This window comes from Miscanthus floridulus, chromosome 19 (genome assembly GCF_019320115.1).
Source record: "Miscanthus floridulus cultivar M001 chromosome 19, ASM1932011v1, whole genome shotgun sequence".
Classification (NCBI taxonomy): Eukaryota; Viridiplantae; Streptophyta; class Magnoliopsida; order Poales; family Poaceae; genus Miscanthus; species Miscanthus floridulus.
The window spans coordinates 105,185,932-105,256,696 of NC_089598.1; the positions used below are offsets into that span (position 1 = coordinate 105,185,932).

The following is a 70,765-nucleotide window of genomic DNA, read 5'->3' on the forward strand; positions in this document are numbered from 1 at the left end:
CAAATAACACATATGCTGGGTGGGAATCAATGGTAAACATACCAGCCATCACATGTTCATTCTGTAAGATCTCCTTAGCCTCAGTGAAGTTTACTTGCCCAGAGCAGCTTATGGTCACCTTCTTCTTGATAATCGTCCGCTTGATCAGACGGGAGTTGGCTAAAGGCTGGGAAGGCTACGCAGGCTGGTTTTGTGGACACTCTCAAGCATAGTGGCCTTCCTTGCCACACTTGAAACAAGCACCAGGCTTATTCCCCTACCCCTAACGAGGCAGAACCTGCTATCTCTGAGGCTATTGTTGCACCTATTGAGTAGGTGCACTGTATTGAGTGGGAGGTGCCTGGTAGGTCTACTGAGGCTAACAGAATGACTTTCCACCCAAAGACTGATAGGGCACCCGCCTGACAACCTGTATGTTCTAAGCCTGGGGTGACTAGAAGATCCAGTGGTCACCTGCTTCCGCTTCCGCTTCCACTCAGCCTGAGAGTCACGCTAAAGTCCCTCCATGGCAATAGCAGCATTCATCATAGCACCAAAAGTCTGGTAGTTCCCTATATACAGTTCCTTCTACAAACTACAAGAGAGGCCACGATAGAAACGGCCCCTCTTCTTCTCATCAGTATCGACATGGGTCCCAGCATACTATGATAGATGGTTGAACTTGTTCACATAATCCATCGTAGACATGCCCCCTTGCATCAGGTCCAGAAACTCCATCAACTTCCTATTTAGTACACCAGCAGGAATATAGTACTTTCTAAAAGCAACAGTAAACTCCTGCCAAGTCACATGGTGATCCACCAGTTGCATGGTTGAAAGGTCCTTGTGTGTTTTTGGTAGTTGAGTGACAACCTAGGTGGACTAATTGTGTTTATGTGAGATATATAGGTGATTAGTCCACAGGTATATGTGTGTGAGCAACATATGCCATGAAGGTAGAAATGGCTCAGAGATGTTGCAAAGCTCACACATGTGATGATGAAGGAGCTCATTGCACATGAGATATGACATTGAGTTATGTGATCAAGGTGGAGAAGATCAAGACATGACTTGGCTTGATGGACCAGTTCCAAGCGTGAAGGGCAAGTTGGAGGCTTTGGAGCGATGGACCACGTGGCGGTGAAGCTTGAGCAAGACTTGGTGCCGATGGATGAAGGCAACGGTGAAAAGCAAGTGAAGTCAAGATCGATGAACCAATATGATCACTTGATGATATGAAGTGGATCATATCATTGTTGATCGTGTTGGTGCATGTGTTGTATCAACATTGGAGGAGATGAAATGGAATACGCAAGGCAAAGGTATAACCTAGGGCATTTCATGATGTGTAGAGAAGTTTATGACCAGGTTTATGATAGATGGTCATACTATCAAGAGGGGCAAACTTGTTTGCATATCGGTCATCTAGTGCCACTCGAGTGATCTAACTTTGCATTGTCGCTAGGATCGAGTGGCGTGACAAGTTGAGTGGATAATCCTTTGGAAAATGTTTGTAAAAATGCTAACACACATACATGGGGGTGTACACTTGGTGGTGTTGGCATATTTACAAAGGAGAAGAAGTTAGAGTTGATGTGGATCAACTCGGTAAAGAAACAGAGGCGAAAAGTGATACACATTGTGTTTAGCACTTGTGAACAAGGGTTTGAAACATCACCGGTGGAGTGTCTGATGGTGCCACCAGCGTCCTATATAGAAAAGACAGGGTTTCACAGAGTGGACCGGACGCTGGCCTCAACTGGACTAGCGTGTCCGATCAATGGAAGCCATGAAGGCGCTGGCATCGATCTTCGACTGGATGCTGAGTTACCTCATGACCGGGTGCTGGGTGGGTGCATCCGGTCTTGCTGATGTGGCGACGTAGAGAAGTTGGAGAAGGCCCGGATGCTGATGCTGCATCCCATCATGACCGACCAGACACGTCCGGTCGTGACTACAACCTTACTAGAAGTGACCGGACGCTGGGGTCCTATGTCTAGTCTTGGCACTGTGCTGCGTCCATTCACAACTTAACCGTTGAGATCGGGCACTCAGTATTTGAAGCTAGGGATGATGTGGCAGCCATCCATTGACCAAACGCTGGTAGGGTGCGTCCGGTCGATACGACTAGAGCGTCTAATCACCCCGAGCTGTGCCCAATGAAGGGGTACAACGGCTCTATTTTCGTGGGGGCTATAAATAGAAGTGTTGGTCGGCCTTTGGCCAGCAGCTTGAGAGAGCTGAGCACACTAGAGCCTTGGTGGCTTAAGTGGTAGTGCTTGGGAGCCCTCTAACTCGTCTAACTTGATAGTGTTCATTCGATTGAGTGAGTGAGTGATTCTAGTGCAATTGCATCATGAGGTTGCATCAAGTGGCACTAGGTGGTCATCTTGCAAGCCAGTGGTGCTTGTTGCTCTTAGAGGTTGCCACCTCCTAGATGGCTTGGTGGTGGTCTTCGTCAAAGCCCGCAAGAAGCTTGTGCGGTGCTCTAGAGAAGAGCTTTGTGAGGGGCATTGTGCTCGCCCCATGGGAGCCACGAAGAGCAACTCTAGTTGAGTGTGTCATTGAGCTACCCTCACTTTTAGGGTAGGTTCTTGCGGTGCCTGACTGAAAGCTCTAGTTTGGTTTTAGTGAATTGATGAAACCCTAAGTGCTAACCTAGTTTATCAAAGTGATTATGAGATAGGTAGCACTACTCCAAGTGATGAAGCAAGTGAAGATCATGACATGATGATGATGATGGCATGGTGATGATCAAATGCTTGGAATTAGAAAAGAAGAAAGAAAAACGAAAAGCTCAAGGCAAAGGTGAAATTGTTAGGAGCTTTTTGGTTTAGTGATCGAGACACTTAGAGAGTGTGATCACATTTAGGATCGATAGCCGTACTATTAAGAGGGGTGAAACTTGTATCGAAATGCAGTTATCAAAGTGCCACTAGATGCCCTAACTTTTTGCATATGCATTTAGGATCTTGTGGAAAGCTAACACCCTTGAAAATACTTGTGAAAATATGCTAACACATGTGCACAAAGGTGATACACATTGTGTTTAGCACTTGGGAGCAAGGGGTCAAAACTTCATCGACGGAGTGTCCGACGGTGCCACCGGCGCCCTATATAGAAAAGATAGGGTTTCACAGAGTACATCGAATGCTGATCACGTGGTGACCGGACGCTGGGGAGCAGCGTCCGGTCAATTATAAAAGAAGATGGTACTCTCGGTCTCTTGACCGGACATAGGTGACCGAACATAGGCTGAACACTATTCAGGGTCCGGTCATGCTGATGTGGCGGCGCACAGAGAAGACCGTGAGTGACCGAACATTGGGTGAGTCCGGTCGGGCATGACCGAATACATCCGGTCATGAGTGGAACCTTACTAGAAACGACCGGACGCTGGTGTTGGTGCGTCCGGTCACTTCGAGCAGCGCGTCTGGTCACAACTTAAATGCATTGATGACCGTTGAGATTAGGCGATCAATATTTGAAGCAGGGGACACGTGGCAAAGATCTAAGGACTAGATGCTAGGGTCCTGCGTCTAGTCAATACGACCAGCGCGTCCGGTCACCCTGAATTTTTAGTGAACAAAGAGCCAATGACTCTATTCATGGGGCTCTCTATTTAAGCCCCATGGCTGGCTCATGCTCATACTCTTGGCCATTTGCATTGACATGACAACCTTGTGAGCTTAGCCAAAGCCCTCCCACTCATCTCCATCATTGATTCATCATCTTTGTGAGATTGGGAGAGAATCCAAGTGCATTGTTTGAGTGATTGCATCTTGAGGCACTTGGTGTTCGTGTTTCGCTGCTGGATTCGCTTGTTGCTCTTAGTGGTTGCCACCACCTAGATGGCTTGGTGCAGCAGAGGAGGATTGGCACTAGTTGGTGATTGTTCGTGGCCATCTCCCAATGATTGTGAGGGGACTTGTACCTTCCCCAGCGGAGCACCAAAAGATAACCCTAGTGGATTGCTTGTGTCATTAAGTTACCTCACTTGTGGGTAGGTTCTTGCGGTGTCCAATTGTGTGGACAAGGTTTGTGCAACACCTCTTTACCGTCAAACCACCGAGTGTTGGTCGACATAATAGGGACGTAGCATGTTGGCAAGCACATGAACCTTGGGAGAAAATTGGTTGTCTCTTGCCCTTTGGTATTCTCCCGATGATTGATTTAGTGTTCATCTTGTGATTGGTTCACTCCTCTGCATGGCAGTATAATCACCCTACTCACTCATTTATATTCTTGCAAATTAGTTGTAGCAAGCTCTTTAGTGTAGTTAGAATTGAGAGTTTGCTTTGTTGTTTTGAGTTCATCTAGTGGAGCTCTTTAGTGTAGCAAGTGTGAGAGCTCTTAGTGAGTAGTGACTTAGCAAATTGAGTATCTAGTGATCATAGTAACTAGAATTGTTGGATAGGTGGATTACAACCCTTGTAGAGATAGAGCAAGTTTGCATTTCGCCATTTATCATACTAATGAAATTGCTCTAGTTGATTTGTACATTTTTAAATAGGCTATTCACCCCCCTCTAGCCATATTAGGACATTTCACCAATGTGCGGGCTTGGTGGGTGATGCCAATTAGTCGCCAAACCACCAAGTGAGTGGTCGACACAACGGGGACGTAGCATGTTGGCAAGCATGTGAACCTCAGGAGAAAATCACCGTGTCAACATTGTTCTTCCCGTTGGTTTGCAATCCTCTTACACAAGCTTGTGATTACTTTCATATACATTGTGTGTAGTTGCTCTTGTAATTAATTAGCTTGTGTAGCTCATTACTTATCTTCTTGCTTGTGTAGCATAGAAGTAGCTTCTTTGCGTGGCTAATTTAGTTTGTGTAACCTTGTTAGTCACACTGCTTAGTTTGAGTAGCTAAGTATTTGCGCTCTCTAATTTGGCATTGGTTGCCTTGTTATTGAGCATTGCTAGTAAGCTTAGGTGGCTTTATGCTTTTGCTTACTAGCATGTGTAGGAGCTCCCTCGTTGCTTGAAGTACTAGTGGCATAGGTTTGTGTGACCTTGCTTTTAGAATTGATAAGATGAGCTCTAGCTAGCCTGACACCTTAGTTGCTTAATTAGGATCTTTGCAAGGTGCTAGAGAACATAGATAGAGGGGTGTAGTCTTGGCTAGACCAATTGTTTTAATTCTGCACTTGTTTCGGTTAGCTAACGTGGTTAATTTTAAAAGGACTATTCACCCCCTCTAGTCTGTCATCTTGACCCTACAATGGCATTGAACGTGTCCCACTATGCACTGGTAGAACCCAATAGCTGATGCGCTGCAAAGGGCATCTTCTACTCCTCAGTTACAGTGAGTAGCAGAAACTTCTGCTCTAGAATACAAAGCCAATGCTCCACATCCAGAGGCTCAGCAGTTGGCATGAATGTGGGTGGGTGTGTCTTCAAGAAATCCTGGTAAGAACAGGGCCCCTTGGGACCGTGAGCACCACCCCCATTCCCACCATTGCCTCCATGGCCCCATCGGGCAAAGCCACCAATGGCCTAGGCAAGCATCTCCAAGGCATGAGCTGACTCACGCCGAGCAGCTAGCATCTCTGCCATCATCTCTGCATGGGTCATCGGAGGTGGCAATGGTAGAGGAGGGGGAACCAGAAGTGGGGCCTCATGGCTCGCCCCATTGGTATTGCTGATGCCCTCACTACGACCGTTATCACCCGGGTCTGCCCTAGTGCTGGTACTCTCACGACCAAACCTTAGGTTCATCTATAAACAGATAGGAACCAACCATTAAGATCCACCCTCCAAATTAGGAACAAGAGATTTAGAGAAATGATAAGGCTTCTATTAAAGCATTCTTTTAGGTTATCCTATCACTTCACTAATCCCAGTTATACGTGTGGGGGGAGTTTAGTTAAAACAAGATTCTCCTTTCATGATGCATGCATCGGCCTACCCGTTCACTCAAGCCGAAATATAGCGGCATTCGCAAAAAATTTCGGCACATCGCACACTCACTTTCCGCTTGCTAAATGATTCTTACGCAGCGTAAGTTAGTGTACCTACAGAAGATTGATTAGATAAAACTAGTGCCGCTATCCTAAATAGATCATATTACTAGGGCTTATACTTATTTACATAATTTTATTGCATCCTACTTTTTGCAAAACTTTTGTTGGTCAAATTTTAGGTTTTGAAAGGAGTTATGAAACTCGTAGACTCATTATTGTCTCTGATACCACCTGTGGTAGAACTACCCAAAATCGCACACTTCCGGAGGCGCCCGTCTTCCACCAGACACTAAGCACCCCAAAAACAAGCTACATCGGACGGTTCTGTCGAGCACACCCTAAGGGAGAACTCGAACAATCCATGTTTTCCCTCTAGGATCTAATAATGAGAACAAGTTTACAATACTTAGTCCATTTCATACATCAAGAGTTCTCATAAATACATTATTACAATACCAAGTTCAGAGTGCAGAATTTAAACAACGGAATTGAAATAAACTTCTAATGATAAGATACAAGGATCCGTCTGTGCCCACCAGAAGAATCCTCCACACAACAGCTACCCCTGAAACTACACCAGCAATAGGGGTAAATAAACCCTGAGTACACAAGGTACTCGCAAGACTTACCCGACTAGTGGGAATAATTTCTCGACTCCAAAGGATATGATAAGCTTTATAGTTTGCTAGGTTTCCTTTTTGCAAAAAGCAATACTAGTAGTGAATCCTTATATATGTGTTTTATTAGCAGTCATGATTAGTTCATTAGCTAACCATTCTATGTAAGCACATGTTCTACTTTCAAGCAAGAGTTGAGCAATCAGATCCATTTCACCACCTTTCATCTTCTAGTCCTTACTACGGCGCTAGATCATAGACAAGTTGTACCAGATTATCCGGTGATTCATGAATCAATGTGCCCAGCTGAGTACCCCAAAACACATGCCCCGCTTGTACCCCAGGCATAAACAGGACCAACCCATCACTCTCCTATCAAGGGGTCCAGGTACCCATCCAAACTTAGACTCTAAGCCCCCACACCTGAGTCCTAGACTCAGTGTGGTGCTTAGACCTCCACCATCCCTACCTCTAATTAGTCGGTCCATAAAGAGCCAGAACCCATGATAAGAGAGCAACGAGTCTTCCCTCCTCTCATAAACAAGTATGTGCTCAGGATAATAAGTCTGTGACCTGACTAGAATCCAATGCAACGGCCGATCCTTAGCCGACATGGACAGGGAAAACAGTGTAACCAAGCTGCCCCATTGGCCGTGGGACACAACCTCTTACACCCACCAATACCCATACCATATCCCTGCCCAATCTCCATTTCCTTTCACCATTTTATCATGAGTGATAATAATAATCACCTATTGTGAGTAACGACAGCTTACTGACGCTACCGATAGCCTAAGTATAGCAGCTACTTGACCTATGCTAGTAGGACTCATAGGTAGGTTATCTATGCATTTAGTTTTTATAAAATGCCTGTAACGTAAATGCACATCACATGTATATATATATAGTGATAATTCAAAATAAGGGTTATGCATTGGGGCTTGCCTTGGGCAGGTGTGGTGTCAGCTTAGTCAGTCAGTGGTGGCTTAGGGACCTCCTCCTACACGAGGATCTCCTCCTCGTACTCTTCAATCACCTTCTCATACTCCTGCTCGTCCATGGTCATGAACTCCATCAACTCGTTCTCTACATGCATGCAATGACGATGCAATACTCAATATTAAGGCAACATCAGTTCTTAAAATAAGAACACATCTACTAAGCCACTAAGCTAGCTCTAATGACTAAGATACCGAGCTAATCATCATTCCCATCAAACCAGCAGGGTTTCGCCTACAAGTGCTACTTAGCAACTAAAATATATTCTTACTCTTATTAACGATTTCCTATATACTACAACAAGGAGTACTTAGCTACCATACTTCTCAACCTATTCTAAGGCTACAAAAATTATAGTGAGCACATAATAATACAATGAATTTACTATAAAAATTTTATGGTCAAGGCTATTACCAATTTACCACAAAAATTCCTACAAATACTAATCTAAACAATACTAAACACTCGCAAATGATTTAATAGCCGCTGGTATCAACAAATATATATATGACCTAAATACACTAACAGATAGAGCACTAATGGTGAAACGACATGTGGGTAGCCTCGGCAAGCCCACGTGCACGAAGATAGAATGGGCAGTGGCGCAGAGGCACAGGTAGACGTGACGACAACGTGCTGTGGCGTGGCGGGCAACAGCGCGGTGCAGCGAGCTGGGACAGGGCAATGACGGTGTGACGGCGCATGGCTGGGAGCTAGCGGTTGGGTAGTAGCGCAGCAGTGAGGTGGGGCAGCTGCGCACCAGGGCTGTCAGCCATAGCGGCTGGCTGAGCGTGGCCAGGCACGCACGCGTGGGCGGGCGACACGTCGACGATGTGGCTCAGGGACGTGGTGACCTCGCCTACGCGAGGAAACTGACCGAGGACATGCCATGCACGCTTTTTAAAGTGTCCAAAACAACAAATCGGTTGGTCAAACACCCAAACCATCTTCACCATACTTTAGAGGGTACATTAGGCTACTAAAATAGGCCATGACACTACTCTACTTGTTAACTAAATTTTTCTACAAAAATCGATGAACAAAGCAATGTCTAGCCTTTCTAAAGTTCAAGAAATTTTCTAAATTTTAATTGGATTTCTATTTCTAGTTGCATTTTCAAGCTATTGAAATTTGTACTTAACCCAATTATTTCTCTACACCAAGTATTTCACTGTCAACTATAATCCTTAGACTTCCAACTTTATTTAGGTCTCTCATGCATGTTCTCTAGTGCTTTCGTTCAATAAAAATTTGTGAACATCCTAACTTGATAACTTCAAGTCGTGAACAACCTTTCGTTTTAAGTTTTTACGATTCATTTAAATTACACTACTTCACTTGTTCATATTATCACATGCAATAACATTTAAACATGGTGCTTATGACATGTTTTAGTAAGTGATTTATGGCGTAACAACGAGGGTAGTACACTTCCCCTCCGCTGCCGCCTCCTAGGATTCGAACCCCTAGCCGTCCATTGGTTCATAGGTTTTATCGACCTATGTTCTCTCGCGCCCCTTTTGTTCTTATTCATTGTTTGTTTTGTGTGGTGGTCTACTTTTGGTTTGATCTGAATGTGGTTTTGCCATCTCAAATTTGTAACTCATGTTCAGGTTGTAGGTTCAATTGTAGTTTGGTTTCAATTTGTTTTCTAGGGTTTGTCTGTGGGGGGAGGGTAAGCGGGGGATCCGAGCTCCCATGTTCGTCTCACCTCCCTAGAGCGACATGCATAGACTTGTGGTGGACCCTTTTCTTTAAGTGTACCATTTCTCAATTTGGTTGTGGTAGTATGAGCAGTGCCTATGTAATCTTGTATTGCCTGACACTTGTCATTTGCTACTGCAATGGATCAATTGATGGGTAGTGCACCTTGCTTTAGTTGATCCTTTGATATTAGTGATGATTATATACCCTTCAAAGCCAAATAAAATACTCTTGTTTCTTTGAAAAAGGTGAAAAGAACAGAAGGAGTGCATCTTGGTTAAGTTGATTGTTTGATATTATTATGATTATTACTGATGATTATACACCCTTCAATGCTTAAGGGCCTATTCGGTGCACCCTTCCTAAAGTTTAGTCACAATACTTTAGTCAGTTTTACTACAAAATTGATATGGCTGAGTGGGCATCCCTATGCGGCGCAATGCTTGCTAATTGCTAGCAATGGTGCATGTCATCATTACATACTCTGATTACTTTCTGCGGTGATGAAACCCTTCATATTTGTCTGTTCAAATTATGATTTGTCAACCTTAAAATCTTATGAGCTGCTTTTTGCTATTTTGTACTTCTTCACCTTGTCACCACCACTTCACATCATTTCAATGATGAGAGCAACTACTACTATTTTTTTCTTGCTGCTTTTGTGTCTATGGTCTCGTATGTAAATTTGATATGACAATTAGTTATGTCGAAACACAAAATGGGTTGCTGATTTTTTGGGCCTGCTTTTGTATCTATGATTCCCCATTGTGCACATATATTTTTATTGACAAGGTATTTTTTTTGTTTGTTTCTTTCAGTGCACCGCTTGCAAGTGCTTCTCAACGCTGCCCACACTAGCAGCATCCTCCACTTCATCATGCTCTTCACCTGAAGCCAGGCACTACAACCTTCATTCGAAACGCGCCAAGCGTTCTACTAAGGCACGTCTGCATTTCTTTCGCCCTAACGCTCTTGTTTGTCACGCTAAGAGTTATTGTTTTTTGTGTCTATACTACGTTCATCATACCCTACATTTTAAACATGGCAACAGATATCCACGGATCGTGCTAACTGGGATGACACCACCATGAGGACCTTTCTAGAACTAGTGATAGAATAGAAAAAACTATTTCACTAGAACCAGCGAGGCCTCACAACTGTGGGCTGGGCAAATGTGTATCCAGCATTTGCAAAGGCAACGGGCTTGCCGTATGACAAGAAATAGTTGCAGAACAAGTTCAACGAAACAAAGCGGTCATATTTTCTTTCGCGTGACCTGCAAACCCACACTGGCCTAGGTCGAGACCCGACTATAGGAGGCATCACAGTTGACCCCTCATTCTTTGAGGGTGGCAACAGGGTACTAACTTCCACCTAATTCCTTTCTACCCCCTCGCTAACCAATGCTAGGGATGTTCCCATTCTATTTATTCTAACCCTTGTATCCATGGCACACGTGCAGGAAAATAGCCAATCTGCTGTGAAACGTACCGAAATGCCCAAGTGCCTTGACCTACTGATAACTCTGTGGGGACACACTCCCCACGATAGGGGTTTGTTGTTGTCTTCTGGTGGCCATTATCGTGAGACGACACCTAGTAATGCCAGCCATGGTAGTCCACACGAGATATCAGCGGACCTCATAGGTGTCTAGAGTGTTGGTCCATTCTCCAAGAGATCCACTAGGGATTTCTCTGTCAACAGCCCATGCAATAAAAAGAGTGCTTCCATTGATGAGTGCCTTAACAACCTGACTGACATCATTAAAGACCATTAGCTCCAGAAGGCCCGTACGAGCAAGCAGGAAGATGAGATGGACAAAGTGGTGAAGATTATGAAAGAAGATGGTTTGGAAGAGTCTGATGCTGTTATGCTTAGGCTTTAATTATTTTCACAAACACACTGCACCACAGGAACTTCCCCAGCATGGAAACAAAACAAGGCTGCATCAACTTTGTGCAGATGTGCTGGGAGGATAGGAGGACCAGATCTAAGTAGATGTTATCCGAACAAGCCCTCCTACTGTGGCAGTCAATGTTGTTTCACTTCCTACTATGTTGATGTTGAGTTGTATTGTGTCGCTGAGAACATTTGTTGAAGTTCCATCATTGTAATGCGGCCTGTGACTTGAACATTGTGTGTTGGTTTTTTCCAAGTACCCAAATAAATTGTTTCTGTGTTGTAAATTGCTTTGTCCAACAGACATTTCATTTTTTCATGTTTAGGACGAGGTAGCTGTTGCAGCCATCACAGAGTCCCAAGTTATGAATCCTTCTCTACATTTGTTTACACATATGCAGCACATGTTCCTCGCTTCCTAACTTGCACTTAATTGGTCATGTAGGTTCATCTACAATTACAAATCATCGCTGCCTCAGTGTATGGTGCTACAGGCAACAATGTTTCCATGCTGCTAATTAAGAGCATTGTACTAGGACTTGGTCTCGGGTTCACTAACTAATCAGGTAACTTATATAGACAATTCAAGTATTTTTGTTTCATTGAGCTGGACTGAGTGATTAAAAACAAAGTTACTGATTATTGAAGAACCTACAAGTGTTCAACATATGAAGTGATAATGTATCAGAGTGGACATATAATATAGCTGGAAAGTAAAAATTGTGATGTAACATGAGCTTTCTAGTTTCAAGTTGCAATAATATTCACTGCTTCATTTTAGGACTAAATCTTGGTTTTGCAGATGAGCAGCACTGAGGTTTTTGCTAACAGCGACAGCTCAAGCGACGGACCACCTATTTTGAACTTGGCGGCTACTGCTGTCTTGCTTGCAAAGTACAAAGCAGCAGTAGCCAATGAGGCTCCTGTGGTGAACCCGGACCTCCCCTTCTGGAAGATGACCGGGCGACAGTGGATGGAAGTCAATCTATGAAACGAATGGAATTGCTTGGACAATTTGCGTATGTCTCCTGATAACTTGCTGCATTTGCATAACATTTTACTTGGGTTTGACCTAAAGGGTACACGACAGACATGATCCCTAGAATGTTTAGGTATTTATGTGTGGACTTGTGCGCAAAACCAGGCAACTAGAAGGAGCAGGGATAGATTCAAACGGTCTTTGGATACAGTTAGTAGAAAGATGAGTCATGTCGCCGAGGTTATGTGTAGGTGGGCACACTATGTTCTTGTTCTAGCTGATTGCAGTTATGATAGAGTGAAATGGCAACTTGGCACATATGCACCATTCTTTGATGGATACATCGAGGCTTTGGATGGCACACACGTCAAAGTTAAGGTAAATAAGGAGGCCAAAATTGACCATATAAATAGAAAAGGAGATGTAACTATGAATATTTGTGCCATTGTGGACATGGATGGGCGCTTCACATATGTCGGTGTGGGGATGGCGGGTTCGGTGCATGCCATGTTGGTTCTCAAAGAATGTTGAGAGGAACCAAACTTCCCGCATCCACCAACTGGTGAGTGACAACTGCCAAGCAATTAAGTGACCTACATTGTTTTAGTTGCTTGTGCAAAACATAAAACCTAATTGTGCAATTGGTTCATGTGTTGTAGGCTGCTACTATCTGGTGGATGCTGGTTACGCACTAGAGTCTAGATACATGGGTCCTTTCATAAAATACAAGGTACTATCTAGATGATTTTAGGGGTGTACCTATAGAGATTATATCTTGACAAGAGAAATTTAACTTGACTCATTCTAGGCTACACAATGTTATCGAATGGACATTTGGGGTTCTTAAAGGCCGGTGGTAGATTCTTGATGGGGTACCGTACTGCCATAGGACCAAGCAAAAGATGATTATAATGTCTTGCTTTGCACTCCACAATTATTTGTTCATTAGGGAGCATGGATTTGGATCCCCAGCCTACCCACCGTCTCCCTGGGTTTAGCTCAATGCTAGTAACAGTATGACATCAATGAGGAAGTTCATATCTTTGGGGCTATGGGGACAATGATTGTGCAGAGGTGATGTACCTTTGGATGGAAAGTAGGTGATTTCAAGTTAGATGGGCTTTGGTTTGCATCAGTTATGTCTGATACTTGGTGGTGCATGCAGGCGCTGGTTTATGTTCAGCTGCAGGTTGCATGTGGTGTTGTCGAGCCGAAGAGTTGTCTATGCATTTTGCTTTGTGGCTTCGTGAAGGCTATAGGTTTGTAAATGTTGCTTGTATGCATAATTGTATAACCTTGGCATGGTCCAATATGTAGGTAGTGCTATGTTGTATGAAGTCATTGGCTAGAATGTTGAATTGGACTATAATTTGTACAAGTGCCTAATGATGCCATTTCAATGATGTATGGACGGGAAACTATTCGTAGAGTTGGGACTTTACTCTAATTGTATGTGAGTGGTGTTGTAATGAATTGTTTTATTGAGCTGTTGGCATGTGACATGAACAAGGAACTGATGTAAGGGTTGGCCATGGCTGGTTTTTGGTGCCTGATGTTTGATTTGAATTCGAATGATGTAAGGGTTGTCCATGCATGATGGCTGGTGTTGCAATTGGCATCATTTTTTTGAATTGAATGGTTGCCTAGCTGATCCGATTGGTTTGGCTGAATTTATCCATTGTAGTAGAATCAGCCGATGGCACCCAGCCGATTTGTATCAGCCGAACAGAGCCGATATGACACCCAACTCTCCTAGGGATATTTAACTTTTTACCATTATAACGGATGCCATCTCTTCAGATAGCACTCTTAAAATTGCTCCTACATATTTATCATCGAGAGAGAAGAATTCATAACTTTAAGCCATTTTTACATACGTGGCAGGACACGTAGGGAAGCCAGTGTGTCTGTGGGATGCGAAATGACTTTGTTACCCCTCATCTATTTCTTCTTCATCCGTCTCATCCTCATCGCTTGGTAAAGATGCATCCTGGCCTCTGCGTCTCTCAGCTCCGCCTCCTCCTCCCTCCCAGACATGAGCAGCTGCAGATGAAGCCAGCGAGCATGAGGTCTGTGCACCACCCCAGCTAGCACCGCTGCTCCGATGGCAAACGCAGGCACAAGATCCGCCGCGCGTGGGCTCTGCCATGGGCACGGGCTCTACCACGCGTGCGTCCCCATCCCCGGCGTGCCTCCCCCATGGTTGTCGCGCGAGGTCCAGCTCCTCCCCTTTCGGTCGCTGTTCCCCCATCCCAGCGGCACGCGTGAGGTTCAGCTCCTCCCCTTCTGGACGCGCGAGCTCCTAGGTCCGGCGAGGTGACACCATGTTTGTCGTCGGTAGGGGAAGCTGGCTTGCCGGTACCGGCAGCGACCGCACTCGAAGAGACGCAGCGCAACTTGTCTGTGGCTGGGGATGCGCGTCCTCCACCGGTGAGGAAGCAGAGGAGCACGAGCACAAGGAGGCACGAGGCCACCATGTTCGTCACCGACGCCGAGGAGGCCGTGTTGCAGCGCGTGCTCTAGGTGCCATGTTCGTCGTCGGCGTCGGGCGCGGCCGTGGACCTACAGGCCATGGCCCCGGCTGCGTCGCCCCCAACTTCCCCTATGTCCTATCAGCCGCTGCCATGAACTCCATCGTCGGCCATGGCTGGAGCTCGAGCAAGGAAGGGATAGAGATAGAAGAAATAGATGAGGTATAAAAATGTCATTTCGCGTGGCTAGTTTACTGTCAGATCGAGTTGACGTGCCACGTTAGTGAAAATGATAAGAACGTATCAAATGCTCTCTCTCGATGGTAAATATGTAAAAGTAATTCTAAGAGTGGAATATGAAGAGGCGACCTCCGTTCTAACGGTGAAAAGTTAAATATCCCGCTCTCCCCGGGGCCACCTTCCCTCTCACCCGCACAACCATAGAAGCTCCCGTGCGCTAAGAAAGAGGTAGCGGCGTCCTAGCGGAGGAGGCAGATCGGCGTGGGCAATTTAATTTATTGCCACTCTTACGGTTGCCACTCCTCCAGTTGCCAGCGTTAAAAATGCTCCTACATATTTGCCACTGCATGCAATTCACCTCCTACGAATTTGCTATTTTCACCGACATGTCGTGCCAGATGGACTCGCCAGCGTGGAAGGCAGCCTGGGAACCCTATTTGGGCATGGCAAATGACCATACTGCCCCTCCTCCACCTCATGTTCTTTTTTGGGCCAGGAAAAGGACCGATCTCGGACCGAGAAGCCATCGACTCTACTCCAACTCATGCAGCGCCCTCTCCCTAAACCTCATGGTGGCGGCGGTAGACAAGCAGGAGGTGCCGACGACCTCCCCGTTGGCATAGCCAGGCTGGCCTCGGGCCGGGTCACCACCCCCACTCCGACTCCCGCCTCCATCCTCCTCTCCCCCATTTTTCTTCTGGCCGCGGCGGCAGTCAAGGCAGTGGCAGCGGTCAAGTCAGCGGCAGTGGCCAGGAAGGGGGCGCGGTGGCCACTTCCCCAGCCATAGCCGACGTACTGTCCCCATTCTTCAACGCACGATGAGCAGTAGGTACGAATCGTACTCCCCTGAACACCATTTCGCCCAAATCTGCTGAACCTAGGGTTTCAATCTTATTTTTGTTACATCCAATGTAGTCACACTACAGTTATTGTTGATTCATATGCATTAAGATGAAGGGGACTGGCTGCCCTCCTTAGTAAGTTTGAGCTTGCATGTGCTGTAGATTTTGGGATCCAGCAGTCCTTTCTTCTACATTTTTTAATGTGCTTATGGTTCTGTCCAGGATTGATCCTAGAAATGCTTTTAGAATCCATGTTTGTGTTGATAAATACACAACCACTGGTGATTATGATGACAGTGTGGAAATGGTTCAGCAAGAGCATGATGTGTGGTTTGATCTTAGCACCTAGTGCTCCCTGTTTAAGTTTGTGGAAGAAATGAGGACAAACATCATTTGGGGTAGGGATCAACAGTTACTTGTTTGGGGTGTGGACAAAGACAGTGGGACAGAGTGGAAGGTTACTACTGATGAGCAGTTCATGGAGATGATAGAGGCCAGATGGGATGAGAAGGAAATGGATGTGAACTGTGAGGTGCTTGACAGGGACAAGGAATAATCCAGACAGCCTAGATGGGATGCAGGAAAGGCAAATGTGCCAAATGAGCATAGTGTTCATTCCACATCTGGTGTAATAGCAGAGCAAGCTAATGCTCAGGCTAATGTTGAATGCACTAATGATGCTTGTAGCAGTCCAGACCATACTAACTTAGATGATCGTGGAATTGATTGGTCAGCTTACACTATATTACAAGAGGAAGAATTAGATGGGGATGACACTATCTTAGTAGATGAGGACAAAATATATGAAGCCATGGGCTTCAAAGCTGTAGATGATCTTGTAGATGGTGGTGATGGTCCAGCCGAGATACCTATGCCAGTCATTCCTTCTGAGTTGCAAGCAGAGATGGATGCAGCAGCTATGCTTGTTGATGATAATGCTAAGTTTGAGCCTTTGTATTTCTATGACAGAGATAATCCTAATATGTCTGTAGGCCAAATCTATCCATCAATGCCAGAATTTAGAATGGCAGTGAAACAACATTCTATAGTTAAAGAGTTTGAGTTGGGCACTGAAAAATCAGACAAAAAGAGGTTTAGGGGTTTCTGTAGATCTGGAGGATGCCAATGGATTATTAGAGCAAAAACTCAGATTGATGGCAGTGTCAGGGTATAATATGAACTTGCCATTGTTTTTTGAATAACTTGCCATTGTTTTTTGAATAACTTGCCATTGTTTTTTAATAAACATCTCTATCATTATTTTATATGTGAATTTTATATGTGACATTTGTCATTGTTCTTTTGTAGATACAAATAAACAAGAATACTCATACTTGTGCTTCTAGATCAAGAGTACTCAACAGGATGGCATCCCAGGCCTGGATTGCTGAGAGAGCAGTTCCTTTGCTTAGAGATGATCCCTCAATGGGGGCAAAGGCAGTCAGGAAGGAACTTGAGAAGCAATACAAGGTCAAGATCAACTACCAGACTTGCTGGTATGGTAGGCAGAGGGCTGTAGATAAGCTTTTTGGTAAGTGGGATGATTCTTTTGATTGGTTATATAGATTCAAAGCAGAGGTAGAGCTCAGGCCACTTGGAAGTGTGGTTGAGATAGACACTGTTCAAGTAGGAGATAAGGTTCACTTTAGTAGGTTTTTCTGTGCATTCAAAGCTCAGATTGATGGTTTTTAGAGGGCTACAGGCCATACATTAGCATAGATTCTACTCATCTTAATGGCCAGTGGAATGGTCAGTTGCCTTCAGCCAATGGTATAGATGGTCATAATTGGATGTTTCCAATAGCCTTTGGATTCTTTCAGTCTGAGACCAAGGAAAATTGGATTTGGTTCATGGAGCAGTTGGCTAAGGCACTTGGGCTAGTAGAGCATTTGGCTATCTACACAGATGCCTGTAAGGGCCTAGAGGCTGCAGTTAAGCAAGTATTCCCCAGGGTAGAGCAGAGGGAATGCTTTAGGCATTTGATGGAGAACATGAAGAAGAGGTTCTGTGGTTCCACCTATGCTAGTCAGTACATGTGGCCAGCAGCTAGAGCATACTCAGAGGAGAAGTTTGATAGGCTAATGGCAAAGGCTACTGTAGGAAGGTCAGACATTTGGCCTTGGTTAAATGAGCATCACAAACTAAAGTGGGCCAGAAGCAAGTTCTCAGAAGAAATTAAATGTGACTACATAAACAACAACCTGGCAGAGTCCTATAATTCTTGGATCAAAGAGTTCAAAGACTTGCCATTAGACTCACTAGCTGATGCAATCAGGATCAAGACTCTGGAACTTTGGGAAAGGAGAAGGAAGATTTCGGTAGCCATGTCAGGGGACATTCTACCAGCTATAATTCATCAGTTAAATGCTGCCAGCAAGGGACTTGGCCATCTAAAAGTGCTCAAAGGAAATCCTAGAGAAGCTGAAGTTGCTGTATGGTACCAGGGTGAGGAAATTAGAAGGCATGTGGTTTACCTTGAAGAGCAGAAGTGCACATGTAGGGAGTGGCAAGTTAGTGGCAAGCCTTGCTCACATGCTCTTGCAGTGATTACTGTTGAGAGGCAGCCAGACATGAGCAAATATGTGCATGAGGCATACAGTGTGAAGAAGTTGCAATCAGCTTATGCAGGAGTCATACCACACTTAACTGACAAGCAACAATGACCTAAAGTAGACAAGGGTTTCAAGGTTTTTCCACCTGTGGTGAAGGACCCTAAACCACTAGACAGGACCAAGAAGAATAGAACCCTAAGCTGTTTGGAGAGGTCAGGCAAACCAACAAGACAAGTGACATGTAAGGGCTGTGGTAAACTTGGCCATAGAGCAACTAGCTGGAGGTGTAGCCTCACAGGGACCAAGAAAAGGTATATTACATTTTCACTTCCTTTGTTTCTTGTCACACTTAATTACTAACTTTCACAAATATTTGTGTACAAGAAGAGGACCAAGAAGACAGCAACAAAGCCTGGAAGGAAGAAGCAAAAAACTATTGAAGATTTAGCAGAAGTGGGAGAGGAAACATCAAGAGCCAAGAGGACAGCAGCCAGGAATGAAGTAGTAGTGGGAGAGGAAACACCAAGAGCCAAGAGGGTAGCAGCAAGGAAGACAAAGGCGGTGGTAGAAGCAGCAAGAGCAGCAAGAGAGGCAATAGCACAGCCGCCATATTTGGCTCTTGTCCCAGTAGCAGCATCAATGGAGGCAGCCCCACCATGCCAGAGGTTTGTTGCCACCATTGACTTGACAAAAAACCATAAATACAAATCTAACTATTTGTTCAATGTAGGAGGTTGGACTTGGAGGAAGCAGTGGGATTGGAGATAGTACCAACAGCTGCTCCAAAGAAAATGACACCAAGGAAGAAACAACTAGCATCCAAGGTGAAGAAATCCACACCAACAAAGGCTTCTGTGTTGAATATTTTTCATGCGTGTTCTTTTCTGGATAGACCTGTTATGTATGGACATGTATATCTAATAGCTATCATGTGCCACTACTTTAACAAAACTATTTAGTCATGGATCAAGGACCTATTTTGTATGGTCATGTACCACTAATGGTTGTCATGTGCCACTGCTGTAAGAACTAATGTCAATGACCATGGACCTTTTATGTATGGATCTATGCATGTTGTTGGATCAATTATGTATGTTGTTATGGTAATTTGTGACAGTTTAAGCTTGTATTTTCAGCATATATGCACCATGTTCCAGCATGTATTTTTTACCATGTTCCATATACATATTCCATCAGTAGTACACAGGAGAAGTGGGGGTGAGAGAAGCTACGAGAGTGCTGTGGGGTGCCTCTGACCCAACCGGGACCAGCTTGGGAACAAAAGAAAAGGGTGAGGGCCATCATTTGCCAGGCCCAAATAGGCCTTCTAGGCTGCCTTCCATGTTGACGAGTTCATCTGGTATGACACGTTGGCGAAAATGATAAATCCGTAGGAAGCGAATTGCATGTAGCAAATATGCAGGAGCACTTTTAACTGGAGGAGTGGCAATAAATTAAATTGCCCGATCGGCGACCCGGAGGCGGAGCGGCGTCCGAGTGGAGGAGACGGCGGAGGCAGAGCGGCTTCCCAGCTGCGGAGGCAGAGCGGCGTCCCGGAGGCGGAGCGGCTTCCCAGCTGCGGAGGCGAAGCGGCAACGACGACACGTCGGCTAGCCTGCGTCACGAACAGGCGGTGCTCCTCTGCTGGACGCTGGAGCTGGTTCTCATCGGAGTCAGGTGCCCTGCCCCAGTGAGCTCCTCTCTCCTGCCTGTCTTTTGACAGTCCGGATCTGCCAACCTGTACTCATTAGCTGTGCCAGAGATTGATATTGGAAAATGAGATCGGGATGAGGAATTTGCTGATTTGGGATTTGTAAGAGGCGGAAATGAGATTGGGATTGCGTTTATCGTTGATTTTTAAGGGAGAATTGTTTATTAGTTGTTCTAAGCTACGACCCTACCGCTTCTCGTAGTTTAGGTGTTGAAAAAATGTCTATTTTAGGGCAGCTTTGGTGTTCATTTATTTGATCACTGGGGAATATTTTAGGATCCATTGCACTCTTCATTCATATATGCATCTTCTTTTTTCCCTTCTAGAATCTTAGTTTCCAGATTGTACTGTGATTTCAAATTGTGAGATCCATTATACTGAGGTCCCTAACACTCTACTTCTTACATTTCCAAATCAAAGAACAGCTCATTAGCTGCCGTGCTTGGTACACTGAGACGTGCAAGTGCAAATATGAAGTACCCACATACAATTACTTGGAGAAAAAAAATCGGTTGTAGAGATTTGTGCAATTATATTTGGTTTTTGTTGATGATCCGTGTTCAGAATTATGCACATGGCAATAGTCATTGAAGGGATAGTCAATGACAGTCATTCACTCACTCGTGTTTGATTTGGTTCAATGTTCAGACATTCACATTATTTCATCTTTGGAGAATTTTGCAACTACTACTGCGGCTGTGCACTTATTTCTTTTTGCTGTTTCATGCATGCATTGGTGACATAATATCAGTAATGTATATACTTTGATTTTGCTCTTATGATCATATTTCCCAGCTGCCTACTTGGGACCTTAATAAAGTGAAAAAAATAAGAAATAAGTTTATTGTTGCTTTGATTTTTTTTAGGCAGCTGAGTTCCTTTGTATCTACGAATAATGTCTGGTTCGTTTTGTTCTGTTTTGTTATTGTGCTACAGGGAGGACACTAGCTACAACCACTGTGGCCCACTGACGGCCTCAGCGTTGTGATTCTGGCCTCTGGTGGCGATCCTCCTTGTGGCCGGTATTACAGCGACGTCTTCTGTCTCAACGGTACGTGTCCCTTCAAACATGCCCTTCCTACCTGGGTAGGAGTGATAGATGAACGCTTCATGGTTCTTCTGATTTCTGTAATGCTTCACTGGCCTGATTAGATCTCACTAATTAATTTGTGCTTTTGTTTGCTTATATGTAATCAAAATCATAAGGGGTTTGGTGATAGCTGGTAGCCATGCGTAGGTGGTTCTAGGGACGCTAGCAGATGCTCCTTTCCATTCATTGACATATCCTGTTTTTGCATATATTTCCTTCCTTCTTTCCCCTCTTTTAATGCCTTCCAGTCATCAGTAGGACGGATTGTTGCTGCCACCCATCTTCCCATTCTGTCTCTCTTCTCTTGCTGTTTCTCAAGCGCCGGTGCTTATGAATTGAATAGCAGCACAAAGATTGTTAGTACCAACGATTGTTGCATGCCGGCATCGGATAGAGTGGGTGTGAGCAAGGACAAAGACAATGTGCTGCATAATGTTTAGTAGATTACCAACTATTGGCTGCAGGCCATGTTAGGTAAAAAATATCAAATTTTCACCAAATAATTGATGGACACAGTAGCATATATCTTCAGAGACTCTTACCTGTCCCAAAATGTTAAGAAAGCCCACAATATGCATGCCTAACTGTGCCTCTTGATGTCTAGTGGTTGAGGTATGTCTGTCAACTTGGATCAAGGCAAACTGGTGATTCTTATACTTGGTTGTTCTGTGTGGATCATGGGTTTGGAACTCACAATGGAATCGATTCCGTGTTCAGAAGTGAAAAGCGGCTCACTGAATTTTTGGGGTGGTCCAGTGGAGCTTTCAGCTGGCAGTAGGTACCCAGAGCTCTTTTTTTTTGGAGATCAGCAGCCAAAGCTAGCAGCTGCACACTTGTAGCGACTCACTGTTTTTTTTCAGTTATCTAGCAGAGCTTTTAGCAAATGCACATTTTATCATGGGGTTCTCATTTATCAGATATATATTAGTGAGCATATATTATCTCTCCATGCATCATAAGATATGATCATATAAGTTATCAGTCTGACTTTATTTTTGAATATAAAACCATAGAAGATACGTGTTGCAGCACACAACTGTGAAGATGTGCAGCCTATTTGGTCCACTTGGACATATTATAAACAGATCCTGTTCCTGAAGAATAAAATGGCCATAAATTGATCCAGAAATCTGTAACAAAAAGCCCCTGAAAATCTATAGGACCTTGGTTTGCCGTCCAGCTTTGAAAAATTGCAACTTGAATGAAACAATGTGTAGGGAAGTTGAGTTACTTCCTAGCTTTGGAAATTAAGAGGCTTTCCTATTGAAACTATCTCTTCATATAGGTGGGCTCTTATAAGTAATTTGAACTTTGATGCAAACACCATTGCTAAAATACAGAGGGAATTTGCTATTTTTCTACTATACAGTGGCTGTGAAGATAGCTCCCCCAAAGTTTGATTTCAGTTGGAGATTGAGCTTCATGGACATTCCAAGAGGAGCAGAATTTCTTCATGCACTGCAGCAAGTAAGAATAGTAAGAGGCATATATTTTGGATGTGATGCTCCTTTACTATTTGCAATCTAATTAGCACACAATACTTTTTCTTTAAGGGGTATATTTATGAGCCAAATTGGTTCAAGTATAACTTTGTTATCGCAGCAACGCACTGGCACATATACCTATTTAGTATGGACTTGTTAAGCACTTCAACATAGTAACACTTTTGTAGAAGTGGAATACTGACAGTTCATGGATTGCTTTTAATCTCATTTCAGTGCAACAATCAGTGACTGTCTGAAGTCCAATTCATGGGTGTTGAGCACCCTAATAACGCATGGCCAGCCAAAGGGAAAGCAAACACGACTCCAGAAAGGCACGTGCTATGGATGCATGAACCCTGCAGAAACCTCGTGCCATTTTGCAACCTATGTGCGAGTACCATGACGTTTCTTGTGTTGCATTCGATGATCTGGATTCTGGACTGAGTGATTCTGGACTGAGTGGCTGTGATGATGGTGGATGACTCAGGTGGTAGGGACGCACAGGCATGGGATTATTGGCCTGAGCAAATCAGGATATGTAGAGTATAGATAAAGCAAATGTTTGAGAGAAGGCATATGTGTTACTGAGCTCGGAATATCACACATGCATCGGCTTATAACCTGTACACATTGATGTTGCAAGGTGGGAATAAATCGCTCTTCTCGCACATGCGTATTTTCACATGGCTGTCATGTAAAAGTGATGATCGGCTACAAAAGGCTTGATTCAAAGTCAAACAACAACAACAAAGCCTTTCGGTCCCAAGATCGAAGTCAACATTAATTTTTTCTATAGTACAACATGTATGCAAATTTAAATTATTATTATGATTTCTTTCCCGTAGCAAAGCAAGGGCATTAACCTAGTAGAGTTTATTAAAAGATATGATCAGGGGAAGCAGTGTGTGTAAATGTCATCGAGCCAGGCCTGGCCCAGTTTGCTTTCATACAGTGGCCCAAGTATAATTCAGTCGGCCCGGCCCATTGATTGTGCCTCCGAAACCTAAGGAGGGGTCACCCTTATCCAGCCGTTGTGTCGCCGTCTCATTTCTCCCATCGACCCAGAAAAAATAATAAGGTCGCCGCCGTCATCTTGCCTGCAGTTGAGCCAGGGGAAGAAAAAGTGGCAGTATATTGTAGCGATCACCCAAGATCATGGCGTCATCTTCCTCCGTCCGCCTCCATCACCTGCCGTCCGCCTCTCGCCGGTCGCCTACTCCATCCAACCTTCAATTCCGCGCGGCGAGCTGCCCGTGGCGGCGGCTTCACGTTCCCGGCACAGCACCTTCTCCCCTCTGCCTCCGCGCCACGGGTGCCGCGCAGCCGATTGACAGCGACAGCAACGCTCCGTTATCCCGTGGGGCGCAGGAGGTCGAGAAGGTGGAGGAGCAGCCTCAGCCTCCGCCGCGGCTCAAGATCGCCGTGGTCGGTTTCGGCAACTTCGGGCAGTTCCTATCGCGCACGCTGGTGGCGCAGGGGCACACGGTGCTGGCGCACTCCCGGTCCGACCACTCCGCCACAGCGGCGTCCATGGCCGCGTACTTCTTCCCAGACCCGCACGACCTGTGCGAGTGCCACCCGGACGTGGTGCTCCTGGCTACCTCCATCCTGTCCACCGAGTCCGTGGTCCGGTCGCTCCCGCTGCACCGCCTCCGGCGCGACACGCTCTTCGCCGACGTCCTCTCCGTAAAGGAGTTCCCCAAGCGGCTCCTCCTGGGCTTGCTCCCGGAGGAGATGGACATCATCTGCACGCACCCGATGTTCGGGCCGGAGTCGGCGCGCGACGGCTGGGCCGGCCTCCCCTTCATGTTCGACAGGGTGCGCGTCCGGGACACCTGCCCGGCGCGCCGCGCCCGCGCCGAGGCGTTCCTCGGCGTGTTCGCGCAGGAAGGGTGCCGGATGGTGGAGATGTCGTGCGCGGAGCACGACGCGCACGCCGCCGAGACGCAGTTCCTGACGCACACCGTCGGGAGGATGCTGGCGGCGCTGGAGCTCCGGGCGACGCCGATCGACACCAGAGGGTACGAGACGCTGCTCGGGCTGGTGGAGAATACGTGCAGCGACAGCTTCGACCTCTACAACGGCCTCTTCATGTACAACAACAACTCCACCGAGCTGCTCAACCGCCTCGACTGGGCCATGGACGCCGTCAAGAGGAGGCTCTTCGACGGACTCCATGACGTGCTCCGGAGGCAGCTGTTCCACGTCGGGGAGGGGGAGGGGGAGGGGGAGAAGCACGCGACGGCGACGGCGACGATCAAGTCGGGAGAGGTGAATAATTGATGATGGCACGGCACGACACAGCGGCGTGGAATAAAGGCACGACGTCGATCTGTCGCAGCGCGCGGCTTGCCTTGCCTTGCATGTTGGTTGGATCTTGCTGTCTTCCTTGTTAATCGTTGATATGGAGTGTCGATCTTTCGCTTTACTCCGTTTTCATTTCAGTGAGATTAATAATAAATAAACTGTGACATGACAACTATGAGTGCTGAGAGTACAGATACAGATGAATTCTGGGTTGCACTGCACCGCGTCATTCATTTCACGTCAGATATACCTGCTGGTTTGTAAGCTGTTCGTCGAGGTCCTGTTCCCAAACGAGGCAAGATCGACAGGGAAGCCCGATAAAAAAAAAAGATCGACAGGGAAGACGTGTTCCAAGGAGAGCCACGTGCCTGCGGTTGTTGGCCCAAGTGCGCAACCCGACAGCGTCACAAATCACGGCACCTCGCCGGCAGCGCTGCACCGGCGTAAACTCGTTTTCCCTTTTTCTTTTTAGCCCAACCACGCAGTGAACGGCCTCTTTGTTAGCTTGCCCAGAGAACCTTGCTTAGCCAGATAGCAATCTGAGCCTTTCATTTATAACCAAAAAAAAAAATCTATTTCACCTACCTCGCTCCCCTCCAAACCGATTTGACTCTTCCAATGGAAAAACTGGTTTATCAAAAAAATTCTCTTCCAGAATTTTTCATCCTCCATCACTCCTGCCTCTCTCCATTGATCACTTTCTAAAACCAAGTTTTCTAAGACAAGCGTCTCATATCACTTATTTTTATATCCAGAAATTAAAATGACTCTGATACACATTAAGTCGCCGAAAAAAGTAAAACGACTTGTAAACATTTGAAGATTGGGAGTCGCCACAAAATTATAAGAAAAATAGAGTCTGACCAGGAGGAGAATGCTCATGTTTGTTCCTCCACGGTTTTTTTGAGAGTAGTAGCACTGGGCTCTGGATGGTTTTACTAGGAATAGTAGTACTATCATAGATAAGTAGCATGTTTGCTTGCTCGTATACGATCATGGATTATAAGTTGGAACAGTATTTTTTTCTCACACCAAATCAGCCAGCAGTAAATAATCCACGATCGTTTACGACGAAACGAACGGGCTAAAGATCAAGCCCTGTTTGATTTATTTTCCCTTCCGTGACTCAAACCCACGACACATGCTTACCATACATCCAACCACACTATAGAGTCCCAAATATATTGGAATAGATAGCACAAGATGTACGTTCCATTAAAAAAATCAGAGTACCATCAATACCGCTTCCCAAATTACCTAGGAAGCAAATTCGAACAGTTCTACAAGTTGTAGAAAATTAGAAAACCATTTTCCCAATACTTGGGGCTTGGGAGGTCAAATAAACTTTCTTTTCCTTCATTTTCTATTGGACCCGTTTGGATCCCTGGAATTGAAATCTATTCTAATAGTCACAATTTAGACACGAATTAATTAAGTTAATAGCCCCGTTCGGCTTGCTGAATCTTGGCTGAAACTGGCTGAAAAACATTGTTCTGGCTGAATTGGTGTGAGAGAAAAACACAGTTCCGGCTGAAAAAACAAGCCGAACAAACCGAATATAGGGTAAGCCGAACGAAGCCAATATGGCAACATATGGAATATACTTGTATACTATTGTTAGCCAAAAGGAGGAGATGCTTATTTCTGGTAGTTCTGTTGTAGAGGAGTGAGCCTAAGAGTATTATATAAGTTATAGAGCAAAAACGTAGCATCAAGATCTATGGTATCAATTTCTATTTCTCACCTAATAAATTTAGGACAAGCTTATATCTAAATTTTAAAAAATTGTGAAATATTAAATTTCAAGCTAAATAGTGTAGCCCATTAAGTAGATTTCAATGGAAAAAGTCTATTTTACCTCCCTGAACTATTCTCAAAGTCTAGTTTTCCTCCCTGAATTCTAAAACCGGGTAAACCACCTCCCTCAACTTTTAAAACCGTTCATTTTACCTCCCTGGCCATGTTATATGTGGTTTTCAAAGCCAGTTTTATCTTTTTCTTTTTTATTTATTTCGACTGAATTTTAAAAAATCATAGTAAATCACAGAAAAATCATAACATGAAAAATCTAATTTTTTTGGACTCCACATGAGTAGATCTACACAGTGAATATATAATATGGTTTGTTTTAGTACAAAATTTTTGTTGTAGCTTTAGATCTATGATTTTCTATAATTAATTCAAAGCATGAGTTTCTATGGTTCAATTGTGGTGAAATTTTTATGGTGAGTATTGGTATAAATTAATGCACACAGAATAATTCGTAAGCGCACGGATATTATACCGATGTAGCACTTCATCGGGAGTACCCAGTTTTATATCGAACTCGAGGAAACATGTGTGAGAATAACCAAATCTAACTTATCCCAACTTTACAATCAAGCCTAGATAATAGGAGCGTAGAGGAGACTGCTAAGGTCTTCTAGTTCTAACTTCGGTAAGCTTTGTCTTCTATTGTTCAATTCTAGGGATATTGCTAGAGAAAACACATGTAGAGTATATTTTCTATAGCAATAAAGTCCTGCTAGGCCTACTAACAGGAGGTAGAATACAAAGGATTCAACGAGGCTATAAGAGTCACCCTCGCGAGCTACCATCAATCTGAAAAATAGAGTACATCCATGAGTAACCGAGTCTAAGCACTATGCTTGCACTACGAATACTACTTTACCCAGGAGCTACAAGGATTAAAGTACTCAAAGAGAGTCGCAAACCTGAAGAACAATATGAACAAGATGCTTATTTGAATTAGAAGTCGATTACTAGAGAAATCTCAGAAGCAAGCTCAAGAAAAACTTGATTCCACCATAGTACAAGCCGTAGAGAGAGCAGCGACAGGCCAGGACTCCTCCAAACTCTTTCCTCTCACTCTATCTTACTATCTCTAGTACAAGACTAGATCTTATTGAGGACTAATCTTCTCGTGATTGCTAGCTCTGATCCTGGTGGACATCTGAATTAGGGTTTCTGGCTTCTCAGCTCTCAGGATCAAATGAGACATGCCCTGGAGGGGGTGCAGGCTGGTATATATAGCCCGGAGCGTCCAACGTGAGTCCTTAGATCAAATCGACTTAAAGAACGACGAAGATGTAATCCTTAAAGCGGTGGAGAACCGGCATAACAGCGAGGCTGATAGGTGGGACCCATAGGGCTGGGAGGCCTCTAGGTGGGGCCGGACGGCCCCACATGTCAGAGACACGTGTCCTGCTTTGGTGATTCACCTTCTGGAGTCTTCCCACATCGATTACGCGGTGGAATTCCGTGATTTCTTTTGATGAATAAGTCATCCTTGGCGGTTTTCTGAATAGATCCTGCTGGAAACACAGATTCACCAAAATTCATGGAATTTATCAGTTTAAACCCCCTAAGTCTACTTTAGTGATCCTTTTTAGCCTTTATACAAGTTATGTTAATGATTTGTGATGAATGTTAACTACCATCAACAAACTCTCCCACACTTAGGCTTTTACTCGTCCTCGATAAAAGGATGGATTACTCAAGACATAACCTTGAGACAAGGCATCAACATAAAACCATTTTTAGTCATGTATGCACTGCAGGATTCAAAGTGTCTACCATAAAACTTTAGGCAGTTAAAGAACGGAACAGCTTGAAACAGATCACCATCTTCCTTCAGTCAAGTCAATTGGAGAAACATTTTAATATTTTTGAAAAATAAAAATATAGCTTACCTTCTCCTTTTGTAGTACTCTCAAATCACTCTCTCTCTCTCTCTCTCTCTCTGTGTGTGTGTCTATACGGTAAGGCTATTCTACAGCTGGCCACAGAATAACTTATTCTATGGCCACCTTGATTTACGATAATGTTTGTACCAATTTATGATAATGACAATTCATATTTACGATACATGGGTTATTGTAATTCAAGATGATACTTACCATAATGCTATAGTAAATCACTTACGAGGGAGTTACCATAATCTCATAAATTAGTATAGTAATTATCGCAATTCAAAGTGGCCACAGAATAACTTATTATGCGGCCAGCTATAGAACAATACGTGTGTGTGTGTGTGTGTGTGTGTGTGTGTGTGTGTATATATATATATATATATAATTTTTGGATCTTCATCAAGGCATTGATGACTTTGCCTTCGTTTTACCTACTTCTAAAAGCTTATGTGGAGCTCAGGTAGGGATGAATATGAAAACATACTTGCATTGCATATATTGTAAAGTCAAAACAAGGATCCAAGGAAAAAAAGATGTCATACTCTCAGATCAAGATGTGCATGTGTGTGAATGTATATATGGTGGCTAACTTAATTCTACTATGTTCCTTGAAATATATCTCTCTTGTTTGAAACTTGAAAAACTTTTGTAAGAAAACATGGGCTATCTTATTCATCTCTTCTTTTTTATGGCGGGCATCTGAGTACCCATTATTTTCAATATCTCAGACACTTGCTCATTTTTTCAATACTTTTTTTGAATAACTTTTGCATAGCCCATGCCTCTCTTTCTGCAATTAAAACTTTTCAAGAGAGGCATTTACAAGAACTTAGATCATTTATCCTATCAAATATATTTTTGTGTCTATTCCTAGTGTAGGAGTAGAACATTTTTAGGTGGATGGAAAACATGTTGTTGCGTACCCCCAGTGTAGGAGCAACAAATGTATGTGGAGTGTACATGATCTTGATCTTGAGAGCATGATAAGTTTCTCAACAAGGGTCATAAGGTTTGACCCAACTCAATACAATGACAAGTAGTATATGTAGAAGGTTTCTCTAGTCTATATATGGCTCTGGTAGGATATTGCTTACCACAAAGGAGAGGTATTGCTATTCTTTTTATTTTTTTGGAATAAAATTCTCCAATAACAAGACATCAAGAATTCAGTTCTCATTATTCTACTATATCTCATTCCACAACAACTTAAGTAATAAGGGATCCCTAATAATAAGTTTCCAACAGTAGCAAGACTTCTAGAAAAAGTATTATGTGAGTCTATCCTTAAGTCATGACTGAAATAATCTTTCCTCATGTTTTAAAGTTGTTTTATTAAGTGATTTTTAATTTAGTTTGAAACGGAAAGCGAAACATATAAAAATAGAGTGTATTGGGCTCAAACCTGACCGTGGACAAAGTGTGAGGCGAGGCGGCACTGTGATGGGCTAGACGGGCCATGTAGGAGGCTAGGTAGCCCACTCTCGGGCCCATTTCGGTCCAACTTTGGCGAGCATGGTGTTTGTTCTGTTGCTTTCTGAATTTCATGATTTTCGCGATCAAATTCTGTCATGATGTCGCGGTGTGCTTCTCCCATACTTGTTTACATGTATACCTTTATGCACAACATGTGGAGACAAACACATATCAAAAAAGAAATAGAGAAAAGATAATAATAAGAAGACTTCATTAATATATAAGGCACTTTATTGCACAAGCACAAACTAAACATAAACTTTTGATGACCTAACACAAACTTCAATATTCTAACGATCTGAGCTAAGCGAGTAACCTAAACATACTATTTTTAAACACTCGTGCCTTATTATCAACTATTAATTCTCACTTCTTCATCTTAGCAACAAAATGATTCAAAGCATTTAGGTCATGTTGCAGGCTCTTGAGATAGACGTGTTCTTCGTCGATCCTTTGCTCTAGGGTATAGATAACATCGGAGAGGTCTTCAATCTTCTTCTCTAAGAGAGCAATGGTCATCCGTGGTCGCTTCTCAGCCTCTAGGATAGGTAGTGAAGGTGCCCTCCTTTTCTTCTCCTTCGGTGGAACAACCTTGATCTGATCCGGCATAGCGCAAACTCCATCGATGATGGTACGAGGGGTGACCAACTTGTATTTTGCACATGTAACATCTCCAAATTTGTTGGTATTCACTTCGGTCAGCACCACGTTTGCCCTTGGATGAAGGAGATTGATCTCCTTCATCACCTTGATCGGCGGTGGCGTGTCAGGTTGACGTGGCTTGTCCTTGAGAAGTAGACGTGGTGTCGGTGGAGCAATCATCACCGGATGATAGATAGTTTGGGCGAAGTAAGATTGGCTTGAGAAAATTTGGGTAACTTCTGGAGGAGCGACGATCAGCGCAAGCGCGTTGGGCTTCTTACTAGGGTCAAAAACATAGGGGATGATCTCTTTGTTAGCCATGGGAACTAGAGAGGAGAAGAGCTTTGCTGCCGTTGGAGAGAGAAGGCTTTGATGGGATGGCTATGGAGGCAAGCAAAGGCTCGCTTATATAGGGAGGAACAACTTGTAGCAGGGGTCAAGATCTATCCGTATGAGGTCTCGTAACGAGGAAAAACCGAATGCATCGAAAAACTATGGGATTTTAACAAGGGTCTAGAAGACATGAGAGAATTGACTAGGCGTGAGGTGGCTGGCAAGTGGGCTAGGCGGCCTCTAGGTGGGGCCGAGCAGCCCCACATGTCATCCTCTCATGGTGATTTTTCTCGCGATGGTTTCTAATCCCTATCTAATCCCAAAAAGTATATTTTCGTGTTATGAAACGTAAAGAGGATGGCAGTGGTGTAAATCTATGGTAAAATCTGGAAATCTACCTCATCCAAATCCTTAGCTAGTTTTTTAGGTTCTAGAAAGATCTTAAGACGGTGGCCATTTACCTTGAATAATGTACCTTCATCATTTTAAAGTGTTACCGCTCCATGTGACAAAGTGCTTATCACCTTGAATGGTCCTTCCCATTTGCTCCAAAGTTTTCCATACCCAAATAATTTAGGGGAAATTGGCTGGCGGACACCCATAGTGGTGGTCGTTTGCTAGCGGACACCCAAAGTGGAGCTGTATGCTAGAAGACACTCTGCTTTGTTGTAATTATGCCAGAGGACACCGCGGGCCGGTTTCCACCGGTTGAGGAGAGAGAAAAATTCAGTTTGGACATTTAGTGCCCCTGAGCTACGTTTGGGTCTGGTTGGACCAGCTAATAACCAAGCTGAGCCTGGTCTGGTTAACCGGCTCATCTCATGTGGAGTGAGAGAGGTGCTTCATCCTCGACCGAGTGTCGGCCTGTGACGGTGAGCAGGTGCAGCAGCGTCTTCCACCCGAGCGGCGTCCACTGAAATTTCCACAAATCAACTATGGTCAAAACTCGTTGGCATCAAATTAAAATTTCCCCCTTTACATGTTGGTGCTCGGTGCTAACTGTAATTGTTGGCAACTGCATTGCTCTGCTTCACCAGGTTCCTCAAGCTGTAGCTAGAGGCCTTCTTCATGTTCGTGCTGCTCTGCATTTGCGGCGGCGGTGACGGACCGTAGCTGTAGGAGGTGGCGGTCGAGGGCCTGATCAGCTTCTACCAGCAGTCGACGTTCGTGATCGAGATGTACGTGAACTACAACTATGACCCGCTGCTGCACAACGTGTTTGAGGAGGTGGGCAAGCTGCTGTGCAAGGTGGCGTTCCCGGTATCGGGCCCGATGACGACAATCCAGCTGCAGGCGTTCGAGGGCCTCGTCAACATGATCACCACCATCGCCAACAACGTCAAGATCAACAAGACCCCCGAACACAATCCTACGTCGTGGACGTGTTGGAGTTGCGCCTCTTCTAGATCAAGCGCTGGGACTCCGCCACCGGCGACAGCGGCCATCGAGAGACGTGGGTGGACTTCGTGCATAAGCGCAAGCTGTGGAAGAAGAAGGTTGCCATCGCCGCAAGCCACTACAATCATGACCAGAAGAAGGGCATGGAGTTCCTGAAGCTGTGCCACCTGGTGCCAACGCCACCAGATCCTAGGACCATGTCCTACTTCCTCCGCTACTCGCCGGGGCTCGATAAGATCAAAATCGGCTAGTTCTTGGGCGACCCTGATGAGTTCAACCTCAAGGTGCTCAAGGAGTTCACCGAGACGTTCGACTTCATCGGTGCCATCCTGGACATGGCGCTGTGCACATACCTAGAGATGTTCTAGCTCCCCAGCGAGTCATAGAAGATCCAGCACATCCTGGAGGCCTTCTCCAAACGCTTCTTCGAGCAACAGACGACGGGGGTGTTTGCCACCAAGGACACGGCGTTCATCCTCTGCTACTCGCTCATCATGCTCAACACCGACCTGCACAACCTGCAGGTGAAGAAGAAGATGTCGGAGGATGACTTCATCCGAAACAACCTTGCCATCAACGTCAAGAAGGACCTGCCGTGGGAGTACCTGTCAGAGCTCTTCCACTCCATCTCCACCAACGCCATCACCGTTTTTAGCACGTCGGTGGCGGTGGTGGAGATGACGCGGAGCTGGTGGGCTGACCTAGTGAAGTGGTTGAGCATGCTGGAGCCCTTCACGCCATGTGGCTTCAAGCACAAGCTGAGCCGAGAGGTGTTCATCGCGATGTCAGGCCCCACCGTCGCGACGCTGGCCACCATCTTTGACGGCGCTGATGATGAGGAGATGCTGAACCAGTCATGGAGGGGCTAGTGTCCATGGTGCGCATCACGTGGTACAGGCTGGAGGACATGCTGGATGAGCTGCTCTGCTGCCTCTGTAAGTTCACCACGCTGCTCAACCCCTACACCACCACGAAGGAGACGCTCTTCACCTTCAGCAACAAGCTCAAGCCACAGATGGCCACGCTCGTGCTCTTCACCATCGCCAACTGCTTCAGCGAGTTGGTGTGTGGTGCCTGGAAGAACGTCATCGACTGCCTACTCAAGCTCAAGCGGCTCAAGCTGCTACCGCCGTCGCTGATCGACCCAGACGGCAGCGGTGCCCGTAGTGGCGTGGAGCAATGGCCGGGGCACCGGCACAGGTCATCCGCCTTGGACATTGGCGTCATCTTCCCCCTGACGCACCATGGTGTGGGGACGAGCTGGCACGTGTCCGACATGATCGGCTGGTTCTCACAGTTCCTATCGCTGGACAGCGGTGAGTTGCTGCTCTCCATCGGTAGCGAGTTCAAGAACAGCCTCAAGATCATCAAGTAGTGCAGACGCCGCTCGGGTGGAAGACGCTGCTGCACCTGCTCACCGTCATAGGCCGACACCTGGTCGAGGACAAAGCGCCTCTCTCAGTCCACGCGAGATGAGCCGGTTAACCAGACCAGGCTTGGGTCGGTTATTAGCTGGTCAAACCAGACCCAAACGTGGCTCAGGGGCACCGGATGTCCAAACTGAATTTTTCTCTCTCCTCAACCGGTGGAAACTGGCCCGCGGTGTCCTCTAACATAATTACAACAAAGCAGAGTGTCTTCTAGCATATAGCTCCACTTTGGGTGTCCACCAGCAAATGACCATCACTGTGGGTGTCCGCCAGCCAATTTCCCTAATAATTTAACCCTATAATTAAAAAGTAATACCTTATCTCTTAGGGCGAACTACTTCTTCTTGATCCTCTTGTCATGCCATCTTTTCATTCTCTCCTTGTAAATCTTAGAGTTGTGATATGCTTTTTCACACCATTCATCAAGTTGAGAGAGTTGCATATTCCTCTTAATTCCAGCAGCTTCAAAGTCCATGTTCCATCGCTTGATGGCCTAGTGAGCCTTGAATTCTAGCTCAATAGGTAGATGACATGTCTTCTCATAGACCAGTTGATATGGTGACATTTCAAGTGGTGTTTTATAGGCCGTCCTATAAGCCCATAGTGCATCAGGTTGTCTATCTTTCCATGCAGTCCCTATCTCGTTGATCGTCTTTTGTAGAATGTTCTTGATTTATTTATTTTATGTTTTTGCTTGCCCACTTGTCTGAGGGTGATATGGAGTAGCGACATTGTGATGGATCCCATGTTTTGACAAGTAATTGTGAAAATTCTTATAAGTGAAGTGAGTTCCTCCATCACTAATCACCATCCTTGGAATTCTGAATCTTAGAAATATCATTTCTTCGAACATCTTCTTAGAGTTCTTTGCATCATCAGCTTTGCATGGCATGGCTTCAACCCACTTGGAGACATAGTCAACTGCCACCAAGTTGTATTCATAGTTCTTTGATTTTGGAAAAGGTCCCATATAGTTGATTCCCTAGACATCGAAGAGCTCTATTTGGAGGTTGTTGGTGAGTGGCATGACATCTCTTGAATTGATATTCCTGTGCCCTTGACATGCTCCACACCTCCTAATGAAGTCTTTCGTGTCTTCATATATGGTTGGCCAAAAGAATCCACTTTGTCAGATATTTGAATGAGTGTGGAATGCACCATAATATCCTCCATATGGTGATGAGTGGCATCGTTCGATGATCTTGATGCCTTCTTCCACCGGTACACACCTTCTGAGCAGGCCATAAGAGTAGACTCTGAAGAGGTACGGTTCATCCCACATGTGGAGACGACTTTCGTAGATAAGCTTCCTTTTATTCTCCCCTAGTGGCACATAACCTACAACCATAAAGATAATAATATTTACAGACCAGGGGTCAGATTTTGTGACCTTGAAGAGCATGTCGTCCCGCAGTGAATCATTAATGGAGAGTTCCTGTGAATTCTCAAACTATATTCTAGACAAGTGATCAACAATAGAATTTTCTACTCCCTTTTTATCTTTTATTTCTAAGTCAAATTCTTGGAGTAACAAAATCTATCTTATCAATCGAGGCTTAGCATATTTCTTAGTGAGCAGGTATTTCAAGGCAGCATGATCCATATAAATAATCACCATAGCTCCTACTAAGTAAGATCTAAATTTATCAATAGCAAAAACAACAACCACGAGTTCTTTTTCAGTTGTTGTATAATTAAGTTGAGGTCCTGTCAGAGTTTTGCTAGCATAAGCAATTGCATGATGCTTTTTATCTTTTGTTTGTCCAAAACTGCCCCCACAGCATAATCACTAGCATCACACATAATTTCAAAAGTTAGCGACCAATCAGGGGGTTGAATGATTGGTGCAGAGATGAGTGCTTTCTTAAGAATGTTAAAAGATTTCAAGCATGCATCATCAAATTCAAAGGGAACATCCTTCGCCAAAAGATTTATAAGTGGTCTAGCAATATGTGAAAAACCTTTTATAAAGCGACGATAAAAACCAGCATGGCCAAGAAAACTACGGATCCCTCTGATATTTACGGGAGGAGGTAACTGTTTAATTACTTCAATTTTAACTTTATCTACCTCAATCCCTCGTTCGGACACCAAATGTCCAAGCACCATTCCTTCTCTAACCATGAAATGGCATTTTTTCCAATTAAGGACTAAGTGTTTTTATTCACATCTTTGTAAAACCTTGTCTAAATTTTTAAGGCAATCATCAAAAGTTTTTTTTCCATAAACAGAGAAGTCATCCATGAAAACTTCCATGATTTCTTCAATCATATCAGAAAATATAGACATCATGCATATTTGAAAAGAAGCTGGAGCGTTACATAATCCAAATGATATTCTATGGTAACCATATGTTCCATATGGACATGTAAAGGTGGTTTTGCTTTGGTCATCTGGATGGATTGGAATTTGGTGATAACCTGAATACCCATCAAGAAAACAGAAAAAGAGTGATTCGCCATTCGCTCCAATATTTCATCAATGAAGGGCAACGGAAAGTGATCTTTCTTTGTTGCCTTTTTAAGTTTTCAGTAATCAATGCACATCTGCCATCCAGTGACGGTTCTTTGGGGGATTAATTCATTCTTTTCATTTTTAACAACAGCCATGCCTCTCTTTTTAGGCACAACTTGAACATGGCTTACCCACTCACTATGCGACACATGATAGATGATCCCGACATGCAAGAGTTTCAAAACATCTTTCTTAACAACCTCTCTCGTCGCATTATTAAGGCTACGTTGTGGCTCCCTAGAAGCTATAGAGTTAGGATCTGTAGGGATGTGATGAGTGCAAAGAGTAGGGCTAATTTCCTTAAGGTCTTGGAGCGAGTAGCCAAAAGTAGAGCGATACTTTTCTAAGACAATTAGCAAGCATAGAGATTCTTTCTAAGAGAGTTTGTCACTTATGATCATAGGAGAATCTTGATCATTATTGAGAAAAGCATATCAAAGACCAGAAGACAGGGGTTTAGGCTCAATGGCGGGCTTAGGTGGTTCTAGCAATTCATCTAGAGGTTTAGAGTCTATGGGATTTTTGTCTTCCTCCTCGATGAAGAACTGAGTATCATCTTCAAGGTTGGGTTTGATCAAGTCATCAAGGGATGCAACCTTGGCCTCTTCCATTGGGTCTTCGGCAGGAATTGGCTCACTCTTAGCATTTAGAGAATGAGTAATGGGTATAAAAAGCTTAAAGTTTTTCTCAAGTCTTATATTCAACTTCTCCGTGTGTCATTCTTGGATAAGTCTTTCAATTGGTTGTCCTATCAATAGGTCAAACTTCATAATATTAAAGATATAGAAGCTCAAATAAACTTTGGTTCCTTTTACCTGGATAGAGAGGATATACAAAATTCTCAAACTTGGGAGAATATGTCATGAAAGACTTTTCAATAACTTTGTTGTTGGGGTCAATGTCATGTATTTCAATAAATCATGAGCAAAAGATGCAGACATGATATTAACACCCACAATAGGATTGTAAAGAGCATCGAAAGGAACTTTATTAATTTGGCAACGAATGGATATAGAATGTGAATCTAAATGAATCATATCAGAGGAAAGCTCTAATTCTTCTAACCATTCATTGCTTATAATAGATACTAGCTCTTTCGTAATCTTTTTAAGGAAAGCTTCCTCAGATGAGTCTTAAGGTTCTTCATTGGATGATGATTTCCTAGACTTCTGGGGCCTCCTCATGGTATGATAATTCAAGGTATTTCCATATTCATCGAAAAGTTCATCCTCAAATTCCAGCATGAAGTCCGAAATCAGAGTTTCCTCCTTTTTCGGTGGTTTAGGATTTGGGACAACTGAAGTTGGTGATGGGTTTGGTAAAGATTCAGGTTCAACTATCTGAGATTCTTCTTCTAATGGCTTCTCTTCTACTTCTTTGAGAATGTTCTCTAAGATTTTTGTAAGAATGCTTCTCCCGCATTGGCGGAGACATGCAAGAACGAGCCTCTTGAGGCCGTATTAAGAAGCTTCGAGGTTTTCCTATCAAGACCCATATAGAAGTGTTGAAGAAGAATGGGGTCTTGAATGGTAAGATCAGGGCCAGTATTAATAAGAGTATTAAAACATTCCCAAGCCATGCCTAGAGATTCTTTTTCCTTTTGTTTAAAAGATAGAATCTCCGAATGAAGTCTAACTACCCTAAAGATGGAAAAGAATTGTAAGCAAAAGCTAGAACATAGGGCTTCCCAATCTCCTTGTCTACTCTCTATGGTGAGATTATACCAACGTTTAGCTTTCTCATCTAAAGAGAAGGGAAAAAGCTTTCATCGTAAGATTACGTATGACATGCCTGCAATGTGCAAGCATGCATAGGTCTGCTCAAACTCATTTTGGTGGGAATAGGGGTTTTTATCATCTTCACCCGAAAAGGGTTGATCCTGAACCATGTTGATTAACTATGGGCGCAGCTCATAGCCAGGTGTTAGGATAGGGTTTGAAGACTCTTTTGGCTGTAGACTTGTGTCGGCGTTTCGGACTGGGAGGGGTCCTTAACCAACGAGTGAATTTGTGCTGCGTGCCCCTAATCCCTGATAGTGATGCAAAGAGACATAAGGTTTATACTGGTTCAGGCAATCGACGCCCTACGTCCAGTCTGAGAGATCGATCTTATATTCCTTGCACCGGAGTGCTCGTAGTAGGGGGTTACAAGCTAGGTGAGAGAGGGAGCTAGCCCCAGGTCTCGGTGGGGGTGGTGCGGACTGCTTGAGGCGTTGTTCTCAAGTAGCGTAGAAGTGTGTGGTTCTATTGGTGAGTTCCTCTTTCTTCTCGTTGTTCTCCTGTCCCTAGAAATGGCCCCGGTCCCTCCCTTTTATACTCTAAGGGAGAACCAGGAACGCACATATGTTGCTACATAGCGTTCTATAAGTGGGGATGGCGTATCTGAGCCCTGCAGCCGGCCACTGTTGTGGTATGGTCGATGGAGTGGCCTCGTCCTTGTCGTGCGGAAGTGACGCGCTGGTCATACTTGATCTTGTGCGTCGTGGGGCTCTAGTACAGCTTGAGGCAGGACATGGCGGGTGACGTGCCGGTCATCATGCGATGATGTCGTAGGGAGCCAAGGTTCTGCAGATGCCGAGGCCGAGCCATCGTGGGGGGCTCGGCAGACATGGATCCTCAGGCTGCCGAGCCCCTGAAGCAAACTGCCGAGGCTTTGGAGGGAATTATTAGTCCTGGGGACTGATTCTGAGGCCACAGTATCCCGGACGTGGCTCCCCACGCCGTGTTGTTCTCGAAGCAGGAGTTGGCAGCACAGTGAGGCATGGGCATCAACCATGTGCATAGCGGTGGGCACAGTGGCGGGTAACCCCTGCCTAGTCCTACCTCCTGTCCCATCGGCCATTCCGCTGTACTGTGCCGAGCATGCGGCCGATGTCAGTGGCAGCAGTTGGCTGAAGTTAATGTGACGTGACGTTTTGTCAGAGGGACAGGTGAAGGAAGAGGCAGCAGAGTGTTGTCGAGCCCGCCTCATGTGAGGCGGAGGGTCGGCAACCCGGCCGAGGCCTACGATGAGAGGGGGTCGGCCGAGGCCTTCGGTGGGGGATCGCCCGAGGCCAGCGATGAGGGGGCCTCGAGCGATATGGAGAATTGGCCGAGGCCAGCGGTTGTTAGCTGTTTTCGATTCTAACGAAGTCTAAGCAGTCGTTTTTTGGTTCTTGCTTAGGGTACCCCTTCTCACGGTATCTGATAGTAGCCCCCGAGCCTTGGGGGGAGTGGAGGCACTCCCCCTGAGGTTCTGACGAGAATTGGCTCTTGATAGTTCCTGTCGGGATGGTGTTTCGTACTCAAGGTTTCGGTGGGTGCGCGCGAGCGCACCCGCCGGGTGTAGCCCCCGAGGCCTTGGAGGAGTGATTTCACTTCTTCAGGGGCTTTTTTCTCTTTCGAGTGAGGGGTTTTCATTGTGTTTGCCGAGCCTGTGGGTGCGAGTTCGGATCGATGGGCCTCGATGATGCTGCGAGAAGAGCCCCTTAGCCTCTGCCTAGAGCAAGAGGGCCGTCAGGGGTTCCCCTGGCTTTTTGTACGACCCTCACGCTTCCTTTTCGCTCAGAAGGAGGGGTGGAAGATGCCATGCTACCCTCAGTGGGCGCGAGCGATGACATCTCCGGTGAGCTGTTATCGGGTAAGTCCGAGTGGAGGCCCATACCCGGTTCGCTGGGAGTCGGCTAGCGGTCTAGAGACGTGCTCCAAGAGTACCAGAGGGTTTCTCTAGTGGGTGCCGAGGCCGTTCGCTGGGCCTCGGTGGCTTGGTGCCTCCCTACGGTGGGATCCCATTCGGAGACCTCCCTGCCGGTCTCGGACACGACTCAGGGCGTCCCAAGCATTTCGCTTGCTTGGACCTCGGCCTCGTGCAGGCTCGCCTATAGTCATCCCTGACTCTGTTGCCCTGGGGCAGCTGTTGAAACCCCTGGGGGCCCAGCCTTCGAACCCCTAGACCGTAACGGGCTTGGGGCGCTTATCTTTATCTTGGGTGCAGGAAGAGCCCCCCGAGCCTCCGCACGGAGCGAGAGGGCGGTCAGGGGTCCTCCTGACTTTTTTGTCCGTCCCCCGCACGTCCTTTTTGCTCGGACAGGGGGGTTGTTTGTCGAGCCCACTCGTGTGCGAGCCTGAGTCGCTAGGTCTCGGCAAAGTTGCAGGAGGAGCCCCCGAGTCTCTCGCACGGAGCAAGAGAGCGATCAGAGGTCCCCCTGGCTTTTGGTTCGCCCCTCGCGCATGAGGGTCTGTCTGCTGAGCCCCCCTCGGGTGCGAGCCTAGGTCGCGGGGTCTTGGTGTCTTTGCAGAAGGAGCTCCCTAATCTTTGCACGGAGCAAGAGGGCCGTTAGGAGTTCTTCTGGCTTTTTGAATGACCCTCGTGCTTCCTTTTCGCTTGGAAGGAGGGTTTGTTTTGCTGAGCCCCCTCGTGTGCGAGCCTAAGTCGCTGGGCCTCGGCAATGTTTTGCAGGAAGAGTCCCTTAGCCTCTGCGCGGAGCAAGAGGGCCGTCAGGGGTTCTCCTGACTTTTTGTTCAACCCTCGCACTTCCTTTTCGCTCGGAAGGAGGGGTGAAATGTGCCATGCTACCCTCGGTGGGCGCGAGCGATGGCATTTCTGGTGAGCTGTTATCGGGTAAGTCCGAGTGGAGGCTCGTACCCTGTTCGCTGGGGGTCGGCTAGCGGTCCGGAGACGCGCTCCAAGAGTACTAGAGGGTTTCTCTAGTGGGTGCCAAGGCTGTTCGCTAGGCCTCGGTGGCTTGGTGCCTCCCTATGGTGGGATCCCATTCAGAGACCTCCCTGTCGATCTCGGACACGACACAGGGCGTCCCAAGCGTTTCGCTTGCTTGGGCCTCAGCCTCGTATAGGCTCACCCGTAGTCGCCCCTGACTCTGTTGCCCTGGGGCGGTTGTCGAAACCCCTAAGGGCCTAGCCTTCGAGCCCCTGGACCGTAGTGGGCTCAGTGCCCAGTTCCTTTGCCTAAAAGGAATCGGGTGGGGGTTATTTCTCTCCCTACGGCTAACAACGGCAGGCGTGTCTTTTGAGGTGGCTTTTTTAGAGAGGCGAAATGGCGCCCGCTGCTGCTGTGGTTGGACATGACGTGGTGTCAGCCAATGGGATGTAACCATACGCGCAATTAATGAGGAGGGAGTGGGCGCGTGGGCGGTAAGACCGGATCTGGATAACCGCAGCGGATTTTTGGGGGAAACTTCCCCGATTTCATCACCCACGATTTGCTCCCTTCCCTGCATAAATACGAAACGAGCCTTGCCCCTTCTCCCCTTACCTTGCCTATGTCTGCCTTTGCTGCCTTCTAGCTGTTGCTAAAGAAAAACAGAGAGCACCGGGAAGAAGGGAGAGAGGGGGGAGTGAGAGGCAGAAAGCGAGCCTTACCGCCGTAGTCGCGACCTCCACCGCGTGCATGGCCAACATCGTGGTCCTCTCGGCGGACCCATGGGATCGGTCTGATGTGACCGTGGGAGTGCTGCAGTCACTTGTCGACGACGGTCTCCTCCGCCCGATCACCGATCCCAGCAGGCCGGAGTGGATGGCTCCGGGAGGCGAACCAGAGCCGAGGCCTCGCGACGGCTACGTCGTGAGCTTCGTGTCCTTCCACGAGCGTGGTTTTGGCCTTTCGGTAGATCGGTTCATGCGAGCGCTCCCGCATTACTATGGCGTGGAGCTCCACAACTTCAACCCCAACTCCATTATGTAGGTGGCCACCTTCGTCGCCGTCTGCGAGGGGTACCTGGGAATCCCTCCCCATTGGGAGCTGTGGCTTCACCTATTTCAGGCGACGCATACCACCGGGCCGACGGGTATGACGGGCACAAGGAAGGCGATGAGGATCGGCGGCTGCACTCTCCAAGTGCATCAGGACCGGCTGAACCTCTACATCCCAGCCCAATTCACGTCATCTAATCGTTGCTGGTACTCCAGCTGGTTCTACCTCCGCAACGATGACGGTGGGCTTCCTCCTTATACTGGAGGGTAGTGGAGGTTCAGCCGGAGCACTGGTGGTATGGCGTCCCGAGCGAGGAGCAACACAGGCTGCGGCCACTGCTGAAGGCGCTGGAGAGGCTGCGCGATCATGGCCTTACGGCGGCAGTGGCGATGGTGGCCTTCCATCGCCGGAGGGTGCTGCTGCTGATGGCATGGCGGTGATGTTTGTTCGAGATGACGCCAGACGAGCCGATTGATGGCATCCTGATGTCCGCCGCGCCCCTCTCCGATGAGGAGGTTCTGCATCGGGTGAACGAGGCGGTCGAGGGGCGGCAGAAGATCGGCGGCCTATCCCCGTTCCTGATGCGCCCGACGCCGGGGTACCTTTCCCTGGTGAGTTGTGTGCGGCTGCAGCCTCCGAGGCCTCCTTGTTCCTCTCCTTGGCCTGAGCCCTTATTCATATTCGTCATTTTTTGCAGGGGATGAGGGACATACGAGCCTCCCCACCGCCCGTCCCTGAAGACGCACAGCGGCGGGCGGCAAACTGGGCGTACGCAGAGGCCCAGAAGAAGAAGAAGGATGCTAAGACGGCAAAGCGTTAGAAGAAGATCGTTGAGCGCGATGCTCTGGAAAAGCGTCGCCGGAAGCAGAAGCTCGAGGGTCTCCCAGTGGAGGCATCTCCGTCGACGTCGGTGGAGGGTTCGAGCGGCGACGATGGTGGTGAGGTGGGGCGGGGTCCCCTCGACCGCCTCCCTGACGTCAGGGAGATGGTTCTTGGGGCGTCGGCGGGCGGTCTAGCGTCCCAAGGAGGAGGAGGAGATGGTGACTCGGGGCAGATGAGCGCCCACCCCGTGGCCGAGGCCGATACGCTCGAGACAAGGGCGTTGGGAAAGTGCACCGTCAGCCCGCTGGGCTCGATGGTAGAGGTGGAGTAGGCAGCTGTGGGGCTGGCTCCACCGGGGGTTGAGCGAGCGCCGGAGTCCGGCGAAGGTCGGCCGGCCTCGGCGGATACGGGGGCCGTGTCACCGCCGCCGTTGCAGAGGAGGGACGCGGTGAAGAAGCGGTTGAGCATCCGCTCGAGGTGAGTATTTTGCTAGTGAAGTTTTTTAACATCTCCTGCTTTTGTTTTGGTCGCGGGTCTGACCGTGTTTTGCCCTCAGCCGGAAGCGTCAGGCGGAAGTGCCTGCCTTGGCGCCGCGCAAGGCGCTCAAGGTAGGCACGGGTTCCATCGCCCCAGGGGCGGTGGAGGTACAGGAGTTGGTCGCCTAGGTAGGGGCTACCTAGGCGGCCGTGGGGCGAGAGGAGGAGGAGGAGCCTACACTCCGTGAGGCCATAGCACCTACAGCTATCGAGGCCACTGTGGGTGCGGCTGAGACCCCCTCGGCCGTGGAGGCCACGGAGGGTGAGGTCGAGGTCGAGGCCCCCACGGTTGTCGAGGCCACCGAGGGCGAGGTCAAGGTCGAGGTCTCCACGGTTGTCGAGGCCACCGAGGGCGAGGTCGAGGCCCCCATGGTTGCCGAGGCCCTCCGGACCTCAGGGGCCGAGGTGGTGGAGATCGCGGCGCCCGGGAACTTCGGGGCCGAAGTGGTGGAGGCCGGAGTGAGCGCGGCGAGGGCAGCGGCCCTGGAGGTGGAAACGGAGATGAGGCAAGCCTCAACCCTTAGGTTTTTTTGTAATCGACTTGTCCTAGTATGGGACAGGTTCCCCTTGATGGGGGTTTCTCAAAAAATTAGAACAACTAAAGACGCTTCTTTAATGTATTTCAAGAAACAAAATATACAATGCTTGGAAATTTAAGGGTAGAAACGACGTAGCTGTTCTATGTTCCAAGCATTGGTGAGGACTTCGCCCTTCTCGTTGGCTAACTTGTAGGTCCCGGGCTTTAGCACTTGAGCGATGATGTACGGCCCTTCCTAGGGTGGGGTCAGCTTATGGCGGCCCTTGTTGCTCTGCCTCAGTCTCAGCACCAGGTCGCCCACCATTAGGTCTTGGCTTTGGATGCACCGGGCTTGGTAGCGTCGTAGGGCTTGCTGGTACCTGGCTGAGTGTAGCAGCGTGACGTCTCGGGCTTCCTCCAGTTGGTCGAGGGCGTCTTCACGGGCAGTGCGGTTGCTTTGCTCGTTGTACGCCTGTAGCCTCGGGGAACCGTATTCTAAGTCAGTGGGGAGGATGGCCTCGGCTCCATAGACCAGGAAGAATGGTGTGAATCCCGTGGCTCGGCTCGGGGAGTTTCTTAGGCTCTAGACGACTGATGGGAGTTCGGCAAGCCATTTCTTGCCAAACTTCTTCAACCGGTTGAATATTCTTGGCTTAAGGCCTTGTAGGATCATGCCGTTGGTGCGCTCTACTTGGCCATTCGTCCTAGGGTGTCCTACGGCCGACTAGGCCACCCGGATGTGGTGGTCATCGTAGAACGTCAGGAACTTGCGACTGGTGAATTGTGTTCCATTGTCAGTGATGATGGTGTTAGGAACCCCGAACTTGTGGATGATGTCAGTGAAGAATAGAACCGCTTGCTCGGATTTGATTTGCGTGATCGGGTGAGCCTCGATCCACTTGGAGAACTTGTCGATGGCTACCAGCAGGTGGGTGTAGCCCCCGGGGGCCTTCTGCAGAGGCCCAACCATGTCGAGACCCCACACGGCGAATGGCCATATGATGGGGATGGTTTGGAGGGCTTGGGCCGGGAGGTGTGTCTGCCGCGCATAGTACTGACATCCCTCGCAGGAGCGTACTAGCTTGGTGGCATTGGCAACCGCCGTTGGCCAGTAGAATCCTTGGCGAAAGGCGTTTCCAACGAGTGTCCGAGGCATGGTGCCCTCGATGGAAGGTTTGCGGAGGTCTCTGGCGAAGATGTTTGGGGGGACCGGGGCCCTCGCCGACGCCATCTTTGCCAGTTTGTCCGTGGCCTCATTGTACTTTCGCGCAACGTGGTTAAGTTCGAGACTGTCGAACTTGTTCTCTAGGCGACGTACTATCGTGCAGTACGCCTTCATTTTAGGGTCATGGCAGCTTGACTCTTTCATCACCTGATCGATAACGAGCTGCGAATCACCCCGTACATCGAGACATCGCACTCCAAGTTCGATGGCGATTTGCAGGCCGTTGACGAGGGCCTCGTATTCAGCCATGTTGTTGGAGGCGGCGAAGTGAAGCCGGATCATGTAGCGCATGTGTACTCCGAGGGGCGAGACCAGAAGCAGGCCCGCGCCAGCCCCAGTCTTCATTAGAGACCCGTCGAAGTACATGGTCTAGCATTCTGATTGGATCTGAGCAGGTGGCAGCTGTGTGTCTGTCCACTCGGCTACAAAGTTAGCCAGGACCTGTGATTTGATCGCTTTCCGAGGCGCGAAAGACAAGGTTTCCCCCATGAGTTCGACAGCCCACTTGGCTATTCTACCCGAGGCCTCCCAGTTTTGGATTATCTCTCCCATAGGAAAAGACGACACCATAGTCACCGGGTGGGACTCAAAGTAGTGATGCAGCTTGCGTCGAGCCAAGACTATGGCGTAAACCAGCTTCTGGATGTGGGGGTAACACATCTTAGTCTTGGAGAGCACTTCGCTGATGAAGTAGACAGGTCGTTGGACGGGTAGAGCATGTCCCTTCTCCTACCTCTCGACTACTATGGTCGCGCTGACCACTTGGGTCGTCGCGGTGACATAGAGTAAGAGGTGCTCGCCCTCGGTGGGCAGAACCAGGGGGGTGGTGAGCAGTGCTTTGAGCCTGCCGAGGGCTTCCTCGGCCTCGGTGGTCCAAGAAAAGCTCTCGGACTTTCTCAAGAGGCGGTACAGGGGCAGGCCTTTTTCGCCGAGGCGCGAGATGAAGCGGCTTAGGGCCGCAAGGCATCCCATGACCCTCTACACCCCTTTGAGGTCTCGGATCGGGCCCATGTTGGTCACGGCTGAGACCTTCTCTGGGTTGGCCTCGATACCATGTTCCGAGACTATGAACCCCAAGAGCATGCCTCGGGGAACCCCGAAGACACACTTCTCGGGGTTGAGCTTGATGCCCTTCTCTCTGAGACATGTGAAGGCAACCTTCTTGGACTTGACTACGATGTCATCCACGTAGGCCTCGACGGTTCGCCCGATGTGTTCGCCAAAGACTTGGATCATGCACCGCTGGTAAGTAGCCCCTACGTTTCTGAGGCCAAACGGCATGGTTACGTAGCAGTACATGCCGAATGGAGTGATGAAAGAAGTCGCGAGCTGGTCGGACTCTTTCATCTTGATTTGGTGGTAACCAGAATACGCATCAAGGAAGGAGAGGGTTTCGCATCCTGCAGTGGAGTCGACGATTTGGTCAATTCGTGGTAGTGGGAATGGGACCTTTGGGCACGCTTTATTTAGACTAGTGTAGTCCACGCACATCCTCCACTTGCCACTTTTCTTCCTGACTAATACAGGGTTAGCCAATCACTCTAGATGGAATACTTCCTTGATGAACCCGGCTGCCATGAGCTTCTGCACTTCTTCGCCGATGGCCCAGCGCTTCTCCTCGTCGAACCAGCGTAGGCGCTGCTTCACCAGCCTGGAGCCCGCCCGGATATCTAAGGCATGCTCGGCGACCTCCCTTGGTATGCCTGGCATGTCCGAGGGACTCCACGTGAACATATCGATGTTCGCACGGAGAAAGTCGATGAGCACGACCTCCTATTTGCTGTCGAGGGTGGCGCTGATCTTCAGTCCTCGGCCGTTGGGGATGGTGGGATCGACAGGGACGAGCTTGACGGCCTCCGTGGGCTCGAAGGTCCCGACGCGCCGCTTGGCATCGGGAACCTCGCTACCAAGCTGGTCGAGATTGGTGATGAGGGTCTCGGCCTCCACGATGGCCTCGGCGTACTCGATGCACTCGACGTCGCAGTCGTATGCATGTTCATACGTGGACTTGACGGTGATGATGCCGTTGGGGCCTGGCATCTTGAGCTTGAGGTAGGTGTAGTTGGGGACCGCCATGAACTTGGCGTAGCACGGGCGCCCCAAGATGGCGTGGTAAGCCCCCTTGAACCCAACCACCTCGAAGGTGAGGACCTCCTTGTGGTAGTTGGAGGGAGTGCCAAAGTAGACGGGTAAGTCGATGCGCCCGAGGGGCCATGTGCGCTTTCCTGGCACGACGCCGTGGAAGGGCGCGGAACCGCCTCGGAGCCATGACTGGTCGAGCTCCAGGAGCTCCAGAGTGTTGACATAGAGGATGTTGAGGCCACTGCCTCCATCCATGAGCACTTTGGTAAGCCGGGTGTTGCCGACGATCGGGTCGACGACAAGCGGGTACTGCTCGGGGTTTGGAACATAATTGGGGTGGTCATCCCGATCAAAGGTGATTGCCTCCCGAGACCAATTGAGGTACCGGGGGGTGGCCACCTTGACCGAGAAGACCTCCCAGTGTTCCCTCTTTCGTTGGCGCGCCGTGAGGCATGCCGAGGGTCCGCTAAAGATCATGAAGGCATTGCGTACCTCGGGGAACCCATCATCTTTATCGCCGTGCCTCTCGCCGGTGCCCCTTTTCCTAGCGTCATCGTCGTCGGGGAGCCCAAGCCTGGCGTAGTAACGCCGGAGCATGGTGCACTCCTCGAGGGCATGCTTCACCAGACCTTGATGGTAAGGACAGGGCTTCTTAAGCATGTCATCAAATAGCCTGGGGCCCCGGGGGCCTCGGGGATTCCTGTGATCTGCTATGGCGACATGGCCGGCCTCGAGGACCTCCTGCTTCCCTGGGTGACCCTTCTTCTTTCTCTTGGGGACGCGGGTGGGCGAGGCCTCAGGGGCCTCGTCCTTCTGCTTCCCCTTGGCGTTGTTGTTGGGGAAGATGGCCCCAACCGCCTCTTCGCCCGAGGCGAAGTTAGTGGCGATGTCGAGGAGTGCGGCCGCTGTGGTTGGTATGTTCCGGCCCAATTCTCGGACCAGGTCTCGGCAGGAGGTGCTAGAGAGGAATGCTTGGACGATTTCTGAGTCACCGACGCGGGGCAACTCGGTGCATTTCTTAGAGAAGCGCCAGATGAAATCTCAAAGAGATTTGTTCAGCTTCTGGCGGCAACCTTTGAGGTCCTAGGAGTTCCCGGGGCGCACGTAGATGCCCTGGAAATTCCCGACGAAGACCCTCACCAAGTCGTGCTAGTCGTGGATCTGTGTGGGGGGAAGGTGTTCGAGCCAGGCTCGCGCTGAGTCTAACAAGAACAAAGGGAGGTTGCGGATGATGAGCAGGTCATCGTCCGCACCACCTAGCTGACAAGCCAGGCGATAATCGGCTAGCCATAGCTCGGGGTTCGTTTCGCCGCTATACTTTGTGAGGTTGGCAGGTTGCTGGAATCGGGCTAGGAAGTGAGCGTTGCGGATGGCTCTACTAAATACCCGAGAGCCAGGTGGCTCGGGAGAAGGACTGCGGTCCTCTTCACTGTCATAGCAGCCGCCTCGGTGTGGGTGGTAGCCCTGGACGGCTCCGTCGTCATGGTGCTGTTGCCTGCCAACCACTTTGTGGTCGCCTTGTGCCTCGCGTTGGTCTCTAGGTCGATCGCGCACCGAGGGGGCCCTGTTGGCCATCGGTGCGCGAGCGGGCTCGGGACGGACCGAGGCATCCTGGCCCCAGCGAGGTTGCGCTGTGGGTTGCTTCGAAGTGCCTCCGCGCCAGCGGGAGGCAGAACTTTCGGCCTGCTGCACCGCAGCGGTCTCGAGGAGGTCGCGGAGCTCTCTGCGGACCCATCGCCCCTCGATGGTGGAGGGCTCGGGCATTGCTCGGACCAGCATCGCAGCTGCTGTGACATTTTGGCTAGCGCGATTAAAGATTAGGGGTGGCTCACCCCCCTCGTTGTCGTTGATGCGGTGATGGACGTCGCGGGCCCTCCGTCGGGCTCCTCCGCCCTCACCGCGCCCTTGCTGCTCCTGCTCGAGAGTGTCCCGAAGCTATTGCAGAAGGAGTCGGTCTTGTTCGACCTTGGCTTGAAGCTCGCGGAGCTGCTCCAGGTCTGGGCGTCGATGCTCCCCGCGGACGGGATTCTTGTTCCGCGCTGTCGGGGCTTCGAGACGCGGAGGTGTGGCATCACCCACCCTTGCTCGGGGCGGGGAATGGTTGCCTATCCTCTCGTCCTCTTCGCCCGCCCTTGGCATCCTGAGCCCGACGTGGAAGCACTCACGAGACGGATCGTAAGTCCCTTCGTCGTTGGAGTCGGAGTAGCCGAAGCAGTAGTCGCTTGCAGTCATGAAGCGGCGCATGGCTTTGGGGTCACAAAGATTGGAGAAGTCTGCTCCGGCCCACGCCTCATCTTCTTTCGAGGAGTCGACGTGGGCATGCGCCGATGTTGCGGGGGAGAAATCGAGGGCAAAATGTTGGTGGAGTCCTGAGGGCTCTGCGTGCTTGGAAGCGTAGGCGGAAGCGAAGGCGGCGGTGTCGTTTATCAACCCGAAGGGGTACGGGGATGGTGCCATTGCCGGGCACCGCTCCATCGGGGCTGGTGAAGGGTCGAGATGGCGACTAGAGGGGGGTGAATAGTCTTTTCTAAAATTAATCGCGTCGGCTAACCGATATAAATGCGGAATTAAAACAATCGGTCTAGCCAAGACTATACCCCTCTATATATGTTTACTAGCACCTTGCAAAGATACTAATTATGCAACTAAGGTGCCGGGCTAGCTAGAGCTCTCCTAAACAATTCTAGGAGCAAGGTCATACAAACCTATACCACTAGTACTTTAAACAACAAGAGAGCTTCTACACATGCTAGTAAGCAAAAGCACAAAGCTAACTAAGTTCACTAGCAATGCTCAATAACAAGGCAACCAATGCCTAATTAGAGAGCGCAAATACTTAGTTACACAAACTAAGCAATGTGACTAACAAGGTTACTAAAACCAAATTAGCCACGCAAGGGAGCTACTTCTATGCTACACAAGCAAGAAGGTAATTAGCAAGCTACACAAGCTATCTAATTACAAGAGCAACTACACAAGCTTAATATGTATAAAAGTAATTGCAAGCTTGTGTAATGGGGATGCAAACCAACGGGAAGAACAAAGTTGACACGATGATTTTTCTCCCGAGGTTCACGTGTTTGCCAACACGCTAGTCCCCGTTGTGTCGACCGCTCACTTGGTGGTTCGGCGGCTAATTAGCATCACCCGCTAAGCCCACACATCGGGCGCCGCAAGAACCAACCCCTTGAGTGAGGGTAGCTCAATGACACGCTTTTACTAGAGTTGCTCTTCGCGGCTCCCGCGGGGCGAGCACAATGCCCCTCACAAGTACTTCTCCGGAGCGCCGCACAAGCTTCTTGCACGCTTCGACGGAGACCACCACCAAGCCATCTAGGAGGTGGCAACCTCCAAGAGTAACAAGCACCACCAGCTTGCAACTCGATCACCTAGTGCCACTCGATGCAACCTCACGATGCAATCTCACTAGAATCGCTCACTCACACAATCGAATGATCACTATCAAGTATATGTGTGATGGAGGGCTCCCAAGCACTCACAAGCATGGACACTAAGTCCCTTGAGGTGCTCCACACCAGCCATGGCCCAAGGCCACTTCTATTTATAGCCCCAAGGGCTAAACTAGCCGTTACCCCTTCACTGGGCAACGGTCGGGCCGACCGGACGCTCCTGTCGTGTTGACCAGATGCTGGACCTCAGCGTCCGGTCGCCCACAGACGACCACGTGTCCCAGTTCCAACGGTCACTTGACCTGACCGGACGCAGCAGCACTCAACTGACCGGACGCTAAACCCCCAGCGTCCGGTCGTTTCCAGTAAGCTCCCGAGCATGATCAGACGCGTCCGGTCAAACACGATCGGACGCAGCCAGCGTCCGGTCACTCTCTAGCTACTGCTACACTCCACGTCAGCGCGACCGGACGCAGCCTTCCAGCGTCCGGTGCATTCAGATCCAGCGTCCGGTTAGTTGACCGACGCCAGCATCTTCTCCATTCTCTTCACCCTTGCTCAAGTGTGCTAACCACAAGAATTTGCATCCGGCGCAATAGAAAATAGGCAATCCATTTTCCTAAAAGCGCCACCTCCTTTGTAAATGTGCCAACACCACCAAGTGTACACCACCATGTGTATGTGTGTTAGCATTTTCACAATCATTTCCCAAAGGATGTTAGCCACTCAACTTGCCACGCCACTCGATCCTAGCGACAATGCAAAGTTAGATCACTCGAGTGGCACTAGATAACCGATATGCAAACAAGTTTGCCCCTCTTGATAGTATGGCCATCTATCCTAAACCCGGTCATAAACTTCTCTACACACCTATGACCGGTGAAATGAAATGCCCTAGGTTATACCTTTGCCTTGCGCATTCCATTCCATCTCCTTTAATGTCGATGCAACACATGCACCAACACGATCAACAATGATATGATCCACTTCATATCATCACATGATCATATTGGTTCATCGATCTTGACTCTACTTGCTCTTCACCGTTGCCATCGTCCATCGGTGCCAAGTCTTGCTCAAGCTTCACCGCCACGCGGTCCATTACTCCAAAGCCTTCGACTTGCCCTTCATGCTTGCAACCGGTCCATCAAGCCAAGTCTTGTCTTGATCTTCTCCACCTTGATCACATGACTCAATGTCATGTCTCATGTGCATTTAAGCTCCTTCATCATCATATGTGTGAGCTTTGCAACATCTCTAAGCCATTTTCACCTTCATGGCATATGTTGCTCACAACACATGTACCTATGGACTAATCACCTGTGTATCTCACATAAACACAATTAGTCCACCTAAGTTGTCACTCAATTACCAAAACCAAACAAGGACCTTTCAGCTGGCCCCTCAGGAGGTGGCGGGACAGAACTCAATGACGAGGCGTCGCCGTGCGTCGCCGGAATCTTTTCCTTGCCCAAGCTCAGGTTAGATAAGTTCCCGACCAGGGACTCTGTACCAACAGCCGGGCAAGGGATACCGGTGAAGCACGGCGCGTTGCCCCAAGCTTGCGTGGTGTTAGGGCGGTCCCGCTCACGTCGCGCCTGGCGAGTGCTACAGGAGCCACGGCCCGGACGCTGCCTGCGCCTAGGCTGTGGGTCTGTGGTAACGTCGTCGGGCAGTGGAGCTCGGGGTGTGAGGAGTACCATATCGTATCCACATCCTAGAGACATGAACTCTAGGCTCCCGAACCATACCACCGTGCCAAGACGCAACGGTTGTACGGGGTCTGCCATCCGGAACTTGCTGGGACGATGAAGCTAACACGCAGCGAGCCCCTACCTGGCGCGCTAACTATCGGTGTTTCGGACCAAGGGGGTCCTTAACCAACGAGTGAATTTGTGCTGCGTGCCCCTAATCCCCGATGGTGATGCAAAGAGACACAAGGTTTATACTGGTTCAGGCAATCGATGCCCTATGTCTAGTCTGAGAGATCGATCTTGTATTCCTTGCACCGGAGTGCTCGTAGTAGGGGGTTACAAGCTAGGTGAGAGAGGGAGCTAGCCCCAGGTCTCGGCGGGGGTGGTGCGGGCTGCTTGAGGCGTTGTTCTCAAGCAGCGTAGAAGTGTGTGGTTCTATTGGTGAGTTCCTCTTTCTGCTCGTTGTTCTCCTGTCCCTAGAAATGGCCCTAGTCCCTCCCTTTTATACTCTAAGGGAGAACCAGGAACGTACATATGTTGCTACATAGCGTTCTATAAGTGGGGATGGCGTGTCTGAGCCCTGCAGCCGGCCACTGTTGTGGTATGGTCGATGGAGTGGCCCCATCCTTGCCGTGCGGAAGTGACGCGCCGGTCACACTTGATCTTATGCATCGTGGGGCTCCAGTACAGCTTGAGGTAGGACATGGCGGGTGACGTGCCGGTCATTGTGCGATGACGTCGTAGGGAGCCGAGATTCTACAGATGCCGAGGCTGAGCCATCGTGGGGGGCTCGGCGGACATGGATCCTCAGGCTGCTGAGCCCCTAAAGCAAACTACCGAGGCTTTGGAGGGAATTATTGGTCCTGGGGACTGATTCCGAGGCCACAGTATCCCGAACGTGGCTCCCCACGCCGCGTTGTTCTCGGAGCAGGAGTTGGCAGCATAGTGAGGCATGGGAGTCAACCATGTGCATAGCGGTGGGCACAGTGGCGGGTAACCCCTGCCTAGTCCTGCCTCCTGTCCCGTCGGCCATTCCGCTGTACTGTGCCGAGCATGCGGCCGATGTCAGTGACAACAGTTGGCTGAAGTTAATGCGACGCGATGTTTTGTCAGAGGGACAGGTGAAGGAAGAGGCAGCGAAGTGTTGTCGAGCCCGCCTCGTGTGAGGCGGAGGGTCGGCGACCCGGCCGAGGCCTACGATGAGAGGGGGTCGGCCGAGGCCTTCGGTGGGGGATCGCCCGAGGCCAGCGGTGAGGGGGCCTCGAGCGATATGGAGAATTGGCCGAGGCCAGCGGTTGTTAGCTGTTTTCGATTCTAACGAAGTCTAAGCAGTCGTTTTTTGGTTCTTGCTTAGGGTACCCCTTCTCACGGTATCCGACAACTTGCGCTCATGGGTGCACCATATTGGTAGATAGGGGTGGATTCTAGATCTATGGTAAAAAAAGAGAAAAGATAAAAGAATAATGATACAAGGATAAGTTAGGTTTAAAGTTAACTCAGCAACCGTCTCCCTCGCAACGGTGCCAGAAATGGTTGTTGGTATAAATTAATACGCACAGAATAATTCATAAGCGCATGGATATTATACCGTTGTAGCACTTCACCGAGAGTACCTAGTTTTATATTGAACTCAAGGAAACATGTGTGAGAATAACCAAATCTAACTTATCCCAACTTCACAACCAAGGCTAGATAATAGGAGCATAGAGGAGACTGCTAATGTCTTCTAGTTCTAACTTCGGTAAGCTTTGTCTTCTATTGTTCAATTCTAGGGATATTACTATAAAAAACATAGGCATAGTATGTTTCCTATAACAATAAAGTCCTGCTAGGTCTACTAAGGGGAGGTGGACTACAAAGCATTTAACGAGGCTATAAGAGTCACCCTCGCGAGCTACCACCAATCCAGAAAATAAGGTACATCCATGAGTAACCGAGTCTAAGCAATACACTTACACTACAAATACTACTTTAACGTAGGAGATATAAGGATTAAAGTACTCAAAGAGAGTCGCAAACCTGAAGAACAATATGTACAAGATGCTTATTTAAATTAGAAGTTGATTACTAGAGAAATCTCAGAAGTAAGCTCAAGAAGAACTTGATTCCATCAGGGTACAAGCTGTAGAGAGAGCACCGACAGGCCGAGACTTCTCCAAACTCTTCCCTCTCACTCTATCTCACTATCTCTAGTACAAGACTACATCCTATTGAGGACTAATCTTTTCTGGATTGCTAGCTTTGATCCTGGTGGATATCTGAATTAGGGTTTCTAGCTTCTCAGCTCTTAGGATCAAATGAGACATGCCCTAGAGGGGGGTGTAGGCTGGTATATATAGCTCGGAGCGTTCAACGTGAGCCCTTGAATCAAACCGACTTAAAGAACGACGGAGATACAATCCTTAAGATAGTGGAGAACCGACATAACAGCGAGGGTGACAGGTGGGACCCACAGGGGCCGAGCGGCCCCACATGTCAGAGACACGTGTCCCGCTTCGATGATTCGCCTTCTGGAGTCTTCTAGAGTCTTTCCATGTTGATTACGTGGCGGAAATTCGTGATTTCTTTTGATGAATAGGTCCTCCTTGGCGTTTTTCTGAATAAATCCTGCTGGAAACACAGATTCACCAAAACTCATAAAATTTATCAGTTTAAACCCCTAAGTCTACATTTGTGATCCTTTTTAGCCATTTATACACGTTATATTGACGGTTTATGATGAATGTTAACTACCGTCAATAGTGGGCTAACTACTGTAGGATTAAACTATAGTAAAAATTTTATGCTCATTGGATCATGTATAACTAAGTTATAGATTTATTTAGTTTTATGCTTATTAAATAGTTTTAAAATAGTTTAAAGTGTGTAAAAATAGAAACGAGTATGAAATTTGTACTACAGTTAAAACATACAATAATTATACCACCATAAAAATTTTACCATAATTGAAACATAGAAACTATAGCTATGAATTAATTACAGAAAAAACATAGATCTAAAAGTACAATAAAAACTTTGTACTAAAGCATACAACATTATATGTTTACTGTGTAGATCTACTCATGTGGAGTCCAACAAAATTGGATTTTCGATTTTATGATTTTTCTGTGATTTACTATAATTTTTTAAATATTCAGCCAAAATAAATAAAAAATAAAAAGACAAAACCACCTTTGAAAACCACCTATAATAGGGTCAGGGAGGTAAAATGGACGATTTTAAAAGTTGAGAGATGTGGTTTACCTGTTTTTCGAGTTTAGAGGAAAACTAAACTTCAAGAATAATTCAGGAAGATAAAATAGACTTTTTCTGATTTCAATTCCTCCGAGACGAAAGGAGCTCCTGGAAGAAGAAATAGCAAGCAACAATCATGGCCCAACTAAAAAATTAAGACAGGCCTCCTATCACACTAATGACGTCTAGGCCCAGTAAAATGATTGCGACCACAGATCCCTGCGCCACGGGCCGGACTCGAGATTCGGCCCACCCACGTGTTCTGGTGGATCACGCGTCTTCTCCTCCAACCGCACCGATATCTTCCTCTCCCGTAGGGCAAGGGCGGTGAGGCGATCCGTCGGCGGCGTCGGGGGCGGTGGAGGAGGATGGCCGACGTGCAGGGAGACAAGGAGGCAGGCCTGGATGACGACGATTTCCCCGACGACGGGCCTTTAGATCCGGAGGAGCCAGGTGAAGGAGGAGAACCCCGCAGCGGAGGCGACGAGGAAGAGGAGGACGACGTCGACGGCCTCGCCAGCTTCCTCGAGTCGGAGATCCTCGGATCCAGCTACGAGGATCCTATTGACGTGAGCACTCTCTGTCTCTTCTCTCCCTTCGTATCGAATCTTTTTCATGGCTGGGAATCAGGTCTCTGACAGCAATCGAATTGGTTGCCGCAGCAGGAGCAGCGGCAGCAGGAGGAGGACGGTGATGCCGCGAAGAATAAGCGGAAGCAGGGCTCGGGATCGGACGGGGATGGCTGCAGCGGCAGCGGCAGCGAGGGGGAGCAGACCAAGAGGGCGAAGAGGGAGGAGAAGAGGAGGCAGGCGAAAGGAAAGGCCGTGGCGCCTCAGATCGACACGGGCATGTTCAGCAACATCCCCCCTGAGCTGTTCCTGCAGATCTTCAAGTTCCTCTCTTCCGAGGACCTCATCTCCTGCGCTCTAGTCTGCCGCTTCATGAATGCTGCCGCGTCTGACGAGACCCTCTGGCGTCGGCTGTAAGTTGGCTGAGGAGGCTGCGCTGTCGATTCGTTGCCAAATTCGACGCAATTCGACTGAGACTTACATGTTCCTTGCCTTTCTGATATTTTCAGGTACTGCATGAGGTGGGGACTGGCCTCCAATGCCAAATTCAGGGAGTGCGCTTGGAAGAACCTCTACATACAGGTAAATTCATCTGTTCATCATCACTGCTTCTAATTTGAGGTAGTCAGGGACATTAAAAATGGCATTTTTAGTTAGTTTTAGTGCACACAGGCGATTTGGATACTAGGTCTAGTTACATGCTGTAAATATGAACCAATGATTTGGGCACTAGGTGCATGTTGAAGTGCAAAGCTTTCTTTGTTACACCATACTCAGCTGAACAAAATAATATTCTGTCAATATTGCTGTGCAATATATTTGTTTGATGCTACTATTGTATTGATGAAGTCTTGGTAATGTTGTTTTTTCTGTTGTGTTTAATCCCCAGAGAGATAGAGAGGATATGGTTGAATTTGTGAGGAATACCCCTACAGAGTTCAAGGAGTACTATATTCAGATGCAGGCTGCAAAAAGGAGTCAAACCCCCCATCCGTCAGAAGTAATTACTAAATTCATACTTTTGTTTTATCTTTGTCAAATGTCCATCTTGTAGTTTCCCTTCGATCCAACAAAATTGTCTTGTGTGACGAAACTTCAAGTGCTCTTCATCTGGATTTTGAAGGTCAACGACGACAAGGTTATGCTTGATAAGACAGTAGCTGATAAGGTATCTAGTTGGAAAAACAGCCGGGGGCTTACTGATGAAGCTGTCAAGGGGCACTCTTGTTCTGGAAATACATGCTCATACACCCAGATTGGCGATGCTTACATTTGTGAGAAGACTGGTCGTGTCCACGGTAATACATATTTCCTCTCTATATCCGTTTATCCAGCACGATTTCCTCTCTCTATCTGTTGATGTGTAATTAGATCATGCCTGAAAATGTTTTTGTTTCTTTTGATTTCAGTTTGTGATGATGCTTGTCGTGAATTTGTCTTGGACCAATCTAGTGGGCTGCTTCTTTGTACGATATCTGGCCACTGCTTTGAGAGGTGGCTGTGTCCTGATGATGAATGGGATGCTGATGATACTGTAAGTCCTCTACAAAGTTCCTTGCTTTCTTTTTTCCATTGATGTGCATGTACACGGTTTCAAGTTGTCTCTGCCAGGGAAAAATCATCCATAGCCTGCACCATGCACAACATTATCATGTCACTAGTTTATTAGCAAATGCTACCGGGTTTCTGTGTCTGGTTTGCCCTCGTGACTAACATTTGGTTATTTGGAAGTTTCAGGATCTGCAACAGGCTGGTGTAGTGGATGAAGCAGAGCCATTCATGGGATCTGGACGTTACGGTGAGTCGAGTTTTCTTGTTTGAAATTGAGAAAGAAACCCACCTTTACCTACCCTGGAGCTGTCTTAAGGCAAGATTTGTGCTAATATTGGCATTTTCGGGGCCATAGAATGGAAGAGATAATTAAATTTATTAGGTTTTGAACATCTACTTTTGTTGCCGAACCTGCTGCTCAGTGGGCGGGCGCAGCAGCTACATGGACCCCTTTCTTTATGTTGTTGCCAGCGCTTTCCTGGGCCGAGCCGGAATTCTTTATTCTTCATTTGTTCTGTTTTTAATCCTAGCCTCATAGGAATAGGAGTAAATGAATAACAGGGTTGTTTGGCTTGAGGAATGAGGTGGCCCATCACCAATCTTTTGCCTCACATTCTTGTTTGTTTTGAGGAATGGAATGGGCTGACCATCATCAATCTCATTCCTCATATGCACATGATTAATATAAAGGATGGAATAGCCCCACCAAAAATCATGGCCTTGTAGGATGAGTTCATCTATCAAACGAACACTCCCAAAGTAGTCCTTTATTCCTTTTGAATCTTATGTAGTATATTGTCTGTTGATATCAAGATGCCAACAAGTTAGAATTTAAAATTTCTTATTTCTGAATTTCTCATAGTGAAAGTGAGGATAGAAGTAGGAGGTGGGTCACTGCGTCTTGGTCCTGTCTTCTTTTAGAACGTTCTTATGCAAGTAACTGCCTGGCACTATGTAACCTTCTGCATACTGTTCATTGTGGCTTTCTTTTCTTTGAACATTGCTCTTCTATTAATGCAATGTAATAGAAGTCTGTATTAGTGATTTTGTTTGCAATGTTTCATTTCACTTACTGACCGTGATCATGCTTTTGATACAATGAACAGCGCGAGCGATTATGTTGGGTTACAACTGCACTGATGAGAAGGAACTTGAGGATGCCTTGTGTTTCTGTTGATGTGTTTCTGTCGATATGTCCTTCACTCTTGCTACATGATCAAGCTTCTACTTGTGAAGATGAAACAAGCGGGAATGCGGGATGTATAGCTCTGTGCTATGTTTTACCACATTTCACCCTCCAGGATGTACCTAAGAATAGACTAACTTTTGAGGTAGATCACTGATATGTTTTGATCAGCTGAGGGAGTTATGTTGTCGTATGGTTTCCTAAATTAAACGAGATGTATGCCTGTAATAAAATATTAAGGTACATAATGAGCCTTTTGTTTGTATTGTATGATATGATGTTGGTGTATCGGTTAGATGCATGTGAGATACTGATGCGTCTTGATTTTGAGTTATAACTTTTTAAAAGGGAGATACTAGCGCCCAGATGTCCGCGCTGGTGTCGCGCGCCCCTCTGTTTCTGCGCCACCTTCATTTTCCGTGCCCGCGTAGCGTGGGTGCGTCGCCCTACCCATGCCATCCGCTTGCACATGGGGACTGCCCGCTTTAGCTCTGCTTTCCCGCGCGCACGTGGGGATTGCTTTCCTGTACATGGGACCGCTTACACCCCCCTTCATATCGAGCACGCGGGGATCGTCTGTGCCAGCAGTTGCAGCCGCCACAGGTGGATCCCATTGCAACATATGCAACACCCGATCTATTTTTGCAACATCCAGATGAAACACTTGCAACATAATAACTGAAACACTTGCAACATACGTCTGAAACACTTGCAATATGCGTCTGAAACACTTGCAAAACGCCTGAAAATACTTAAAAGCCGTTGCAAGCATATGCAACATTCAGATAAAACACTTGCAACATATGTCTGAAACATATGCAAGATCCAGATAAAGCGCTTGCAACATATGTCTGAGAAACAAATGAAACATTTCAGACTCTTGCAACATGCTTGTATAGCCATTGCAACATCTCGATCTACTTTTACAACATCCATGCGAAACATTTGCAACGTACCTCTGAAACATCTCAAACAATTGAAACATACACTTGCAACATGCGCTTTCGCGCAACATCTCCTTGCTGCTTGCCGTACGGAGGGAGCGCAGCTACGCACGCGGCCCCACTGCACCAAGCCACCATGCCGCTACCGTCCAAGGTCATCCACGAGCAGGCCGGCCATCAGCACGGGCGACGCGGAAGACATCTACGCGAGGAGGGGGCGGAGGCGCATCAAGGCACCCAGCACATCACGACGCCATAACAAACAGGAGGGCCACGCGGCTGCGTACACCTGTGTCAGAGGAATTCATCTACTACGCGCCATCGGCGGAGGGCTGTGCCATGAGACGGCGTAGGAAGCGGGCCGAAGAGGCAGCCACATCTGGCACCAAAGCAAGGCGAGGACGACGCAAGGGCCAGGAGGAAGAGGGCGTCCGTGGCAGGAAGGAGGCACGATGGAGAGGGGGGAAGGCGGGCGGCCACGCTCGGGCGCAGTGGAGATGCCGGCCTGCGAGCGCCCGGACATCGGAGGCGACGCGACGGAGCACGATCATGGCGCTGCGGTGATATGCGTGACTGGTTCTGAAAAAACAAGTGGACAAACAGATATGATAAGATGGAGAAACAAGTGGACGAACAGATAGAATAGGATAGGAGGGGGGTCGTTGGGCTCACGGCCCACCAACAGGAGCGTTCAGGAGCGTTCGGATGACAACCTACAGAAAGTAGTACCGTTTTTAAAATGACTAAAATGTAGCAAACGAAGCGCTTCATTTTTCAGGTCAATGGATCTACGTATTTTGCGTGCTCGGTTTGTTTATGCACTGATGATGCTAGTCGGCTATGACAGCTCGATGTACTGAGAAGTCAACTAGTCAAGTTCCATCACTCTCGCACCATTATTCTGCATGCTGTGGTCAAGTGGCACTGCTCTTCAAAGTTTACACCTTTTTCTCCCAAGTCAATTTGAACGTAGTAGCAAGAACTGCAAGCCGGAAAAGCAGAAGAGATTGCAAGTCTGTCACAGCAAAAGGATCGGGTCACAAAAGTAATTTCTGAGACTCAATTTTCAATATGTACAAAACGACTATAGTTCTATATAGTTGTTTACCATATCAGACGACCTATCTAGCACTAAAACTCACCATTCTGGTACTAGGATTCATTTTTCAGCTCACATTTGAAGGTGCCTTCTTCGCCTGAAGCTTGGGCAGTGGCATTCTCAGCTGAAGCATACCCGTGGTCTGAACGATTCCTTCTTTTTTTTTCCTTTTTCTTTTTTTGCAGCAAGACTTCTGCAAAAGCCTTCTCAAGTACAACCTTACAGCATCTCTAGCAGCTCCCTGTCCCAAATCTAACCACCATATTAGGGAGTTGGCTCAAAAATATTGCTCCAACGGCTCCCTCGTCTCATCACCATTAATTGGCGATCACATAAAAAAACACCCAAGTCCCCCTAAATAGAGATTTTTTTATTTTTAACATATTTTTAAACTATTTTTAAAACTGACACTGTTTATTTTTTTTTTCAAAACTAACACTTTTGGACGCGCCTGTTTGCACGGCGCGGCGAAACAACTCTGCCGCGCCATGCATGGCGGCGCGGCAAGGGTGCGTACGTGGCAACGCCCCGTCCCGCTGGTCGCTGACGTGGCAGGCCTTGCCGCGCCACCGATCAGGGCGCGACAGAGCCAAATAGAGGCCCGCGGCCCAGTCCCTTTCCTCCCTCTCTATTTCACTCCACGCCGCACAGCAGCCGCCTCCGTGCCGCCCAGCCCCCGCCGCGGCGCCTCCCAGCCCACACCGCCACGCCATTGCCTCCCGGCTCCCCTACGGTCGGCCGCCAAATTTCCCTCCCTTGCCGGCCCCCTCCATACCTTCCCCGAAGCTCCTCCTCGGCCTTGTCAAGGTAATGAAGCTCCTCCTCGGACTCCACGGTGGATCGAATGATTTGAATGAGTAGTTAGGGTATGGAGGAAAATATGAGTTTGTTAGAACGTTGGATTGAAGGATTATGATTAGGATTGTCAATGTTAAGGTTAATTGGTTAGTTAGAATTATAATTACCATGTATTCTAAGGTCAATTTTTATATGAATTTTGCTTGTTTGAGTTTTCATTTCAACTTTTATATGTGAATCAATATATGGACACACTGTTGATGTACCAAATTTTATTTTTTACCGACCAAAGTATGGTTTTTATATAGTTTTCATGTTTGCATCTAAGATAGAGTTTGCACCAAAGTGTAGGTTATATTTTATTTATTGTAATGCAAATGGTTCTCATTGACATTAATTTGTGATGTTTTAATTTTTGTTTGTTAAATTACAACTGTTTTGTTAGATGCAAGAAATGTATCGGGAGGAGTTTTGGTGAAAACGGGGTTGTCCTCAAGAATTATACCCCGACGCGTCTAGTAAAAATACCTCCGTCCCTCCTGACCTTCCTGTCCCTAACTGTGACTGTGGTTTCCCGGTCGACGTGTTTCCATCGAGACATCCAGACACAACGGTGCGTTGCTTCCACACATATAGTCATTTTAATGTAAGTAATTGTTTCTACTATCTTTTTTTCTTTATTTATGTAAGTAGGCTACTAATATTTTATTGGAATCTTATTGTGTAGGCCCATGAGAGGTGATTTTTCTTTCAGTGGATTGACGGTGCAGACAAGTTTGACCCTAAGTACCTCTTTTTCGATGATTGGTGTAGAAAAAGACATCCACGTGAGCACTTCCAGCGGTGGGTTCCACCTCCCCCTAATCCCCCACCAATGACGGCTAAGGAGAAGCACCTAGCCGTAGTTAGACGACTCGAGGAACCTCCTCTGTGCGAATACGAAGATCGAGCTGTGATAAACTCTGAGAATACGTTGGAGTTTGTGTGTCCGAACAAACACGAAGTAAGTGGAAAGTCTATCTGTTTAAATGTTTATCTCTATATGTGTGCGTGTACTAATATATTCTCTTGTAGCGTTATGGGTTTGCGAAGTGTTATTTCAATGAGTGGCTCTATGGTCCTAAGAATCAATGGTCGGAGCCACCAAAGGCAAAGAAAAAGAAGAAAGAAAGGTTAATTTACAAAGCACCTCCAGTCAAGTGCGAATGTGGTGTTAAATCCAACTACGATCTAGTCCATTCGGAGCTTGGAATAGGCTATTATTGCGGCCATATGGTTGACTATGATGAGGTTGATTATTTTTGTGATAAACATGAAATCGTATTTTGTTTCTTTTGCTAAGACATATATGATATAATTTTTCGTTTGAACAAAGTACTAGGAAATACAGGTGGGAATGTTATGATGGTCAAGCTAAGTTCTTGGATGAACTGAAGGGGAGGTAAGTAATTGCATGGAAGAGGGGATATGGACCTGACCACGTCAACCGATTCGTTAAACATCACAAAAACAAGATGCGTGAGTTTGCTAGACAACGCGGTATTCGTAACCCAATCGATGTTGTGCTTGACAAATAGGGATTGGACAGACGAAGGGCGTTAGAGGAGGAGAGGGCAAGGAAGGAGGCAAATGAGGAGGAAAGAGTACAGATGCAGGTCTTGAACGACCATGTTATTGCATTGTGTGCCAGTGAGTTATTGGAAGCTTTGTTATTTTCATTACCTGCTTTTAAATGTAATATAATCACGTTGCTAACTTGTTGCATTTCATACATGAAGGGATTGGATGTAGCGAGGACCATGCCGCAGAGGTGGCCCGTGCAAGATTTGAGGAAAAGAAGTGCACCCGAGGTTGGTGCCCTTGTCGCGTCGGGGGGCGCGGCGCCCGGGGTCGGGTGGGCGGGAGCGCCGGGCATGGCGCGACAGGGAGCGGTGTGGCGTGGCGGCCACAGGCTCGTCGGACGGGCGCGGCTGCGGCGAGCGAGGGGTGGTGGCGGTGCAGCATGGCGCGTCGGGCGTGGCCGCGCTGGGCGGGACGTGGCGGGCATGGCGCGTTGTGGCGGCGGTGCTGCGGGGCGCGCTGGGCGGGGTGCGGCGTGGTGGTGGCCGAGTGAGAGAGAGAGAAAGTGAAGCGAGGCCGGGTACAAGGGGCTGTCGCGCCGTGATGCGTGGCGCGGCAGGCCCGCCGCGCCATGACGGGTGGCGCATCAGACCTGCTACGTCAGCGGTCGCCGCAGTCGTTGACTGTCCCCTACCGCACCTCCATGCATGACGCGGCAGCATGAATTAGTCACGCCGTGCAAACAGGCACGTTCAAAAGTGTTAGTTTAAAAAAAAAATAAACAATGTCAGTTTTAAAAATAATTTAAAAAATATGTTAAAAATAAAAAAATCCAAATAGAACGGGAGATGCAGCTCCCCAAAACTCACCCGCATCCCAACTACTAGGATGTCCTTCCCATGTCCACGCAGATCTTTTGTCTCCAGCGAGCTGTCGCCTGCGGCCTCCAGATCGCGCTGTAGATGGTGGAGGTGCTCCAGCTCGTATTAGTGTCAGTATTGGCGCCAACGTCGGCGGAGGTTTTCCAGCTCACGTCGGTGGAGGGTGGATGTACTTCAGCGTGCGTTGGCACGGGTGTTCGTATTTTTCTGGATTTATTTGAGGATTTACGGACGCTATGCTTTCAGTGGTAGACGATGTATCCGTCGACAGCGATGCATCAGTGGTGACTTCGTGTTCGTGAATCTCGAGATCTGCCGGCTCAGTCCTTTGGAGGTGCTTATAGGGGTAGACTTTGCGTACGTGTGTTCATAGGGGTGAGTGTGCGTGCATGTTGTGGGCATCTGTGTTGTACTGTGTAATTCTAAAAAAACATGAGTCCTTCCGGACATTGCCTCTTTTTTTTCCTGAAGAAGTAACTTTTTCTCCAACACACAAAAGCAATAAAAAATTTAGAATTTTGCAATTATCACAACTAAGCTTCGTCCAAATATTATTCCATATTTGGGGTCTGCCAATATGCCATTATCAAACGGTAGTTGCATCCTATACTATAAGTCTATAATATTATTTTCTTAGGGCCTGTTTGGTTTCTTAGACTGAATTTTAGTCCCTGTCCCATCGAATATTTGGACGCATGCATGAAGTATTAAATATAGACTAAAAAATAACTAATTACACAGTTTGCGACTAATTTGCGAGACGAATTTTTTAAGCCTAATTAGTCCATGATTTGACAATGCGGTGGTACAGTAAATATGTGCTAATGATGGGTTAATTAGGCTTAATAAATTCGTCTAGTAAATTAGTCTCCATCTGTGTAATTAGTTTTATAATTAACTCATGTTTAGTCCTCCTAATTAGCATCCAAACGTCCGATGTGACATGGACTAAAATTTAGTCCGTGGAACCAAACACCCACTCAGTTTCTAGTTCATTAACTAATTTATCCCTTCTTTTCATATGTGATGAGACCAAAATGCACCATGTCTCTACCATAATCGATCCCCCCTTGCAGGCCCTTAAACAAGCCCCTAAATTAAAATTTAAGAGCTTAGGTAAAAAAAAACACAGGTCCAATAGAGCCCCTACTCAAGCCCCAAAGTAGAAGGCATTCAAATCACTCCTCCTCGGGCGTCGGCCCTCATTTGGGGGGACTCTCGCCACAACCGCTCTCAGTTCGTTGAAGCAGTTTCCCACCCGCCACAAAAGCTTGGTCTGACTTCCTCGCGTGCACCTCCTGGCTGTGATACCACTTTCCGCTGCCCTCTTCCTCTGATGCATGCAACTCTCATCAGCGCATGCAACCATCCATAGTGGGTGCCCCTCCCCGCTGCCCCTCACTCCCTAGTGCTGGTGGCCATCTAAGGGCTGTCATCTCGGCATGGCGTGGCTCTCCACCCTATACCGCCTTTCTCTCAGCGTGGGCGACCTTCCCAGACGTGGTGCAACACTTCTTCCCTCCCGGCGGGCAGTGAGGGGATGTCAGAGTGTAGGAACTAGGGAGTGGAGGCGGGGGATGGAGGCAGAGAGGCATGATTGTTAGGTAGAAGATAGATAGAGAGGAAAGAGGAAACAACAAATAACGAGTGGGTCCAATATGCCAGTGCCTATTAGAGGACCCTGATTTGAGGGCTCCTGCTAGAGTTGCTCTCACCCCCTCTCTCTCGTCTCTTTCTTTAGCCTCGGCGGCAAGCGGATCCCAACATATGAGAGCGTCTTGGTGGTGCGGTAACCAATAACCAGCGGGGAGCTCTTTGGCGGGGGACAAAGAGGGACGACAACATCATCGTCTGCGGTGTGGTGCACATGGAGTGTGTGGAGAGGCACGAGTGTTTTGGGCTTATTACCCTAGAACGTGGAACATGGCCTCATTCGACGTTTTGGAAACTTTGTTTCCAGGAGAGGAATGGGAATATCGTGGAGCATCATTCCAAATGCACTGAGAACACATCCTAGATCAAAGGTACAAAGTGGCTGAATCAAATTGGCAGTCCAGGATGCTGTGCATATTCCTTTTTTTCATCATGTCCCTCTTTCTCATTATGCATTTAGATTCTATGTCATGCTTGTTTGTGTAATTAGTTTATAGACAATAGATGAAAATATAATGATGTACAATGGAACAAGTTCATACTGGTTGCCTCAAAATGCATTATCAAAATAGAACATGTTCGTCGTTTCGATTATACTAGGTACGAGTTCCATCTCCTAAAGGAACAATGCAAATAGGTATACCCATTTGTACCTTGGTTTTTAAAAGTGACGTACCATGTTCACTTTCCATATCCCCATTCCTTGAACCCAACATTTCAGAAACCTGGTTGCTAAGTGCTAAGGTTCATGGCCCTTCTCAGTTTCACCTACACGGACATTGTGCTAGAGAGAATGACATGAAGGAAGGCTCCATGTACGTAGTCTTGCTTATGGTGGTGGGCAGGACTCGATGAGGAGATGTTGAAGCTGATATGTGCTAACAAAATGTGGGAGCACTTCGATGTCGGCTTGGTGAAAACCATCATCACACTCACCAAGGAGGGTGAGCTCAAGTTCAAGGAGAGCTGACCGTGAAGGTCATACAGGCCCCTGCCAGTGGTTGGATCCACAGGTGGTGCAAGGGATGGGCGTCGATGAAGGGTGGGTTTCGGGCTCGCTCTTCCAATGGATTAGGCCAGGGCGAGTGCCCCCATGGCATGGTGGCACACGCTCTCTGTGGTGACGGCAACGGAGAGAGACGAGCGAGAGAACAAGAGTTCGCCAGGGTAGACAGGTGATGGCTCAGAAGGGTGAGAGAGGCAGATCACGCATGATAATGTTTGTGAAAATGATTAAATGTTTTATAAATTTATAAAAGTCATTCTAGAGTCTTTACTACGTTTCATAATTCTATTTTGGCAGAATAATAGTTGCAGCAAAGCCCACATTTCATAACAGTAAACTTCCGATTTAGTTAGAGAGATACATGTCATTATATCAAGAAGAAAAATGATTGACTCGTTCAACTTGGACACTTACTACACTACCACTCCCTTAAAAAGACAACTCAACATTTTCTACAAGAAACCCGACCTTTACCATGGAATTAACCCAACTAAACAACTTCCTGTGACAGAGCAACTAATTAAGAAGGATATTCTTTCGGCCTAGCCAGCCCCCAAAGGCCCATCTCATCAATAACAAACAACAAGTTTTTTGCAATATGGTGAGTCCAAATGTACCTTGCATCGAGAATCATGACAGACCTTGCCTCCTCTGTCCATCTAGCATATCACTTACTCTAGAGACCACCGTCCATCAAAGAAAGCTTTCCTTGCTCTAAGGCTTTTCCCAGTGCACGAGCATGAAGTGTTGCCCCAAATTCCACATCCGCAGATCCCTCCATGTCACGGTAAACTATAGCTCCATAGGGTGTCAGAGTCTCTTGCAGAAGGAGAAACAACTTCATCTGACAAAAGTTGTAGGCGACAATCGGAGAGCACGTTGTGAGTTAGGAAGATACTGTGCAGACCAAGTTTGTAGAGCATCATCGCAGGCATGTGAAGAAAGTAACGAGGGAGAGAGATGTAGAGAAAAGTACCTGAACCAGATCGATCCTAGTATTGTAGTAGGAGGTGGAGTGGAATTTGGAAGTCTGCGTTGAGAGACTAGGAGCCCTAGCCCTTTCGCGCCTATGCGTAATGCTACTTTAGGTTTAAGATTTTATATGTATTGCCTTTATGGTACTCATTCAAGTGTCTTATGTGTAATGCCACACGATATCTCTTTGACGAGTTTACTTTTGTCGGGGCTTGATCATTTATAGAGAATGACTCTGCCGTAAAACCCTAGAAGCGAAATTAATTGTCTGTTTTTTGTCGGGGCTTGATCAATTATAGAGAATGTTGTACTCTGTCGTAAAACCCTAGAAGCAAAATTGTCTATTTTTGTCGGGATTGACATATTTAAAGCTTTAGCATTACCTTGCAAGTCACGACACCCTGAGATGATGCTATCACAAGATCCTATAAGTTAGGTTATATAATGCATGCGGGATATTATGTTGCAAACAACCCGACAACATATTTAATAGTAGTGACGTTATCTTAAGATCCTAAAAGTTAGGTTATGTAATGCGCACAAGGTTTTACATTACGAATAACCCGACAACTTATTTAGGAATGATGACGCCATGGTAAGATCCTATAACAGTTAGGTTATATAGTGCACACAAGATATTACTCTACAAACAACGCGACAATTTTATTTATTTGACAATGATGATAGTATCATAAAACCTAAATAAAAGTGAAAAATGTTTCCTATATCTTCCCCTGTCCCCTAAGTTTAGCATATGCAATTTACTATATGTTTCTTTCATTAGGGTTATGCGTGAGTCTCCATATTCTTCTAAGTTATTGGTATCTGCAAGCCATTGCATTGGCTCACTATTTCTATTGAAGCATAAACCTTTTTTTTAAGAAACAGGAGGGGTTTGAGCCCCTACTGCAGATTTATTAATTAAGAAAATGAAGTTTGTACAACTAAGAGCAGCGGAGATTTATTGAAGCATAAACCTAAGACATGTATTCCTTTCTAGATGTTGCAACCGGTCTCATTCTTCCACATGGCTTGTGTACGTGGTATTCTTCATGACCATTGGGTTGAAGGATTGAAGCTAGCCCAGCCTGATTCACAAGTTGATCTTTATGTTTGCTCTAGTTTCTTTTGTTATGTGTTATAGCGTGGGTGTGCATATCAGTGGGCAATAGTGGTTGTACTCCTAATTCCTAAACCTCATTTAATTTGGTCCCAATAGTGTCTCATGGTGTCACTAGCACTACTAGTACCTAATATGCTTCCTGCCTTTCAATTCTCAGGTCTTTGTGGCACCGTGTTGGTTCTGAACTCTGTACCCTGAAAATCAGAACAGCCAGAACGATCGATCACCTGAGCAGCAAATCGGTGTGAAACTGTGCCTGACAAACTAAAGGCGTGCACTGTATACATCTTCAACACCAACAGGAAATTGCATGGCCTGAGCAGTGAGCACGGAACACTGTCTCAGTTCCTGGTTTTAAACCAATGTCGTTTTATCATAGACACAAATAGCTTGACCTATCCCAAACAGCTATAGCAGCAGCTTATTAGCCGGAGACCTTGTTTTTAACACTACTTCAACAGCAGTGGTTCTTAGGTTTCTTCTGCTGGAGAGCAGATCATATCGTATCATGACAAGAAGATGATATATAGCGCTCGCCGTTGCTTAAAAAGTCATTCATCACTCATCAGGCACATAGAACACCCATCTTAGCTTCAGAATGTATTATTAGGGGAAACGCTTCCATTCTACACCGGGAAGAAACATTGGCAGATCTTACAGCCAACTCATGCACACTCGAAATCGACGAGAAACTAATCAGAATAATACTAGTACTCCATGATATCTGCGCAAATTTCTTTCTAGTGAACGAAACAGACACACACACACACTACGTGAGACTTGAGATCTCTGCTGCCCTCAGCAAGGCATGCACGATCTCCAAGAACCCACCGGCCGCGTCACGGGGACCTGAGGCGGCGGCCGACGATGGCGCGGGTGCGGCGGCGGCCCGAGCCCGACTCCGCCGCCGACGGCTTCTCGTGGTTCACCTCGGAGTTCCACTTGTTGGACGGCCCGGACGGAGGGATGGGGATGAGGACCCGCTTGCTCACCGCCACCGCCGCGGACAACGGTTGCTGAGGATGCTGGCTGATGATTACAGCTTCCCGCGCTGGAGGAGGAGCAGCAGCTGCTGCAGCTCCAATGGCCGGGCCGCCGCCGACGGCTGGCCCTCCACGGCCGTGATCCTGGTCAGCCAGCACCAGGAAGGCCAGGCCGGCGACGAGGACGATCTGGCCAAGCGAGGCCATGAGAGCTAGCAGTGAGCACGCGATCGAGCTGCAGCTAGCCGCGTGCAGGAGACGACGACGACGAATAACCCAGCTAGAGAAGGCAGTGATGAACTGACTGACGACGCGGCTAGGCTTCCAGCAGCGAACCCCTTATAAGGAGGGCGCGGCAGCCATAGCATTTACTCCGATCTTGGATTCTTTCTCCGGGGAGACGATCTGAGATCGAAGGCTCAGCTCCGTCCATCATCTATCGCCACCAGATCGAGCACAGCTGCATGGTCAAATAGGTTTCAGGACAGGACGAAACGTACGGCTGGCAGCCGTTGACTGACGCCATGCAAGGCCGCCATCAAATTTAAGCACTCTCAACTCTCGATCAAGGTCAGCAGTTGAGCACGGGAGATGATCATCTTTACATTGATTGCAGTAGTGACTGGCAGCCGGGGAAGATGTTAGATAGTATTATGCAACAAGAGATGTAGTTGACGACGATGATCATGTGATGTTTGGCTGCTTGCATAAGCATAGCGTATCATCATCAAAATTGACTTGAGTTGGATCATTCATCGTTCATCATTAATTCATGGAGGGTCGAGCGAGGATGGCTGTTGAAAAAGTAGAGATTAATTGTTGGCGATATATAGCATTCAATTGCAACAAACTTGCTGCTTGGCAGCTACTGCATATTTTTCCTTAGCATCTTTTCAAAATATA

At 47.5% G+C, this 70,765-nt stretch overlaps 4 protein-coding genes, 1 long non-coding RNA gene and 1 pseudogene across 6 annotated transcripts; 5 read left to right on the forward strand and 1 right to left on the reverse strand.

Moving 5' to 3' along the window:
* Window positions 1–16,511: 16,511 nt before the first annotated feature.
* On the forward strand, window positions 16,512–18,363 carry LOC136526541 (uncharacterized). The gene is made up of 3 exons (XM_066519175.1): window positions 16,512–16,868; window positions 17,009–17,338; window positions 17,521–18,363. Exons 1-3 carry the CDS (start codon window positions 16,512–16,514, stop codon window positions 18,361–18,363), a joined length of 1,530 nt encoding a protein of 509 aa, XP_066375272.1.
* Window positions 18,364–19,618: 1,255 nt separating this feature from the next.
* Window positions 19,619–23,275, forward strand: LOC136528716 (uncharacterized). Its single transcript, XR_010777131.1, has 4 exons — window positions 19,619–19,942; window positions 20,900–21,014; window positions 22,423–22,520; window positions 22,772–23,275. It is a non-coding gene; the product is annotated as an uncharacterized lncRNA (long non-coding RNA).
* A 105-nt stretch (window positions 23,276–23,380) lies between these two features.
* LOC136528538 (arogenate dehydrogenase 2, chloroplastic-like) lies at window positions 23,381–25,223 on the forward strand. Its single transcript, XM_066521514.1, has one exon. The coding sequence runs from the start codon at window positions 23,693–23,695 to the stop codon at window positions 24,818–24,820; it is 1,128 nt and encodes a 375-aa protein (XP_066377611.1). The 5' UTR covers window positions 23,381–23,692; the 3' UTR covers window positions 24,821–25,223.
* Window positions 25,010–33,808, forward strand: LOC136526542 (ARF guanine-nucleotide exchange factor GNL2-like; annotated as a pseudogene).
* A 22,017-nt stretch (window positions 33,809–55,825) lies between these two features.
* On the forward strand, window positions 55,826–59,148 carry LOC136527600 (F-box protein SKIP31-like). Of its 2 annotated transcripts, none has more exons than XM_066520382.1 (8): window positions 55,826–56,103; window positions 56,197–56,516; window positions 56,613–56,685; window positions 56,993–57,103; window positions 57,227–57,401; window positions 57,513–57,637; window positions 57,841–57,901; window positions 58,761–59,148. In XM_066520382.1, exons 1-8 carry the CDS (start codon window positions 55,903–55,905, stop codon window positions 58,829–58,831), a joined length of 1,137 nt encoding a protein of 378 aa, XP_066376479.1. In that variant the 5' UTR covers window positions 55,826–55,902; the 3' UTR covers window positions 58,832–59,148. The 2 variants fall into 2 exon arrangements, with proteins under 2 accessions (XP_066376479.1, XP_066376478.1); XM_066520381.1 differs by having other exon boundaries at window positions 55,827–56,103; window positions 57,835–57,901.
* A 10,570-nt stretch (window positions 59,149–69,718) lies between these two features.
* LOC136528374 (uncharacterized) lies at window positions 69,719–70,069 on the reverse strand. Its single transcript, XM_066521333.1, has one exon. The coding sequence runs from the start codon at window positions 70,067–70,069 to the stop codon at window positions 69,719–69,721; it is 351 nt and encodes a 116-aa protein (XP_066377430.1).
* Between the last annotated feature and the right edge of the window lie 696 nt (window positions 70,070–70,765).

Coding starts and splice junctions, on each gene's coding strand:
- LOC136528374 (XM_066521333.1), bottom strand. CDS start 70,069: ATGGCCTCGCTTGGCCAGATCGTCCTCGTCGCCGGCCTGGCCTTCCTG.
- LOC136526541 (XM_066519175.1), top strand. CDS start 16,512: ATGGGCTTCAAAGCTGTAGATGATCTTGTAGATGGTGGTGATGGTCCA. Junction 16,869..17,008: donor AGATTGATGGCAGTGTCAGG/GTATAATATGAA, acceptor GTTCTTTTGTAG/ATACAAATAAACAAGAATAC. Junction 17,339..17,520: donor CTGTTCAAGTAGGAGATAAG/GTTCACTTTAGT, acceptor GGATTCTTTCAG/TCTGAGACCAAGGAAAATTG.
- LOC136528538 (XM_066521514.1), top strand. CDS start 23,693: ATGGCGTCATCTTCCTCCGTCCGCCTCCATCACCTGCCGTCCGCCTCT.
- LOC136527600 (XM_066520381.1), top strand. CDS start 55,903: ATGGCCGACGTGCAGGGAGACAAGGAGGCAGGCCTGGATGACGACGAT. Junction 57,104..57,226: donor AAACCCCCCATCCGTCAGAA/GTAATTACTAAA, acceptor TGGATTTTGAAG/GTCAACGACGACAAGGTTAT. Junction 57,638..57,834: donor AATGGGATGCTGATGATACT/GTAAGTCCTCTA, acceptor GTTATTTGGAAG/TTTCAGGATCTGCAACAGGC.